The sequence below is a fragment of the Dermacentor andersoni genome, chromosome 11 (genome assembly GCF_023375885.2).
Source record: "Dermacentor andersoni chromosome 11, qqDerAnde1_hic_scaffold, whole genome shotgun sequence".
Classification (NCBI taxonomy): Eukaryota; Metazoa; Arthropoda; class Arachnida; order Ixodida; family Ixodidae; genus Dermacentor; species Dermacentor andersoni.
The window spans coordinates 16553026-16625114 of record NC_092824.1 but is presented as its reverse complement, the minus strand read 5'-3'; the positions used below and the strand labels follow the sequence as shown (position 1 = coordinate 16625114).

Below are 72089 nucleotides of genomic sequence, written 5' to 3'. Positions count from 1 at the left end.
CCGCCAACCGCTCCTTAAACACACTCTATCTCCCCTAAATCCCTAGGTGAGGTAAAACGGCAGTTCACCACAGTCCAATTCGGAGCGTCTAAAGGCATCGTAGTCGATCCGTTTTTGAGGGGAGGGTTTACGCCCTCACTTCAGCGCAAGTGGCACTGACCATACCAAGGTGAGAAGGTTCTCGAAGACACAGTGCTTGACCCGAGCAGGCGCCTCTTCATCCCAGTGTTGACTCCGCAGACAATGGCGGCCGCGTCTGTCCATGACCTCTAAGCCCCGTGAGACGGCCGCAAGACATCTTCTCCCAGGAGTTCCACTGCTTGTAACAAGCCGTGACGGCCACGTCGAATCCACTAACAATACTTGGTTCGCCGACCGCGTTTGGTCATAGCAGCGCCGAGGAGGTGTTGACGCGGCACGTCGTCGTCCTTACAAAACGAGTCGCAGCAGCAAGTGGAGAAGGGTTCCAACGGTCGCTTCTGGAAAGCTCGCCACCCTCGCAGCAGCAGCTGGCTGGGAAAATTTTGTAGGTCGGTACCCTTGCAGGCCGTTCGTAACAGGCGCGACTGCGTCGCTAATCCGGAGATAGCGAGAGGCAGCGCGTGGTTCACAGCAGCCGCATCAGACAGACCTCAGCTCATGCAGTGCTTTGTTTCCATATATGGTATAGGTGGCGTCTTCGAAGAACAGACGACGCGCCTCTGGCGCCATCTCGTAACCATCGGCGCCACTGGGCCCGTTTAGCGTGGCAGTAGGCTTTACTTCGCACTCTTTTGCCCTACCCTCGTCCTCCGCTTCCCTCTTCGTTCTCTCTTCGTTATCACCGTCTTTCATCCCCCAGCGCTCAAGGCCACCTAAAGAAACTTCGCTAAGGCCGTGAAGCTCCTCGCATGACGTATAACCAGAGGGCTGACGCTCACCTGGCGTGAACTGGCTAGTGAATAGGTGAGCGTTTGCCGATTGGAACTCCAGTTGTTTTGCGAAAGAAAACTGAACAGGAAAAAATATTTCAAGAAATAAATAATCGAACATTTTCTTTTTCTTTTGTCTCTTTCTTGTGCAAACGCTTGAGCACTCATTTATTGGTAAGTGTGGCAAGTTTCCTTCTTCGAGACTTGTCTTCGTCCTGTACGTTGTCATTTAGTTGTTGGCATAGATTCTTTAGCAAAATATTTTGCTTCACCACAGCACATACTTTAGCACGAGTTAACTATGGTGTCCATTTTAAGACATCAAAATCTGTAACGCTTCATCTGCCAGCAAGTCCATCGTTAATCCTATGACAATGTGACTCTGCCTGTGTGCTTATAAAAACTCCGGCTTCCTTGCAAGCTACTCTACAACATAATTGTGCGCAACTGCCTTCGCGGCATACATTGAAGGGTGAGCAAGACCACCTGTGTTTCCTTTCGAGGCTGTAAAGTGGCAGTGGGGGTGAAACAATTATTGGCCTAATCACGGTTACCGCGTCATTGCACTTGTCACATTTTAACCTTTTGAGAACCATGTGCACTACGTATCCTGACACAAATCTATGACGGCAAAAACGTCTCAGCTTTGAAAATGGTTGGGCAATTATGACGATGTTCCAGCCTGCTCGGTGTAAGCCTGCTCCTTCTCGAACTCCTCCCAGTTTTGGTCTTTGTCGGTGTGGCTTGCAGGTGGTGCGCCAATCTGTGATTGCGAGCTTTGAAGGCGCAGCTTGCTTTCGCTTTCGTACAGCTGTCTGACAGATACATTATAATGGGGACACAGCCATCCGCCTGAAGTTCCAAAAACGGCCTTCATGAATGTCCGTCTGGAATGTACTGAGGAGGACAAAAGACATGCCGAGCTCATCAAAACAGTACCTATCAATGCCCCGGGGGCTCGGGTTGTCTGGTGAAGCACATCGTGGGTCTTGTCGCTGAGTCTGCAGGCATCAGTCTTTTTTTCCTTCCATGCATCTAGCCACTCCAGAAAATCGTAGAGAGAGGTACCTTGGGGTGGCATGCGGAAGGAAACACTAGCTTTTGGACTTTGTCCTTTCAATTCGTCCTTTGGAATTCGTCATCCTCGTAGCTCTTGTTAAATTATACACTCATTAGATCTAAATTAGAATACGCCACACCAGTCTGAGACCCAAGCACTAAAGATTCGGTTATTTCACTAGAAATGGCACAGAATCGTTCTACTCGCTTCATCGGTTCCACTTATAGCCGCACTTCCAGTATAACTTCGATGAAATCGGTTATCTGTCTTCCTTCATTAGCACCCAACCAAAAAAATGTTCTATTCAACTTTTTTCATAGGCTTTACTATCACCCAACTGTCTTTGACGAATTCATTCTTCAGCCACATTATACATCGGACCGTTTTCACCATCCCTTTAAGGTCGGTATAGAGTCATGTCATGTTAAACCCTTTCTTTAATCTTTTTTACCTTCCACTGCACAAGATTTGTATCGCCTTCCTTCCGAAATTGTTTCCATTTAGGATAACACCCAATTTGAATGTTTTACCATTGTACACTATTGTTTACTGTGTACCCACGCCTCCCACCGTAATGCTTCAGCCCTGAGCGCAAATAAATAAATAAAAATAAATCTGAGTCCTTGCAGGAAGTTTTCACGCTGACTACCTTCCACCATTTCACCACTGTATCAATGAATGTAGCTATTTCTTCGAAGTGATTTAGCTTGTGCGTCTCTCCCACGACACAAATATCAGTAGGCCCACATTCAGTGAGTATTCTTAGAGCGAACTTCACATTAGGCTTTTGAATGTCAGCTGGTGAGATTGATTTTCTGTATACAGTGTAGCCGTACCGAAGAAACTGGTCGCACTCGAACTTGTAAGCGTCCCGAATAGTTTTGAAGTACGCGCATAGCATGCGGCGTGCTCCGCTGTCGTCGGCCTGATATTCTGTGTACCGAAACGACTGATCAGTTTTCTTGGCCAGTTATTCTGCACGCAGTTCAGTGTGCGTACAGAATCAATCACGAAAAAGAGCGTCCTTCCGGAATTGGAGGGGTGCGGAAACACAAAGTCACTGGGAGCCTTCTGCAGGGCACTGTTAACTGTTCTTGTCGAGTTCCTCAAGGGCAGCATTGCCTTTCGATTTAGGCAATTATTACCGGTCAGAACGCACGTGACTCGGAACCCAATATTTTACAACCCACAAATGACATCCCGCATCAGACTGCGCAAGAATTCTGCTTTGCATGGGTTTGTGAACAGGAACAATGTGGGCTACTTATTGTGACATGAGACTGCGGACGAGAAAAATAAAGCCACTATGTGCTGCCTCCGAGGTGTAGTAAAAGAAGGCCTTGATTTGGATCTCATCCCCCATAAATGTGACGTAACGCTGATTGTCCTTTAGGTGGCACACTCTTCTGGACATGTTGCTTAGAAAAGATCCACCTTGCTGCTACAACTGAGGATACGTCCTGAAAGAAGAATATATTCAACGGATCGTTCTAGAACATTGCAAAATGATGCCAACATGAATGCGCAGATATGTGTAGCCGTGAGGTGATATTGCGTACAAGAGGCAGGGAAAGATCATAAGCATTGCTGAATGGCACCATTGCTCGTTTCTTGCCTTGAGAAGTTTCACTTGCTCCCTTGAAAACTGAATGGGTGGTCCTATGTCTTCCTCTCGAGGTGCCGGCATTTTGTCAAGCAGGTATGCTACGGTCGTGCAGATTTCCCTCTCTGATGTGCATGTATTGCATATAAGCTCACAGAAAAATTGTACGCTTTCAAGGAGTTGCATAAGAAGTTGCGTCAGAACCGGTTTGCTGTTTGCCACAAGTGCAACACCTACAGTACTCCCTAGTTGCCCTGGTTGCTATCAAGATTTAGTGTAACTGCCAAATTAGCCTGCATGACGACGGAGTATTTTATGAGTAGCGATATATATCCGGCAAAATGAAGCAAGAAAAGGTGTTCGTGAGCTTCAACGAGATGCCGAAACGTAGATTACACGCATCTCATGTGCTGAGCTAATTCTTTGACATTGTGGCCCTTGTCAACTTCTTCTTCGTCACGCGCCGTCATAACAGTTTAATTTACGGTTCTTTGTAGTGCGTATTGTCGCCTACCGTTCGGATAATCGCGTCTAGTTTTATCTCTTGATAAATATCTACGACGTCTGGGAAAAATATTTGCGACAGCTCCTGGTCGAAGGCGCATATGCGTCAGTAGTGCTGTTAACTGGCGCCCAGTTCTATAGGCCGTGCGACTCACTTCTCGAAGAATATCTTGCGCATTGCAGTTCTGTTCGCATACTTACGAAGGACAAGACAGTCATCATTGTAAACATTGTGTTTCTATTACTGCCCCTAACATACGCTGAAATACACGCAGAAGATCAAAGTTCATAGGTCATAACATGATGCTAGCTGGAACACACCATATAATTAATAAGGAGGGAAAAGTAGCATATTTACCTTTGTAGGCTACGTCGGGGAAAAATGGCCCTTGGGATAACACGTAGCCACACCTTTCGCGCGCCTTCTTCACTCGGAAACCCAAAGACACGTACTTTCGGTACTGCGTCTTTAATTTTCATGATATTGCGGCACACAACACTCTCCAGGCATCGCACCTCAATGCTGCGACGCGCCACTCACCAAAGAGCACGCATACAAATAAAGGTAGCACGCATCACGGCTTCGAATAGACTAACCACATGTACAGAGCGAAGCCACAAAAGACACCTGGCAGAGCTTTTCTGATGCAGCCTGCAAGCGCGAAGTCAGCGTGGAATGTCAGCTAGGAAGTGAGGAATTCGCAGCACGTGTAAGCCCAGTGGTGCCGATACGACCAGCGCGTCTGTGCCAATGCGCCGCCAAACGCTAGCGTCGGCGATGAACCATCACTATGCATAGTGAGCGACGCAACCAGCGTCGCAGCCCCGCAGCAACCGCAAGACCACGGCGTCCGTGGGACCACCCAGCGGTGTGCTAGCATCCGCATTGCAAAAGCGGCTCACAAAAAAAAAAAAGAATTATCCCGCTACCTCTGGCGAAGTGCTACACAAGCGGTGGAACTTTCTGGCCTCGACAAAGTTTCTTTACGTGGTATTCCGCTGCTCCACCGCTTTCCTTCTCGCGCTCTCTTCGCTATCGCAGTCTTTCATTCCCCGCTGCGCTACGCGTTCGCTCTTTCATACATCGCTGTACTCGTTTGCTCGGTTACGAGGGACGGTGATGCTCGCCGCAGGAAAGGGCGCCTAAGAGCTGAGCTCTAAAAGCAAGTCACTGCGCAAATGGTGAGCTCCACGACAGACGTGCCTATAGTGGGGACCCGTACGCCCCTACGCCTGCGTACTGAGTAATGTAGCTGCAGCCCTCACACGATGCGGGATCTTCCGGTTTCCGGAAAATGGTACAGATAGAAACTAAGGGACTGTATGAGAATCGGGCAGTAGAAGGTAAAACAAGTTGAACTGCAAATGCCAAACGAACACAAGCGACGTTTCTGACCCTTAATTACTCGGTCTAGAAGAAAAAAATATGCAGAAAGTCCTCTCAACTTGTGTAAGTATGCATAAACATACCCCAACATTTCGCTTGGCCGACCCCCAAGTTTCAAGATGGCTCCCGAATTTCAGGCTGACCGATCCCCAAATTTCAGTTGGGCCGCCCCTAAATTTCAAGCTCGCCCGCCCCCAAATTTCAGTTGGTGCACCCCACAATTTTAGGTTGGCCTACCCGCGAATTTAGGTTTTCCAATCCGAAATTTAAGTTGGCCCACCCAAAATTTGAAGTTAGCCTACCACCGAATTTCAAATTGCCCCATACCCCAAATTTCAAGTTGGCGTGCCACAAATTTTCAAGTTGGCCTTCCCCCAAATTTCAAGTTGGCCTACTCCCAATTTGGCCCACACCAAATTTCTAGTTGGTTAACATCAAATTTTAGTTGGTCCATCTCCGAATTTCAAGTTGATACACTTCCAAATTTCAAGTTGGCCCACACCAACATTTCAAGTTTGCACCCCCCCTCCCTACTCAAGTTGTTCCACCCCAAATTTAAGTTGGTTCACCACGAAATTTAATGTTGGCCTGCCCCGAAATTTAATTTGCCTGAATTCCAAATTTCAAATTTTCCCATCTCGAAATTTACTTTACCCCACCACTACTATAAGCTTTTCATGGATTTTCTAAGGAACGTATATATCACACTATGGGAATTCCCTCTGATCATATTTTTTTTCAATTGTCCTGTATCGCTTATGAAGCTGACAGGAATCTACATTTACACACTTAAAGTCATTAAATGTCTTCACTTCGTAAATTGCGCATTATTGTGCCCATACAGGGCATTACAATTATCGCATGACGGGCTTGGGTTATTCGCCAAAGAATACTTACGCATTAAAATAAAAGCTAAAATGTATTTCCCCCCAAAATTTGGAAGGGACCATTCAAAGTTCCGCGTGAAGGTTCTTCAAACACACAAAATGAGACGTGGGCACGGAATACGAAGCGCACATAATTAAGCTAGTCAAGATCTTCGTGATTGCAAATGGCTCTTGGAGGCAACAAGGTGGCGCTTTATTGCCGTAGGCCTGCAATATTTCTAGACTAGCTCAACATGCGACTGCATAGCGTTTGAGTTCGTATTCGCGGCACACATTCGTCAGTCCGCTCACAAACGTACCGATCACAAGCACACGGCAATGTTCTTCAGCCCCGCTGTTTGGAAGAAAATTAATCTTCGGGCACTTGCAAGTACAATAGCGATACTTGTAGGGCGCGTCGTGTTCTGTGAAAATCACGTCTGTACAGTTTGTCTTCAAGTCGGTAAGACAAGTTTAACTGGTGCCAACTGGTAGCCTGCATCCTGTGCTTCCAGAGCACCAATCCCCAATGTGCTCTGCGGTCAATTGAATTTCCGTATTCAAAGAACTCGTGCGTGAATATAAATTTTCCTTCCACCATAGATTCGGTCTTGTCCGAAGTGCTCCAATCCGTCCTGGCGTTAATAAATATGTGCCCAACGTTGGCGAACAAGGCGAGTTGTCCGGTCACGTAGGCGTCGTCCGTGGCGAAAGCCCTTACAATCTTGGACGCTCTTAAAAGCTTCCGCATGGTGTCCACCGTCAGGATCACGGAGCGACCCGAACAGAACAGAGGATAATTGTCTTGCGGGAGGTCTTCCTCCCTGATGCAGAACCTGTGGAATGACTCGCGGTAAACCTTATTCCTCAACCAAACGAAGCAATGCATATAGTTGTTTCTTTGCGGCAGCTTTCCTTCAAGGTATCGCCTGAGCTCGAACGGGTGTACGCCGACGTCATCGTCGATCTTGACGATGCTTCGCACGTTGGGACAGTAGTCGATCACCCACCTCATGCCACCGATGAATTTATGGAGTACGGTCAGGAGCGTGTCGTTGTACGGCAGCATCACCACGTCTCCCATGACTTCTGCCTCGAGCTTCGTCCAGCGCCACACTACGGGGTCATCGGTATTGCCAACGAAGAAGACGACTGTCCAGTTGAAGAATCTCGTAGCCGCCTCTTCGAAGAGAGTGGCACGCAGGTGGACACGGTTCTTCCAGTTTTTCGGCGCAGTGTGCACAAAGAAGAGTGTGTCCAGAGGTTGGCTGCAACGTTGGCGGACCGCCCAGCCTCCACTGTGCCATTCAGTGTTCATTCTTTGCGTCCCATCCAGCGAATCGATCCGAACCGGGCACTGCCCCTTCGTAGGCAGCGTTGCGTTGCTTTTCTGCTGAGTGACTGAGCGAGGGAGAGAGTCCGGCCGTGCATCTTGTGACTTCAGAGAGGTATTCGGCAGCGTCGGGTGGCGTCGCTCGACTGCTGGAAGAAGAAGGGATGGCGTCGCCATCCTCCGATCAACTTGCTGCGTGAGGAACACGACGCTTAGCATGGTCGCTGCCGTGACGACAAGGAATGCAACCTTGAGGCGACTAGGTAAAAGCGATATCTTCATGACAAACAGCGTTCACACTTGCTTGCTTGCGTAGAGCCTTGCGTATGCTCACGTTGAAGTTCAGTCCTTTTGCGTTCCACGCTCTAGACCAACACCTCTTCGTCTTCTCATAGCACGTGTTGACGTTAATGCGAATTTCGAGGATAACGATGTTTCTGATATACATAAAACTAAGAAATGGGAAGAAAAAAGAAGAACATTTTAAAAATCGTGCTTTTTAATCACATACAAGCCTTTTATTGTTCAATGAAGCCGGATTTAAAAACACTTCGACCTTACTTTTTTTTTACTGCAAAATACAGGGATGTTAACCTTTAAAAGAAGCATTAGCATATAAAGAAAAACGTGAGCTAAAAGCGAATTGCGTTAATCACTCCCTGAATCAGAACATCGCCATTTAACAGGTCGTGAAACGCCTCAACTCACTTTAATTGATCAAAACCAAGCGGCAGTGGCTGCAGGGAAGATCGCGGTTACCCCGCTGCGGTGTGGGTAAGGTGCTCTGATCGCCGAAGGCGATCGTGACGACATCGTGGGCACTGGCGAGGCGCCTGGTTCGAATGTGGCACTGAACTGCCCGGTCTGTGTCCGGCCCAGTAAAGACTGCGACACATTTTGACGCTAAACTGGAATTTTTGATTTCTTTGAAGGTTGTCACTGATGTCATTGGGCTCGAGTCAGCGAGCCATGTACTGTTATTGTTGTCGGGATTGGAAAACCGCGTTTCAGTGAAGCATGGTGCGAGTAAGAACAGGGCACTTGGTCAGTTCCACACTTTGGAAATACCAATTGCCGGTTCTCATGAAATAGGTAGCGCGCCTGCAGAGTTGGCGCCATAAGCTGGACCGAGTGTCATGGTGTACCCGCGGGAGCGTAGTTTGCGCGATGTTGTGAACGCGCTCGAGCGAGGAACGCGAAATAGCTGGTGTCGCACGTGCAGTGAAAAAAAAATTTAGAAAAAATACGCAGACCCCACGCGCTGTGGGAATAGATGTAAGCGAAGTTTTGTCTGCTGTTTCCGGTGATTGATGTTATTTGTCGGTGATATATAGATGGCATACGACAGTCGTAACGTGACGTGCTATGTTACCTTGCCTGCGCCGCTCGTGTTTGTTGTTCTTGCTCCGCTCGACGGTTTTGCGAGCCTCCGCCTACTCGGCACTAAGTGCGCGCTTCGGCGCTATTCCGGGTTGTAGCGTTATAACTCACAGAACTGCCCTCCTCTCTCTCTATTCCCTCTCTGAGATTGTCCCCGCTCCTCCCTCTCCTGTCGTCGCTGTTACAGGTGAGCACGGAGAGAAGCGCTGCAGCTCTTGCACTGCATTTATGGGGGGTCACGACTAATGTCTAAACCTCAGCAGTCATGGAGGCCTTGCGTAATCAGGGTGTAGACGAGCCGTATGTAAGAAAACTGACAGATACCTATAGCTGCTCCACAGCCACCATAGTCCTCCATAAAGAAAGCAACAAAATCCCAATAAAGAAACGCGTTAGACAGGGAGATGCGATCTCTCCAATGCTATTCACAGCGTGTTTACAGGAGGTATTCAGAGACCTAGATTGGAAAGAATTGGGGACAAAAGTTAATGGATAATACCTTAGTAACTTGCGATTCGCTGATGATATTGCCTTGCTTAGTAACTCAGGGGACCAATTGCAATGCATGCTCACTGACCTGGAAAGGCAAAGCAGAAGAGTGGGTCTAAAAATTAAACTGCAGAAAACTAAAGTAATGTTTAACAGTCTCGGAAGAGAACAGCAATTTACAATAGGTAGCGAGGCACTGGAAGTGGTAAGGGAATACATCTACTCAGGGCAGGTAGTGACGGCGGATCCAGATCATAAGACGGAAATAATCAGAAGAATAAGAATGGGCTGGGGTGCGTTTGGCAGGCATTCTCAGATCATGAACAGCAGGTTGCCATTATCCCTCAAGAGAAAAGTTTATAATAGCTGTGTCTTACCAGTAGTCACCTGCGTGGCAGAAACCTGGAGGGTTACGAAAAGGGTTGTGCTTAAATTGAGGACGACGCAACGAGCTATGGAAAGAAGAATGATGGGTGTAACGTTAAGGGATAAGAAAAGAGCAGATTGGGTGAGGGAACAAACGCAAGTTATTGACATCTTAGTTTAAATCAAGAAAAAGAAATGGGCATGGGCAGGACATGTAATGAGGAGGGAAGATAACCGATGGTCATTCAGGGTTACGGAGTGGATTCCAAGGGAAGGGAAGCGTAGCAGGGGGCGGCAGAAAGTTAGGTGGGCGGATGAAATTAAGAAGTTTGCAGGGACGACATGGCCACATTTAGTACATGACCGGGGTTGTTGGAGAACTATGCGAGAGGCCTTTTTGCCCTGCAGTGGGCGTAACCAGGCTGATGATGACGCCTAATGACGGCGTCCAGGGGGCATTTCGCATATGCGATGCGGCCTAAAAATTTCACAGGAGATTCTCAGCTCGTCTATCCTTTGTGCCACACTCCTGTCGTGTATTATCGCGATAGCGTTAAGAGCCACGTGTCGCAGAATATCCGCAAAAATTTTCGTAAAACCACAACCAGGCAGGCCCTTTACGTGGCTCATACCTTGTCCAACGTTCTTTACAAGTGTATTGGTTCCTGCGGTCTGCGGGGCTTCACGATAGACTGTAAGAACTACGCCCCCTACCGCTCTGTAGTGTACGCGGTTTGGTCGTGCTCGTCTTCCCTCATCCGCTCTCTTTCTCTTTTTATCCCCCTTCACCCTTCCCCCGTGTAGGGTAGCCAACCGGAACTGCCTCTGGGTAACCTCCCTGCCTTTCTATGCTTCCTTTTCTCTATCTCTTTACAAAGGAATTCCTCGGAATTTTGAAAATGACAGCTCATAAACAAATGTGATGGAGCAAAACACCGACAGCGCATGCCCTTTATGTTTTTGTGACATAGCCACGTCTCAACCACGTCCTGACGCAGCCGGCAATAGCGGCGTGCATGACAGCAGCAGCAGCAGCAGAGGGAAGGTTGAAGAAACAGGCAAAGAAAGCTTCGCTTTAAAAACGACTACGAATACCAAGTGCAAAAACAGAGCGCTCAGCGAATCGGCCAGAAACGTGTGGCTCATGCAGCCCACAGAAGGCGAAGGAGCCGAGAAGAGGGAACGGAGCTCAGAAGACGAGCACGAAAGACGCGTTGGGGAGGCCAACCACTGTCGGAGGGACCCGTTCGAGGGGGAACGCTCAGGGGGACCTCTAATCGGCACGTCTTCCGCTCCCGTCAATCAGCCGACCAACCTGAGTCTTTGAAGCCCGCCTGCGGCCTACCGCTTCCGCCCTTACAGTTTGTCGAGCGACGCAACACGAACCAAGCTGCGAGTGCGCGGAGGTAGCCGCTCTGAACGCTGAACTCGGTGTAGGCACGCTGGGTCTAGCTTGCATCCATGCCCTGTAGCCGTGCACTTGTATTTTGGACGTTTGACTATATGTTTCTGTCTGGTAATTGTTGCCTTTTGTCCCTTGGTGCTCTCGGAGGTGTCTCTTGACTCACAGAATTTAACATGCTCCCCGAACCACACGTTAAGGCCGGTATTTTATTTGTCTTCAAGTCAGCCCTGTGTGTCCTACACTGGAGAAAACCGTTCGGTAAACGTCTAAATGGAGACGTAGCTGGAGTTTTCGTGCTTTTCACAATTCAACGCATGTCAGATACAACGACAGGTGTCCTCGAGTGTGCACGCTTTCGAGCGCAGGTTCAATTCTTTTGTAGCGATAGCTACATTACGCCAGGTTTTTGCTTCTTCGCCATCGCCGCACTTTGAGCCGTGGCCGCACTGTGACGTCACACCACGGCCCTCTATTCTCCAGCAACTCGGCTCGTCGCGGCCGCCGCGCGGCCACCGCTCCTGTCACTGGGCCCTCGCCGCGTCTCTGTGTGACGTCACACCTCGGGCCTTGATTCTCCGCCGACTCGGCTTGTCGCCGTCGCCGCGCGGCATAGAGTTAAGGGTAAACCCCATGAGCGCGATTTCATGCGCGACAGCCACGAGCGACGGATCGGACCGTCGCTTGAACAAATCGCTCGGTCTTGTCGCGCGACCGCTCCGTTCTGCAAATCTAGAATTCGTCGCTCGTCGCCCCGAAGTGCTATGAGCGACTAGCCAATACTAGGCAGCCGGAGCGGGATGTACATTAGTCACGAACTACCGGTTTGCGCACGTGCGCGCTTCTCAGTATACAAACGGAACGAGCTAACTGTCGAATTTTGATATGCATACGAAAAAAAACCTACTGCAAGACCTTCAGAAATACTTTATGTTGCTTTGTACAGCCAAACAAATAAACCTAAATAATTATAGCAAGTGCCACGCCAGGTTTGGCGGTAACTCTATTCCCTAATACCGGCAACACTGTAGAGCCGTCGCGCGAAGCGGTCGCTGGCTTGGAGTTTGACTTCTGCGCGACAAGTGAACGCCACAGCCATCTCCATCGCGTCGCTTGACGCTGTCGCGCAAAAAATCGCTTGCATGGGGTTTATACTTTACTATTGAGGGCGAGGGGTTATGGAGTCGCCATCTGTTGCCCTTGCGTAGTATGTCGCCTTCATATTACGCCCTTGCGTAGTATGAAGGATCACGCGGCGTGCTCCTCATAGGTTTTGCTTACGGCGCTCAATAAAACCACCACGCGGCAGCCCTCCTGGACGTTTACGTAGGCACTTTCAAAACGAGCGAAGTTTTTTACTGTCGATAAAATAATCTTGGGCAAACTGAAAGCACAGAATCGTTTACAGGCCCTATCTCTTTACCGTCTGTATAACACAAATGGGGCATAACAGAATGAAGCCTCAATGCAGCGATCGTACAGGTTCGCAGCGACCGACTGCGCGTCTGCATGCATGTCCGCGCACAATGTCTGCTTTCGCTGTGAACGCGTTTTCGCAAGAAGCCGGGAGCTTTAGGCCGCAGCATATGAGCATTTGACAGTACAGTAGCAGCCATTGTTGCGCGGACACTATCAGAACTGTTCAAAAATAATTTTGTTATAGACTTCGACGCATACGGCGATTGTGATGTGCCGTCGCGACGATTCAATGTGTTTTTGTCTTCGAAATTCTTGGACATTTCAAAATTATTTCCCAAGTTGCGTCGCACTGTATGTTTATCGGTCTTCTCAGCGGGCGATTTCCCTCTGCTTGTTTTCCGTAATCCAGTGCATTAATTCATAACACAAACATCACCATGACGCACATTTAATGGTAAGACGCACATTTATTGTGCGTCTTACCGCTCCCTTTCCGTTCCAGTGAATTTGCCAGTATCTAAGATCAACAAGTTGATAGACCAAACCGTCATGACATTAGCCGGGCAACGGGCGCGGCCGAGGGTCTGTCTCAGTGCGTGTTTTCTGCTACTCACCGAACATCGCGCAGTCCCGGCGCCGTAGCAGTAATGTTCCTCGCGTCTGTGCTTGCTGCATACCCTAGTTCTAGCCGATGGCTGTCTGCCGGTTCTAAGTTTCGCCAGCCTAGTTTCACGCAGCTCTTTGGCCTGCAACTAGGTGCGAATAAGGCTGACACCGGGCTCCGTTGCGTAAGTCCGGCACTGCGGCACCGAGCAGTAGCCTACCATGCTGCACGCCTCCATAGGCAGCTACTGCTTATTATAGTACTTCCAAATGTTGTCAAGCAGACACCCTAGGCGGTAAAGTCTCACTACTTAATCAGAACCGCGGCGCAGGTGGGACTTCCAACTTTTGTTTTCAGCTCGCTTCGGCGCTTCCGAAGCAGCCGACGCGGCCGATATGTCCACGTGATCCCTCATGCCACGTCACGCCGACGGTGGCGCCAACTTTTCCAGTGGTAGAGCTCACCTCCAATCTAACTCTAGAGGACAAGTTACATATAGAGCCCATGCACTGAAATCGGGAACCGCAAGAGCGCTGCCATGTTGCTACGCGCTGAAGTTGCCAGCTCCTGAGACGCTTGCGAGACTTGGCGACAGTGCTCAGTTTTAAACTGTCAACCGATAGCTTCTAGCAATTAGCAGCGCAGCTCACGTAGCAGCGTATGGCAGCGCCTCGCTTGTAGTGTGGTGATATGGTGCGCGCGCAGCCCTGTGTTTGGGCTTCATAAGTTGGTTCTTTATGCTATGTTGCGGGATGCTGGGGGTGTGGTCGATGTTGGCCGTGCAGGTGGTAGTTATGCATCCGTAGGATGGCCCTGTTAAAGTTTCCGGCGGTATGCGGTTTTCAGCGGTCACGCCTGTTGCATGAGTGTCACTTGACGAAGTTACGAACTAGGAGCTCGAAGCTATGGTAAGATTTCTCGTTGGCGTTCCGTAATTCTCTTCGCACGGGAGCGGTGTGTTGCAGAAGCCGCTGTCGCCATCTATGGTCGAGACGATAGATAGGTTTTTTTTTACAATTATTGATCACTGTAGGGACAATGTAACCGACAAACGGAAGTCTCAGGAGGTCACCTGAGATTATAATAAAGCAGGCGGAGCAGGAAGGAATTCCAGGGCACCCAACGGAGAGCGGGGGGATCAAAGCTCGAAGCAGAACAGTACGTAGGTTGGGGGCGCCGAGGCAGGTTTGTGTCAGGGAGTGTTCGCTCGGACAGCTTCCCGGGCACGCGCAGCGGTGCCTCGCAAGGTTGAGGTATTTTAAAGGCACCTGCGCCCATGATCTTTGTTTTCCTCTGTCCAGTGAGCAAGATTAACCAGAATAATGTGGACAGCATTCGTTGCAGTCGCAAACGCGAGTCATGGCATATGTAGCTCGCGTCGCCTGGCGTATGTAGTAATATCAGAGTTAGTTCTATGAACTTTATGCATAATAGGCTTTGCTACGGTACCTTAAAGGAATGAGTCTAGAGGACGGTGTTGGTACGTTTTTTCGTACCGCCCTAATCCTATAACCCCCCCCCCCCTACAAATACACACACATACCCTCTTTTTTCTATATGTATACATGCAATTCCTAGCCATGATCGATTGACCAGTTCAAGTGGTCAACATGTCAATAACTGTCATAGGAATTACTGTAATAAACACAATTCCACGATCGGAATGTTTACTTTTATTTTTTGTTGTAACACTGAGAACTACACAGAACCTTATTTTGTATATGTGGAAGTGTGTGTGCATAACGTGAGAGTATGTGTGTATATATGGCCTTTTGCACATGTAGATGTACCCAGTTTAATCCCGTGTGCAATACACAGACAAAGCAGCTGCTACAACATGAACTGCCGCATTGAGGACCACACAAAACATACGTAACTAGAGGTGAAAAATATAGAAGGGAGCTTCAAAATACACTCTGTAGCACTGCAAAGTGTAACATACATTGCATGTGTGCAATAAATGTTCAAAAAAGCAATGCATCAATGTCCCATTTGCTTCAAGTTTATTATCAAGTTCAAGTTTACCCAAGTTTATTGTGAGCATATGTACAACAGGAATCTGCTGACATACCCGCAGGCATGGTGTGCTGGCTGCCTCAGCGTAAGAAAAAGAAAGAAATTGGGTGAATGTCAACACCAGTGCCGCTGCCTCTTGCCTCTGACCTACACGTGCCTCCAGGGCATCTTTGTTGTTGGAGTCTGCACAAGTGCGCTGGCGTGGCGAGGCGTAGGAGTCACCTGAGAGAAAGAGTATCGTTTGCATGGAGAAGTGGCTGTTCACGTCGCCTGTCCCTTTCCCTCAAATGCTTCCTTGGCGACTTGAATGACGCACGGGTAGTCAAGCTGGATGTTCTAGGTGTGCTGGCTGCCTAAACGTAAGAAAAAGAAAGAAATCGGATGAATGTCAATATGATTGCTATTGCTTCTTGCCTGTTACCTTCATTTGCCTCCATGGCTTATCGGCTTGCAGAGTCTGCATAAGGGAGCTACTGTGGCTAGGCATAGGCATTGTCTAAGCAAAAAGAAAAGGCCATTCAAATGGGGAATTATGAAAATAAATGCAGTTCTTATGTCTGCTTGTTGCACTGTTCTTGCCTGAATGTTTTCAAAGATGGTGTCCAGAATACATCACAACATTGACTGCTTTTGCCTTTTACCTGCAGGTGTTGCTGTGAGATCGTTAGTGTGGCTGCGTGCAGCATCGTAACACTTGGTGGAGGCATTGGAAGTGCTAGCCAAGATTATTAAGAATCATCCTTGTCTGCATAAATGCTGCAAACTTCTAAATGCAATTGGTAACTATCACAATTGGTAGAAGCCCCCCCCCCCGTCTATGTGGCAAGTGCCATAGCTCGAAATTGAATTTTTCCTTTAGTGTTACACAAGCTGTCTGATATGTCCACATTAGTTGTGATCCACGTTTCTTTTTTTATTTATCCAAGTATGAAGAGAGCACCAATAAATTGTTTTTTCTTTTAATTCTTGCGTGGCTTGTTTTTTGGTTTGTTTCAGAATTTATCAAGCAGCAGTCTCACGATGCTAAAGTGACTCATGTAACGACAATCATCAGCTTTTGTTTTGCAGAAAAACAAAGCATTTCCTGACCCATTGTTTCCTTTCAAATTACTCGCATAATTTTGCGGAGTATTCTGCCTATATTGACTTGCTTGACCTCCACTAAAGAGTCTTTGCATTTTCAAATGCCATTCTTTCCTTAAATTCATTCGACACTTCTCATAATTTATGTACCTTGGGCTTCTGATACTAGGCATTCACCATTTTCGCTTGTTGATTCTGACTAGAAATGTCTTCTTTAATTTAGAGCTTCAATTTTACCTTTGGAACACACAGAAGGGCTTGCCGTTGCATATCTGTATAACAGGGAAACATGTTTCATTAAACATTTGCAAAATCGAATAGAAGATTGATGAATGCAGCATGCAGTGGGATTTGACTGAATGAGCCATAAAAGTAACTCATCTCATCTGGTAAATTAAAGCACGTGTTAGTGTGGTGTACAAATGTCACACTAATGTGGTGGGTTCTCTTGCTTTATAGGGGTATTACTCAAGTTCGCGCGTGCGCACCTGACCCTTCTCTGGATCGCACAGCGCCGGCGGAGCGGCAGTCGCTCGCTAGCACTTTCGCAGAAGCCCTAACAGTCAGAGCTGTGACCCCTAACCCGCGGTTCGCTGTGAGTTGCGACCACGGCGGGTTCAGGCCAGGGGGGACAGGGTGAGTCTCGACGTAAGGTGTTTATTCACCTTAGAGTACAAATATACCAACTGACAACAGCAGCAACCACACATACAAATACAACACAAAACCACAGCGGCGGAGCGTTCCGCACGTCTGGGGCGAAATAAACCGCACAATGTGGGAACCACAAAAGAGGCTGATAAGAGTTCAGCTCACCCAGAGTGGATCCGCGCTCGGGCCCTGGGGCGGTCAGTCGCTCACAAAGGCCGAGCGTAGCAGGGGGACGGCGTGCGGCGGTCTCAGCGGCTGAATTGAGAGGCGGCCTGTCGCAAGCTCCTCAGCCGAAACACAACGGTGCATCGGGGGAATAGCGCTTCTCCCCGAGCGGCGGAGAGGGAGTCTCCCCGGTCCCAAGAAATGGAAAGGAGGGAACGGGAGTGCCTTGGCTGCAGCGTCGCGGCCAGGCGCGAAGAGCAGCGGGAGCGGCGAACGTGCCCTCTCCCCGCTACCCTGCGCGAGCGAGCCCGTGATTATCGCGTGATAACCGCGTGGCCGCTCCGGAGATATAGGGATGCGCGGGCGATCCCCACAGCTTATACAGCAAAATAATTGGTGCGCGAGAAAAAATTTATTTTTGCGTAACCCTTGTACGCACTGGTTTAAGGAAAATGAGCTGGAGCTCTGCACATGATCAACTTATTTTACCTGCGAGTATACTCAACAAAAATGTCCCAGCTGCCTAGTGGTATTGGAGATTATGTCGGTATTGCATATGGGCATGTTGTCTAAAGTATTTCAATTTAGAAAGAGCTCGTAGGGATCTGATGTGCTTATCTGCAGTATGTGGACACATGTAAATGACTCAGCATCAAGTGCATGTGAACGGTCCCACCGGCCCGGAGTCGATCATGCAAATAAATTCGCTGCACACATTTGTGACCATAAAATATATGCCACATGAAACGGCATGCAAGGAAGTGTGAAAAATATTGCGCAGTTAATAAAGCGCCTACGCTATTATTATGTGGGTTCATAAACTAGATTTCGTCCGTATTAGACACTCGCCTCTTGGTTGCTTCCTGACACAGAAATACTCCGCATCAGGCTCTTTTTCTGCGGTGGCCTTTGTAGAAGCATGATTGTTCAAAGCGGAACAATTAAACAGGTTCCATGACTTGCTTGTAGATTCGCCAGTACAATTCCGGTGCGCTGGTCCACATGTCGAGCAATTCCCTACTGAAGGGAAACGTACAAATGAAAACAATGCTCCGCATGTAAAAAATGCTCTACTGTGACCCTTCTCAAACGATTGTGATGCATCACAAGAGCTGTATACTCGCGTGATGTTCTGAACAAGAAGATACATTCGTTTACTTACATGTGACGGTATATGCCAAAGCACTTCGGGGCTTGGGTGGCACAAAAGGCACGAATGTGCCATAGCGTCCTGTGTCGTCGCGCGATCACATGTCAAACCTAAACTGTACGAAACTACTACGCATCCAAAAAACACAGATTCAAAACCTAAATTCGAGCCACGCTTTATTGCATCAATGAGTACATCGTGATTTACATAAGTCACGCACTTAGCAGGCGCTTTCCGTAAACTTACTATTAACGCATCACCTTCATGAAGCCATCAGCTATGCGTGTTTAAATGACAAAGCATAAGGTGACCTGTACTTGTTTTCAGCTCTTTAAATAGTAACTGCGCTGGCCACACTGACCAGTAGCAGCAGGGCGGCGCCCAAGCATTTCCCACTTTTTCGGGCCAGCTTTTCCTCTGCGGTTGTTTATCTTAACTCTATGCCGCGCGGCCACTCCTACAAGCGCGCGTCCGCCGTTGCTTGGCAACCGCCACAGCTGGTGCGCTCGCCGCGCCCTCTGTGTGACGTCACACCACGGGCCTCGATTCTCCGGCAACTCTACTCGTCGCGGTCGCCTCGCGGCCACCGCTTCTGCCGTTGGGGGAAATCACTAAGTGGGAAACCACTAAGTTCAGTAACAACATGTCTAACTATAAGCGAAGCCTAAGCGCAGCCGGGGCCATCGGCGTCATCGCCGCAGCTCTTGACTGGAAGGATGTCTCTAGGAAAACCGCTGCCTCGGTATTTCATAGCCGTTGCCGTTCGTCACGAGGAATGCCAGCCGAAAAACGGGAGTCGCAACAGCGGCAAATTTTTATTGCTTAGTAAATACTTTCAATGTTACCAGACCTGTCAATGAAACGACACCGCTGTAACCGCGCGTTGTCACTCCTACAGGAGTGACAACGCGCTCGTTGCCGCTCGTTGTCACTCCTATAGGAGTGACAACGAGCGGTCACAGCCCTAGCGGATATAGACCCAGCGCCTGCTGGGTAGCCTGCTGTGTCACATTGCCTGCTGTAACAGTATAGCCTGCTGTGTCTATATTTCGCACTGATTCTTCTCATTCGATTTCAGAAGTGTGATTTAGCAGAAACGTATTGTTGTTGCTGTAACTGCGTTCTCAGTGTTAAATGATTCGATTCGCCTAGGTCGGTGCGCAAGAAGCGGGGGTTGTGTAGTGTAGATAGACTAGCTGCACGGCGCCTAGCAATTTCGCGGTTGGTGGCAAAATAAATGCGTGTTTAGCAACGCATTATGTTAGGCCAGTTGGTGGATTGCCGTCGATGTTAGCGGCGCAAATTTTACGAAATGAAGAAAACGATTCTTTGGGATTTTCGGGAGGCCAGAATTGAGCTTGCCGGTGCGATGTTCGCAGGGTCTGTTGAGTTATGAAAGTGCACGCCTACTCCGTTAAGAAAGCCCATTTAAAGGAAATGAAACTTGTCGCGCACACCCCTGCTAAGCTTTCCGAGGAGTTTAGGTGTCTAGGACCACCGAGGGCCGATAGCTTTGTATGCACTACAGCACCTATCCGCTTGAGCATCACCCGCGTTCACAAAGTGAAACATAACTACAACAATTTTTTTCTTTGCGTTTCCCACTTCAATCAGCCTCGTTTCACATCCAGTTCATGTGCACTGGGGTCGTATAACGTAAAAATATTCCAATATGTTTTTCTTCCTACCTCCTGACGTGAAATTTGCGTAGCCGCCGACGCAAGCATCGGGCAGTCACCCGCAGGGTTGTCTGAACAAACCAATCAAATGCTCCCCTCGTTCATAGGAGGTCACTTTTGTTTGCTTCAAAAACGAATGACATTGCCTGCACTGAGCGGCTTGTCTTATCTAATTGGCTCACAAGAGGCGAGGAGCATGCTCAAGTGGAGAGAGATTCGATGGGGCCGAGCCCCTGCACTAAATATTGATAACCGGTTGAAGAGGGTGGTCCCGGCATCTGCGATGGGTCCGCTTTCTCTTACTTAGCTTGCGGTGGCTCCTCGACAATCGTGGCGGCATGCAACGGAAGCTTAACAATGAAGCTAAAACAGATCCTCAGGAAACAAGAGTTGGCAGAACGAGGTCGTAAACGTGCCGAAAGTTCTCGAAAACGTTACAAGCCACGCAAAAAGTTTTATTGTATGCAAATAAGCCCGTGCTCTCCGGCAAGGGCGAGTAGCCAGTGCCGGAGCGATCGGCGGTAGCCATATTTTATTCCTTCCGGAAGGGGGCAGCCTGCGGCTATTCAGAAGAAAATTGAGTTTTGTTCGGCATATTAATACATCTTTATCGCGTACACGTCACTTTGACGCGGTAAGCTTTTGCGGTTTTGTGACGTCGCGTGAGAGGCAAGTGACGTGGCTGTAGCCCGAAAATATTTGACCAACAGCCGAAGGCTAATCGCGAAAAGCCATCGAATCAGAAATAACTATTTTTTTCGTTTCGTCAAGTCATGCATAATCAGTGTGTACACGTCATATCAGGTGAGGAGCTCTCGCGGTTTTCGTGACGTCGTGTGTAAGACAGGTGAAGTGGGGGAAGGTCCAAAAAAGTTTTTCACCAATCGAGGAGGGCTGACTGCAGAATTGGAATAGAAAAGTTTGGAATAGTTTTACGACGAATGCTTGCGACGAAGAAACATAAAGTATGCACCTGGACTCCCGTACGGATGCGCGGCCTATCCGAGAAGCTTCTTCATCGTTATTTTGGCCCGTATAGGATAATTCGCCGAATTAGTCCCTTGAACTATGAACTTGCTCCAGAAGGTCAAGTAACCTCATCACGACAGCGGCATCGAACAGAAATCATCCATGTCATCCGAATGAAGCCGTACTACGACAGGCAATAACTGCTTCCGCCTACAAGCATAGCGAATTCATGACAGTCTAGGAAACGCCGCCCTCTGTATGAGCATCGGAACGATGCACTCTTGGAAGGGGGACAATGACAAGATGATTTCAAGTTACGCACGCCAGCAACCTCCTGCGTCCGTCCAGTTGTTTGCTGCTACCTGCGAAAGATAGCGGCACAAGAGAAGAAGAGGTGCGGGTCTTTTGTGAAAAGACTGTACGTTCTAGTGAGGCTCTCGTTTAGCTGTTTGTCAGGCACAAGCTCACCCAAGGTAAAGTGATTAAAGTACCGTCGCTCAACTGTGCGTTACAATATGAAATTGCCCCAGGATTTATGGTTGCATGTGACGGTTCGCGGGTGGATAGGGAATGAAGATGAGGATGGGTGCCGATTGTCAATAAACTGGTGTTCTGACCGACGCTATGACTGATTCATCGCATAAGTCGATAGGATCTACCTCAACAGCATCATGAGCACATCTAAGATCGACCTGACGAAGTACACCAAAGATGATGCTTCTGTGGAAAAGTGGTTGTGCCTGTTTGAGATGAAAGCAACCAATACTACATATAGAACATCAGCTTCATCAGAGAGCATCTCAAACGTGAGGAATCCTGCTGCTACCTGACAGATTTTGAACATCCAAAACTCATGGGATGGTATGTGACCTATATTTGAATAAATACATTCAATGAAATTTACTTCCTTGCAAGTGGCAAAAGCTGTTGCTCCTGTAGATGCTTTAGAGCAACATCTTTTGACACGCCCGGCTGTTGCCACTGCCAACCAACTTCCCCAAATGTGCTGCAGAAGTAGGCAGTGAAGATGTTTCTCGCATCTGCTGCCTGTGTGTGGAAATTTCGAGCATGTGCAGAAGCAAGCGAAAAATAATTTGGATGTGATCCATCCTGAGCTTCTCCTCCCACACTTTGCTGCCAGTGGCCTCGTATCACATTTCCAAAGCTATCTTCTCTGTCCACATACCCATGCCTCTGTGCATTTAACTTCATTATGAACTTGTGCAGGATGCAGGCTGCTTTGATGATATAATCGACGTTAGTCGGATGGAGGTTTATTGTGCGTAGGAGCACTCTCCACCTTGCTGCTGTAATCCCAAAGGCATTCTCGGCACACCTTCTGCAAGGCAAACATGCAGGACATTGTCAGCAAATGAAAAATTATTGTTAAAGCACTCGGTGCATTAACCATCGGTACAGTTAAACTTACAGTAGATGAAATGAATAGCCTTTCTCTTCATTTTTTCAATTTTTCTAATGGAATGTTTTGTGTACGGGTCCCATATAATAATAGCATATTCTAGCTTGCGTATAATAAAAGTAACATTGCTAAGTAATTTAACACTGGCAGGTTAATTTCTGAGCTTGTGTCCTTAAAACAAGTTTTTCGGAAAACAGAAGGGAAAATATTGTTAAGATGTAATTTCCAAGAAGGGGTATTAATGAATGTTACACCTAGGTATTTGTAGTTTTTAACTTCCTTTAGCGGGACAGAGGCCAGTGTGTACTCTTATTTTAGCAGGTTCTTATGTGTTTTGCAAAGACGGACCGTTCTGCCTTTGTTCAAAGCCGTGCCCCACTCATCACACTATATATTGTAGGTTTAAATCAAGTTCAGTTTGCTCATGCACTGAAATATATTTCACAAAAATGCAGGCATCTGCAAAGAGTCGAATTTTCGCATGAGGTGTACAATATCATTAATGTACAATAGAAACAGCAATGGCCCCAGGACACTGCCCTGGGGTATATATACCGGATGTAACGGGGAGATAGCTAGAGTTGTTACCATCAACTGAAACAAACTGCATGCAACCAGAAAGATAATCTGCTATCCATGCAACAAGAATATCAGATAAATTAATATTTCTGCGCTTTTGAATAATTAATAAAAGCTCAAAGCGCTAAAAACACGAAGGACGTAGAAAAAGAAACATACCACACGCTGTGCATACACGTGCAGTATAGGCTTCTTCAACATCGTCGCCGTGACCCACAATACTGAAAGTATTTCCCATGCTTTACCTTGCTCTGCTCAGCCTGTAATTGAAGACCCTCCTTTCATCAGTGAGCTGCTTTGCCGGGAAGGGTCTCATAAAATCCTTGCGTAATTGAAATGCCTCATCCCCAACAAAGGCATAGGGTGCGACAGTTCTTGTACAAGGCAGGCAGCTTGCAGAAGGTGTACCGAGAGTCCCACTGGCCAGTGCCTTCCCGAATTCCGAGCTCTTTAATATTCCTCCATCACTCTGCCGACCATGAGCACCAACGTCAATGATGGTGTACTGGTAATTGCTGTCGACGGCAGCCATCAGCACAATGGAAAAAGTGCCCTGAAATAGGTTATTAGTCACCATATTGGTGCACCATCTTTGCAGATGTAATAGAAGCACACATAAAAACCGCACTCAAATGACATTTTTCATGACCTTGGAAATATACATTAAGAACAAATGCAGCAATTTTACAGAGTAGTGAAATGCCTCACTTTTAAGCATGAAATACCTACATTTCAAATGAAACAGTTGTGACTGCTCCAAGTCACTCACGACTTGTGAAAAGTCGTGAGTGATTAATCTGTAGTAATTAATCAATTGCAATTTGCAGCAATCATCTGCATTTACCTAGAAACCACATGCACATCCGCCACCTTGTGCGAGCAACAATTTGATTTGGGCAAGTTGGTTTATCTTCAATGTATGCTGAAGCAGTGCAATAGGATGCTGACTGTCACCCGAACTTCATTCAAAGCAGCACCAGACTTTTATTATCTATCGAATAACAAGAATCACCCGGATTGACAGCACGCGCGGGAGAGGGGGCAGGGCGGCATCACACATGCAGGTATTTAGCCAAAGAAATGTCTCTTCGAATGATAGACACTTTTGCTATTGTTATGCAGTACACCTTCACAATTTTTCTCCTATAGGTCTTTGCAAATTTCAGGAACCTGGTACTACCAAAGAGCGCAGAGCATGTATGTTTCTTACTATTGGCAGCTAGATGGCTACGATACCAATTTTTAACATTGTTATAGTGCTCTCTCGCTCTATCAAAGACGATTGCCCATTCTGTCCAATGTATATATTTCTGCAGCTTCAACGAATTTCATGGACGACATCAGAAGTGCACATGGTGAATTTGGTATTGTGACTAGCAGAACATTGCGGCCGTATTCGATGATTATATTGGAGTCTACAATTTTGAAATTTTGCACTGAGCAGAGAACACTAGGTTTATTTGATCTCTGCTGGCTTCATATCAACTCAGTATTCGAAGGGGACATAACAGTGCCAAAGTAAGGCAAGATAAGCAGACATTGCCAACATAAGCAGATATTCTCTGCAGTGGAGAAGACAATAGCTGATAAACAGAGATTATTGTGCACATAAAACTAGGTGAAACATAAAATATAGTGAATATGCATATACAACAAAAGAATGCCACAACCAAGAAAGTGATTTGCTGGAATAATTTCACATCTTATGTAACTGATCAGATGTACGGTTTACTGATGTACTCTTTAATATGTGACAGATGGCAAAAATTGTGTGCTTAAATGTGCCTAGTGAGCAAGCTTACCTTGTAGTTGAAATATAGGCTTCCGGAATCGGGAGGTGCAGTGATGGCGACATGCTTGCCATCCACAGCTCCCAAACAGTTGGGAAACTGCCACTGGGAGGCAAAGCCTTGGGCAATGTCTGTCCAGTCTGCCTCAGAGAGCACCTGAATTTATTAAAATGTTTTTCAGAAGCCATTACACAGGCAGTGCATATGATTACAGTGCAGGGCTTAATACTACTAATGGTTTTTATTGATGCAGTATATACTATGATCAACACTGACAAGACTAATAATATTATGGTGAAGTATAGGAGTATCCACTAAGTGTACTGGTGTAGATTGTTAAAGAATAGGTTTTGTGTGCTAGGCTGTGCTAAAGAATCTATGTTAGGGTGACAATATTACAAATCATTTTGTACTCAGAACTGCACACTGATTTAAAAGAAAGAATGGCTGTTTGGCCAGGACACCACTTAATGGTTTCAAAATAAGTGTACATGAGTGCATGTATCACAATTAACATTTCATGCGCATTACTCTGCCACCCTGTGCTGAAGAACAGCTGCTTCGAACAAGCAAGATGAATACATGTCACATGCCTCCTTTATGCACTGCCATCACTGCTCAATGAAATAAGTACAAAAGTGCCAGCAGTGGTAAAAGGCAGTTATATTATGTATGCCTGCATTTAACATGCAAAAAGGCATGTCAGCATATTGTGGAATATGCCGAACAGCATGGAAATAAAAGAAGTGCATCCACACTAACACAATCATCGGCATAATGATACTTTCAGAAAGGGAACTGCAAGGACTAATGCAGTGCATACATCAAGGTAAATCAGCTAATAATAATAACATAGGCACACAAATAAGGTCAGCTGAAAGCCATCCTGCATGTCTAAATGCCAAATAATGATTGGCAATTGAACTCAAAATCCTTTAATGTTACTATGTGCTCCCTACCTTCATGAAGTGATCTTTTAGTCGCGCCCAAATGCTTCGACAGCAAAAATGAATGCATAGCCTAGCCGTCTCTATTCCCAATCTATAAGCCAGTGCCACGTCCTTAATTTCCTGGCCAGATGCAAGGTAGCTGAAATAAAAGATGGAAGGCCAGTAAATGCATGCATGGTTATCTACAGGTTTATTAGCAATACTATTACCATTATTTGACAGTAATGATTATGTCAGGGATGAAGTACTCGTTACACAGATGCTCGGACAGCTTGGGAGTTCCTGCTTATTACTCATCATCTTGAATAAGATACTAAGCTCATGTTTCATTGCATTAATTGCTGTTGCATAAATAGGAAGTTATAGTACACAGACATTAGTTAACCACCAATCAACAAATGCAATACTGACAGCTTACTGAAAGATGGTAGTGATTTTTGCAACACCTTGGCTTGTTATACAGGAAATCAAGTTGTACCAGTAGGTTATTTATAGGCAGTGATAAAGCCACTCAAATTACCAGAGCAGTGCAAACTACACACGTTGCTTGGCTTTTTACCTACAGCAAAATGTACTTGTAAAACTGACTTACACGTCCTATCACCAGCTTCCTTCTAACTGATTATTCTAGTGTTCCAAATTAAATACAAATAAACTGAACTTATACCAACATTAAGGTTATTGCAAGCCGTTCACCAGGTTCAAGGGGCTCCCTCACAACATACTTGCGTTTGAGGTCCTCAACCACAAATGAAAGTAATGTGTCGAACATTTCTGGGGTCATTCTGTAGAACTTAAAAAAAATTCATGGTCCCCCTCTCTGATCCGACGCATCTGTAAGTAAAAAATATATGGTGATTAATGCAATGATGAATAATGAAAGTTTACAAGCTATAGAAAACTGCCAGAAGTAGTTCATGCACATGCCCAATGCGAGTCGTTGACGCATAAATGTAATGAGGACAAAGACAATGCTTGATGTTTGTTGAGGGAAGAATGGTTGGGAGAGGTTACGAAAAGATAAGTGAGGCACATACCCTGTCGCCCAGGAATGGGGTAGGTTAAATATAAGAGAAGCAAAGCAGGCAATGTAAATCATGCGCAACTAACTGCTTTGCTAGAAATGTGCTCAATTCTGGTGCTTCTGTGTTGCGAAGTTCCATTTTAAAACACATCATATTTGCAACGTAGAGTGTCACAAATTAAATTTTATGCTGCTCATTCGTGCTTTGAATGGTAGTAAAGCAGAAATACTTGCCCAGATGCTTTTTGACAATTGTTATGCAAAACTTCAAAGAACCACCTCAATAAGCTTGAATGCAAGTAATAAATTGATATTTTCAGTATATGCACAAAAACTCAAATCTGAAAAATCTGATATGCACAAAATATGCGCCTTGCTCCTAGTTCTCCACTTTTGCAAGTTAAGCCATGGGGGAAAAAAAGTCGTATTAGGTGGCGTGAATATCAGCCATAGTGAACGAAGTACATGTTTTGCGGGAAAGCTGTTTCTTTTCAGGTATGAAAAGGGATAAGCACCTCTGGTGCAGGGAGCAGTTGCCTAGTCTCTCGAAGCAATGGTTCGCAGATTTGGGAGCTTGCGCAAGCCTCGTCGTATTTGATTATTGTGTTCAATCAGCTTTTTTGTGCACAAGCTGGTCTAATCATGCCCCAAGAACTAGTGCTGGAGCCTTCACATTCTTTGTAAGCAATAGTACTGCACTGTACAGTTATGTACAAGGTTGCACAGTATTGTACAGTAATAAATTAGGGCATCTGCACGGCTAATTTTCTGAAAGTAAGAAATTACACTGCTAGTAAAGCTGCCAAAGGTCGATCTGAAATGGACTCGGTGGTCTTGTACGACGAAATACTTGACACAATGGGAAGGATTGCTCATACTAAATTTAACATATGCTGTTGAAATGTTGCTGGTTAAAAGCTGTCCGCAGGGGCAAAAATAAAATAGCACTTCATATTAGTCTAACACAATAATCAAAACAATGCACTGCTCAGCATGTACTGTTTGTGACATTGTTAAAAGTTGTGTAAACATCTGCTCCGAAAAATTAGACAGCCTGACACAAGATTGTGTGTATTCCCTGCTGCTGTAATTTAAAAATTATGTTGCATAGCCGATTAAAGCGCTAATTTGGTGTTCTTTTGTGGGAGTGCTAGGAGCAGTAAAAGGCTAGTTTTGACGATGCCCCCTGTCGAAGTTTTTTTTCTGACTCCTTAATCTACTGAACGCTTTCAAATCTGATCAATAGTTAAAGCGCAGTCATCCCTTCATGCGTTGCATGACATTGCTCATGAAACATTTCTTATGGCAATGTTTAACAGCGTTTTGAAAAACTGTCAATCAAGTTGATCGATTTCTCTCTAATGAAAGAGATAAGATATCTGCGCACTTTAAAAATACCTATGAGCCGATGTTATACTTACATGTTTTATGTACAACTGTGTCTAGTTGCTTAGTCTTTGAAAACATAGAACACTACCCCCTTGGTCACTATACAGGGCTACAAAAACTAGAGCAACTACTCGCACAGTATTTAAGAATAGAGTAACCCAAATTAACAAAATCAAATAAGTTGTTCAGCGTTAATCCTTGTTCCAATAGGACGCCTGTGTTTTACAGATGCTTTCGAGGCTATATTAAATGCAGAAGCATTATGTTGTGATATAATGTTTATTACACACAACGGTGGTTTGCTCACTGGCGCTACTTCGCAGGTCAACATGCACTGGTAAAAGATTCAGTGCGAAGATATAGATCCACAAATATGTCCTGCGAAATAATGAGAAACCGAGCACAGAATATTTTTGTTTCAAAAGGAGTGTACACAAACACGCACATGCTTTTAGCGGCACTCAGTGACAGTAAATACGCGAAGTCGCGAACATGAATGCACCAATCTTGAAGAAAGCCAGAAAAAGAATTACTTAACCGACAACAAGCGGCCAATTTCCGCACTTGGCATCGCGAACAATGCGCTTCTGTACAATATACATTTGCCACTTCATATAGCTATTTCACTCGAACACTCTTGTGTCGAAAGCTGGGCCATAAACAAGATAAATTGAGCCCGACGAATAGACCTCAAACAGTATTTACAAGTGCGCAGGTGTTGGCACAACCATAGCGTAGTTGAAAGGTCTACCAATACTCGAGACACGGTAGTAGCGCGTTTTAGGACAATTATTACGGGAAGAAAAACAGTAAATGGGACTCACCGCCGTGTAATAAAGCCCTTCTTCCTTTCGGTGCATGAACACGGGTCCCGCCCACCAGCGCCGGCGTCGTCGCTCTTGCCGTCTCAAAATAATGAGAAGCAGGAGCTTCTTTTTAAGCAGCAAAAGCTGCTGCCTTCTTTCCACGATGTGGCGTATGGCGTCTAGAAATAAAAAGCCCCTACTTCCCCCTCTATCATAGAATAAAGAACCCTCTATGCTCAGCTTCGCACGCCGACGCGCCGACCGCTCGTGATGTTCACGCCGATATTGCTGCCAGTTTTCTGAAGCCTAGCCTTGTGTAATTTTTCTACACTGCCCTGAATATTTTATTTAGCGTAAAACTATGCAAAAGGCATAAATATTGCATTGGAGAATACTTATGACAGCTCTTTTCATTGACATTACACAATTAGCTTAGGAGGTTTCGGGTAAAGTAAATCTGGTCACATTGTGCGACGCTGCGCTGGCGCTGGTCCGCGTGCCGCTCGTGTGGCTGGACGCCCTCTCTGGCGCCGTTCATGTGACCACGCCGGGAGACGCATCACCAAAAAAAAAAAAAAAAAACGCCGGTAAAAACGCTGAATGTGGGGCGGCCTTGAGGCGTCGTCGCCAAGCGGCGTCTGACCGCCCAGCGGATTTTACCCGGCGAGCTGCTTCATTGGAGAGGCTCCGCAATGCAACAGGCGTCGCACCGTCGGGATCAACGTAGCGACCGTATTCGCGCCTTGTCCGTTTGTGCTTCGACGCTGCGCATGTTCGCGGCCTCTCTTTGCATCTCTAGAACTTACGCTTTCCGTGTGGCACAACAGGCGTCACACTGTCAATCGATGCGTGTCTACCCAAGCTTAATCACAGTCATGTCTAGCCACCGACCTAGGCACAGCCATCTCTCCTGGCTTTGCGATGATTGTACACCTAAGCATAATAAAACAGGTAAATAGAAGTTTAACCAAGTGAAACCAAAAGTTAACCAGGCTGAACCAAGCTTTCGCTTTTAATATCCTGGATTAGCTGAGCTAAGTCACAGTCAATCTTTCGCAAATCGTCAATTTGTCCCGCCACCTGTGGTCTGTCCATGATAACTGGCCGTATGCTTCAAATGTGACATTCCTGATGAATAGACAACAAGCTTCTCGATCGCAACACTTCACCAACGCAGATCGTGGGCCGCGCTTTCCCGTTCCAATTTTCACTACGGTTATTCCGAGTGGCGGGAACAAGGCGCTTTGTGCCGAACCAGAAAAAAAAAGCACATTTCAAGCTTCGCGAGGAACAAATTAATGACATAAATGGCGATTTTCTAGGAACAGGCCTACACCAACCTTTGTTATCTTCTTTCGTTTCATGGGTTGAATGGAAGCAACCAAGGAAAGAGGGCAATTGACAATTAGGCAGTAGTGATAACTGGATCTCTAAAAAAATGCGGGTATTAACCTTATCTTTGTAGGAATACATATGATGGCAACTACTTGGGTACTTTCAAGGAAACATGTTTGTAATGCTGTGAGCTGCCTTAAGATAACTTGCTCGGAGCCTACTTTGTGAATACTTGACATAGTGCAAAAACACACTGCACGAAATAAAAAGAAAAATTTGGAGGATGCTTAAGCTTCGCCTTTAATACTGGAATGCGACAGGACTAAAAAATTCTTGACTGTTTGTCACGCTTTTCGGCACCGGCAGCTGTCTTCTGGGTGCCCGGAGGTGAGCGCCATCTGGATAGTATTGTTGCAAAAAACCGAGCGGGCTGCGTCGCTCTATGATTGGTAGAAACGCTGCAAAAGGGGTGTGTGTTGGAGTTTCCGCGTAACAGAACCTTGTTTTCTGGTATATTCAAATTACAATCCGACGCTATAGATTCTGTAGGTTGTGTATAGGTCGCACTTCACTATTTTTCTGACGCATTTTACTTTGAAGAATTCAATTCATCCAGTAACGGCTCCGTGCAACGCGGAAGGCGTGCGCGGTTGTGATTCGGAATTATTTTAGAGCGCAGCTCTTTGGCGTCCGTTCCTGGGTTTCGCGTCGTCGTCGGCGTTGTCGTCGGCCTCGTAACCAGCTCCGCCCCCCTTTCATCCCCCCAGCGCTAGCAGCGACCGACTGATACCGCTGGATGCCGCTGACGCCGCTAGAGAGTCAAGATAACGTGACTGCATAGAACACCGTCGCCGCCATGCAGAAAGAGGAGGAAAGGGTCCCCCCCCCCCCTGTTCTTGTGTGGCGGATAGGGTGCTCTTCAGTTGCCGACGCGCCGGTTATTTCACGTAGGCCCCGGCACGTCGACGAATACGTGACCACCTTCCCACGGCTAGACCTGGTTCTTAGCGCTGCGGAAGCGAGGGTATCATATTGTTTGTGTCGGCATCGGCGGCGTTGTCCCTGAAACCAACTCCGCAGCTGGGGTTGACTCACTATCGGCGTCAGCGGCATCAGTCAGTCGCTGCTATCTCTTCCCTCCTCCCTTTATCGTGTTGTCCGCTTGCTGCGCGCGCTTCTGCCCCCATCGTTTGCCGCTGGGTGTACACGCCGCCCCCCTCCCCCCTCTTCCTGCGAGTCTCCGGTTGTCAAAGCGCCGGCTCGAACTTAATTCCTTTCTTCGCTCCTCCTCCAATGCAACCCCTGTGCGGTGGCAATCAGAGAGCCAGATCGGTGGCGGCGGATCTGTATATGTGCACCGCCCGAGCCGAAATTGCCGCTGCCGTTCGCCCTGTGCGGTGGCAATCAGAGAGCCAGATCGGTGGCGGCGGATCTGTATATGTGCACCGCCCGAGCCGAAATTGCCGCTGCCGTTCGCCACTGCGAAATTATCTGCCAGTTCTTTCTGAGCCATGAGCGAGACGACCGATGGAAGTCCTCCGTCTGCTGCTGCTGCTGCTGCTGCTAAACGAGCTGCCAGAGCAGAGGCCCAGCGCCGTCGCCGTCAGAATCCAGAGGTGCGTGCCGCCGAAGCAGAAGCTTACCGTCGCCGCCGTCGAGATGATCCAGGAGTACGCGTCGCCGAAGCAGAGGCTAAGCGCCGCCGCCGAGAAGACCCTGCCGTTCGCGCCGCCGAAGCGGAGGCTCATCGCCGCCGTCGAGAGCAACCAGCAGTAAGCGAGGCTGAAGCAGAAGCTCATCGCCGCCGCCGAGAAGACCCTGCAGTTCGCGCCGCCGAAGCGGAGGCTCATCGCCGCCGTCGAGAGCAACCAGCAGTAAGCGAGGCTGAAGCAGAAGCTCATCGCCGCCGCCGAGAAGACCCTGCCGTTCGCACCGCCGAAGCGGAGGCTCATCGCCGCCGTCGAGAGCAACCAGCAGTAAGCGAGGCTGAAGCAGAAGCTCATCGCCGTCGCAGAGAAGACTCTACCGTTCGCGCGGCCGAGGCCGAGGCCAAACGCAAACAAAGGCTCGCAAACGGTGAAACAGCTTATTTGCTGCGCTCAAATTTCGCATTAGGAAGTAACGTAATCGTCGGTAATTTTTTTTTCTCAATACGACGCTCGGCGCAAGACGCTGACTACAAATTTATTGCGACACTGCGCCGGTATTGTGGCTGAGTGCCCGTACCGTGTATTCTTGAAATAAACATTTTTCTAAACACACGGCGCTCCTAACGCTATTGCGTAGAAAGGGTCTCGTGTCCATCCATTTTCATTCATGCAGTGTCTGTTTCTTGCAGTATGGCAAACATTTTGCGTGTCGTGGAGTGTCCAGCCAAATTAGATCATCCACAGCAGACTACATGTTGCAGGCTGTAAGAGTGCTCCTAATCTGATGTACGATGAAACAAGCTCTGCATTTAATAATTGGATTCATCACTCAGTGCAACAACATTACAATGACAGTTTCAGCACAAAGCGGCAATACGACGCAATGCCACAAGAAAAAAAAAGTTTCGTTTGCTTTAATGTGACCACCAAACCTCGATAAAGGCAGTTTTCTGTGCCAGTTAACAGGGTGCTGTCACAATGTTCCTGTATAAATTTTAAATATTCTAAACTTGTTCCATCATTTAAATGGTTCACGTGCATTTAAATACCCATTATTTAATGTCCTTCAAAACTTTAGACAATATCTAATGGCGTTTCCTTCAGAGTCCTAACGTATTATGTTCAAGCACCACCACAGTTTACTGTTGTGTTAACGTTACTTGACTTGGATTTCCAACATTTTAGTCAGAAGAAATTTGTCCTAATATTATTATAGCTTGGGTATTATAGCTTAGGTATGTTGCGAGCCTCTGAGCATGTTATCATGGTTGGAAGCATGGAAACAATGTTTTATGCTGAGTGAAAATATATTTTATATCCAACATGCAACAATAATTAATTGTAGACAAAATATGCGTATTGTAAACACTTTCTGCTCTGTAGGACAGAACGCAAATCTGCGGTTGGAATTCGTTAGCTAGTACCTTCAATGTATTGGGCACTAACTACTATTTGCTTGTATAAGTCAGCATAACTCTAATGCGAATGTTGATCAGAGATGAGTAGCTGAGTGTATAGACAGAGCTGTATGAATGAAACAGTTGACTCGGCCATAATTGCGTTCATAATTTACAAAGTCTCGAACCCCACTTCGGCGCACACATTGACCTCGCCCCTGATGACGACATTCCGGATGTAGTCAGAGTAACGGTGCTGTCAGTATAAAGCCAACTTTTGGAAGCGGAGTCTTCATCATCCGCAATGGTTATAAGCTACACCGCACGTTCAACATAAGTAGTTCTGCTGGGGGATGTGGCTTCAAGTGAAGTCAGAAGGAGTGGCTACCGAATGCAACGCGTCTCGCTTTCCCTGCCACATTTATTCATAATTTAACCTTTGAGACCATGGTGGTGTTGTTACTTTTTTAACTTCCTTGCATAATTATCATTATTTTTTACTTGGCAAGACTCTGGACTATACCGTTGGTTTCCGTCACTAATTTGGCCATCTCACAGTCTGTCGCCTGTACTGGTGTGCACTGATGGAGGGTGATAAAAAAGCAAACGTAACAGTGCGTTGTCCTTATGCCGTCATCTGTGTCATCTGCATAAAAAACCCAAACCGGAAATGAACTGGATTCAAAGGCAGCGTATAAGCTATAATTACCTCAACTGACTTTAATACACCAAAAGAAACCCATTTTGCAATGCTTTAATTGGATATAGCATTCATTCAATATACAGTGATTATTCGAAGTATCAAGACTACCAGTGGAATCCCTACAACCCACTAAATGGCCTGGACAACCTTAAGGGGAGGCTGTGCTCTTAATTTGTGTGCATTTCTGCATCTTTCTTCTGCCTATAGACAGGTGGTATTCCTCACTTGGCAGTCTGTGCTCCTTTTTCGGTCACTTCTAATCGTTCAGCTGCAGTGATTTTTATTTTATTCATGCAAGCTGGACGGCCCAGCATACCAGGCTAAATGTTAGAGTATACTGCCACAGAACACCCATATAAACATAGAGAAGCGAAACTGTGGATTCCCCAGTGCAATGTAAATAAGAGTAGCGGTGGCGTTGTGAACCAAAGTACATGACCTTGAGACGGCGCTTGCAAAATAAAACTAATATCACCATCATTACCTAGTGAGCACGTCTCTCTGTGTTTTGGTGTGCTTTTATTCACGTGCAAGTTGATCTGGCCCTTTTGTTTAGCGCGCCAGTAATAGGAGCAAGGTTTGGCTTAAAATAAAAACCATATGATTGTTTTTTATTCATTTTATGTGTAATGTTGTATTTACTTGGTCTTGTGTTATCTCCTTTTCTTCTACTGCTTGATCTTGACTCGTCTCTTGTGTCTGCACTGCTCGGTGTGCCTCCTCCGCTTGCAGTGCTTTGTCTGAAGACGTCGAATCATGCATTGATTGCTCTTGAATTGACGGCAGATAGCGGCGTTTACATTTCACAACCACAGCGTTGTGCTTCAAAATTAAAAATGTCCGTCACGTAAGACAATTAATGGCTCACACCCCCGTGAATCAATGGCTCATGCCCCTGTAAACGCGGCCTCCCCATTACGACGACAGCGGAGAAGTGAAATTCTACGCTGGAATGATGAGCGGCAACGGAGCCAGCTGTGGAAGACGACGACGATGACAACGAGGGACGCGGAAGCACTGGCACGAGCGCGTTCGACCGCTGACGCCGAGGGGGGCCAAAGAGCGACCAGTGGAAGACGAAGACGCTCTTGTCGTTGCTGATGATGATAGTTTTAGCAAGCTCCGACAACGAGGGTACAAGGTCCGCATAAACAGTTTCGCTGTAAAAGACACTTCAAAAAAGTAAATTTACATTGCTTATTTTCAATGGTTGAATGCAGCTCTACGTGCCCAGAATTTTCGTGTACATTAGGCGGAGTTAAGTCTTTTAGTCACTGAGTTTACACCATACAGAAACATAGTCGTCTATTTAATGGAATTCAAAGTTAGCTGACATCGAGCGAGCTTTTCTCATCGTGTTCGGTGTACCGCTAAAGCAGGGAAAATGAAGCTTCAGTAAACGATATTTATGCTCGGTTACCCTGGTATTCTAGTTTGCGTACAGTGCTGCTTGACGTGTTTCATACTATACGTCTATTGTCTGCGTTCGATGTCTTCAGCTAGATTGAAAAAAAAAACAAAACATAAAATGTCCAGTGTAAAGATGTACTGTCAGCAAGATAAGCTGTAATCGCAATGCCCCACGGTTTTGATAATATATTTATTTATTTATTTATTTATTTATTTATTTATTTAGTACATACTGCAGACCTTTCGGTCCAAGCAGAGGGGCAATAGAACGTATACAAACAAAAGAGATCAAATTAAGAACAACCAAATACAAATTTATACAAATTTTAGTCGCACTGTGTCCGTAAACTGTCGTTCCAGTCTGATACTGTTCTGGGAAAAAAAGAAAATTTAAACGTGTCAGTTCGAGCATAATAGGATGTTAGTGAATCCGGATGATACTGTCTTGTTTGCCGTGTTATTTCAGGCGTTATATGAGTCGATGGTTTAATTTCAAGCCTGTTGTTGAGAAGAAGGGAAAGGAATTCAAGTCTTAGCAGCTTTCGGCGCGATTCAAGAGTAGGTATGGAGTTTTCTGTCATAGTTTTAGAGGGGGAGTCCAGTCTTGCGAATTTAATAAATATAAACCTGACTGCCTTTCTTTGTATTTTTTCAAGACGCGCGATATTTGATTTAGTGTAAGGATCCCACAATATACATGCATAGTCTAACTTTGGTCTAATAAATGTAAAATAACACAGTAATTTCACATTAGGAGGGGCATTTTTCAGTTTGTATCTTAGGAAACAGAGTTTGGTGAGAGGCATGTAGTGTCGAGGAAAAGGAAGGTTGTGCTGATTTTACAGCACAAATTTTCTTGATATTTCTAATGCACAATTGGTAGTAAAGGCTTTGACACAAGAGGAGTACTCATAGGAAAGCGAGGACCGCTAAGGAAACAACAGTGCTTACAAGTACCTCTGCAAGTATTGTGTCAATAAACAAGGACACTGAAGAAAGATATAAATATGCCCAATTAATGCTCACGGATCTTTGAGCGACAGATCCCTGATTAACAGAGGTAAGCAAGGGAAGCCTCAGCCTGCAACGAACGTTACAACAAGCAAAGATATTTGTGAGGACCCTGACGAAGACAAGTTCCCTCTCTGAGGCTTTCCTTGTTCATCCACTGTTGATCGGCTGACTGTTAAGCCAAGCGTACTTCAGGTACATTTCAAAAGCCATTTAAGAACACAGTGTGCTCAGGTATGTAATCTACCGTTTAAAGAGAAAGAAAAATATTTTTTTGGTGATTTGTCACGTTTGAGAAGTGTTGAGTAGGCCTGTTGTGCGAACTTGCCTTTTCTAGCTATTTTTGCGTTGCAGGGCTAGCCTAGTTACTGATTTCATGCAAACTGTACATGAGTCTTTTATAGTTACCAATGTGAAATAATGTGCGTATGCATATGTAATTATGATCCCAGCACTTACCATCGTAACGACGTTCCCTTAGGTTCTGTCATGTCCTATAAATATCTTGCCGCACACACTACAAATAAGTTAAGATGGACCATTGTTGAAGAGTACGTTATGAACAACGCTTATCACATTCGCGGGCACTTACGGCACCACTTTTCCAAAGTACCATCTACATTAAAACGGCAGCTTTACAAGACTTTAATAGGCTCGAAACTTGAATATACATTAGCAACATGGGATCCAGTCGCGTTAATCTTGTTACATCCCTCGAAGTAGTACAATATAGCTCTACGCGATTCATTTTTTCTAACTGTACCGCGAGTAAAACCTCAATCAAAACTAACCTGGCAGCGATTACACTAGCTAAAGGCCGCAAAGACCCCCGTCATTCGATATTAGAGCGACAGAATTAAGGGCCCCGTATCGCGGAAAATGCGCCTTCAGCGTTCGTCGCCTAGCATCCGACATCGCTTCGGCGGAAGTAATTCCGAACCACACACACCCAACTACGCAGGCTATCTATGTGGCGCAAGGAAATTCCTGAACTAATTGAATTTCTCAAGATAAAACACGTAGAAATATCGTAAAGCACGACTTACACACAGCCTACTGGCATGATTACGTCGGACTGTAACTTGAATGTACGAGAAAATATAATTCTGTTACGCGAAAAGAAAAAAAAAGCCGCAAACCCCTTTTCCAGCTTTTCTACCATTCATAGAATGGCCATGGCCTCCCAGATTTGCGCGCGCAAATCTCTAAGGCCATAGAGCGGCGCGCCCGGTTCCTTGCAACATCTCCAGATGCCACTTGCCTCTGCCGCATCGCGGCCTACAAAAGAGGACGCGTTTCTAACAGAAAGCTCGCTTTCGTTTATTACGTTCGCCGCCAGCATTTCCCGGTAAACATTACGGTTACATAAGCGGTAGTTTCCGGAAAGCGTCAGAAGCACTCGGGATCTTTCAATGCTGTCGCGTTCCACTATTAATTCTGAAACTTAGGCGTCCTCCAAACTTTTTGATAAAATTTTTCCATCACACCACACGTCATGACGACTTCGTATTGCGGCCTCATTACGTTTCAAGCCGTGTCAATCATTGCAGCAAGGTAGGAATCGATTCGGGTTACACCAATTCTTTCTTTCAATCTTTCATGCCCCATACATGTCGAGAATCGAGCCACCTTCGCTCAAGTGTCGTAGCCATAACCGATAACAATTTCTTTTGCTGACCATTAGCCAACATTGTATAAATAGGAGAATCATTACATTAACAGAACTCCCTTTACTTGTTGGGCTTGCTTTACTCGACTACTGTGTAACCACTCCCCTCTTTATTGCCACATGGCCCGAGGGTTCTCTAAACAAAACACAGAATAATAAAGTGAAGAGTGACTGCCAGAGTTTCTTTCAACATAAAGTATCATTTCTGTAAAATTGCATTGAGCGTTTCTGAAGGCTTTAAATTCTTTGCTTTTCATGTACCAAATTAACGTTGTGAGGGAGTATGTGATACTTGGTGGTAATGCCCGTCAAGCTGATTTGCAAAGTGCAGATGTTAGAGTTTGTGCATTAGCAAATAGGACCTCGCTACATTGCTTCTGTTTTCGTCATCATGGCTAAAATATTTAGAAAAGAATCAAGTGGCGACTGAACATGTTACTTCTCCGATTGTCATATAACAACCCTAAAGCAAGTAAGCTTGTATGTCAAACTTCAGCATTCCCGCTCAATACGATACAGAACTGTAGGCTTCTGCTTTCTTGGTAGCACTAACACCCCTCTATCTGGTAAACTTGCAAACATTTCATGGTGAGGCACGTAGTTCAAGGGTACCTGTTGTCATTATGGTGACCGTTGAGCTTCTTATGATTTGGCGTGGGCAGTTTGCAGTCCAATAACCTCTCTTCTATCTGTCTTCACGTAAAGATAAATGATTAGGACATGACAAACATGCAAGGAAAAATGGTTAAACAAAAATTGGTCCAATAAATGAAGAAGCCAGGATTCCAGGAAAAGTGTTCAGAAAGATACCTTGCGAGGATTCTGGCACTGTGGTGACACATTCACTGTTGACTTGTACGTCGGGAGACGATAGAGTCCGAACGGGGGAACAAATGTGAGTAGCGTTTTCGAGACTATCAATTACTATGGCGGAAATGTGGGTGAATTCATAATTCATGTAAGTATGTAAGAACCGTGCACAAAACGCTTCATGACAGCAAATCAAAGGTGCAACATTGTTTGGAGTGTGCATTGCTTTCAGTGGTGTCCCAGTGTGGACTGTGCTTAGTGAAGCCTCGATTAGATGGTGGTGGTAAAAACCTTAATTCGTCAACAGAAAATGATTTATGAGACTAGATATGGGAAGTCATGATGGCTTTGTGAGGTGGCCGTCAGGCCATGTATTACGGCAACTTCAAAAGCCCAGCTCACGGCCCGCAGTTGAACCGCGGGTTCCTAGCTGGTCACCGCAGCCTCCCACTGCTCTCGGTTGGACAGCTGCCATTCGGCTCTAGGTTTGAGCTCAGGACATCTGTGCAAGATGTGTGCTAAATCGGCTTTGTCGGCCTCGCATAGCGTACATTCGGGGGAGTGTATCCCTGGGTAGACTATGGATAGTTTGTACGGGTTGGGGAAGGTGTGTGTTTGGAATTGCCTCAACGTCGCCTGCTGGTTTTTGGTTAAGGAATTGTCAGGGGGTGGGTATTCGAGTCTTTCGTTTTTATAGTAATGTATAATTTCGTAGTAGGTTATCATGCGCTCTTTCGCTTTTCGCAGGATCGGTTGACTTACTGCCCGGTTGACGAGTCCTCGGGCGAAATTGTGAGCCGCTTCATTCCCGGGATGGGACGAGTGCGCAGGGATCCAGATGATCTTGATCTGGCGGGGCGTGAAATGTACTTTTCTTAGAATTTGTAGCGCCGGTTCGTGGGTTCTGCTTTTGGAAAAATTACGCACTGCCGTCTTGGAGTCGCAGAAAATTAATTTGGCTGCGGTATTTGTGATAGCTATTGCTATCGCAGCTTATTCCGCTTCTTCCGCGTGCCTTACAGAAATGGTGACCGCGGTGATTGGTTTGAGGTCGTTTCCTACTACCCCTGCGGAGAAAGCGTCGCGTTCTCCGAGTTCGGCTGCGTCTACGTAGACCGCCTCTTCGTGGTTTGCATAGTGTTTCTGGAGTGCTTTGGCCGGGGCCTGTCTCCGTTTGGTGTGATACTCCGGGTGCACGTTATTTGGAATTGGGTCAACCCTGAGGCGACCTAAGATGTCTCGTGGTATGGGGCCGACGTTTGTTTGAGTGCTCTCGTACGGGATGTTTAATTTCCTTAGGATGTGTCTTCCCGCAGGTGTCTTGGTTAATCTTTCGTATTGGGCTGTTCTGTGTGCTTCAACTAGTTCGGCGAGCGTGTTGTAGACGCCCATTTTCAGGAGTCTCTCGGTGAATGTGTATCGCGGCAGGTGGAGCGCCGCCTTGTAGGTTTGTCTTATGAGGCAGTTTACCTTTTACTTCTCCGCTTTATACAGGTTGAGATATGGAAGGGAGTACAGGAAACGAATGAGCACAAAAGCCTGAATTAGACGCCTAAGATCTACTTCTTTCATCCCAAAGTGTTTGTTGGCGATGCGTCGGATCAAACGGTTTGGTTTGCTTCGCGCATGCCGTAAGTTTGTTGATAGTCACTCTGTTTTTGCCGTTGCTTTGTAGGTGCATACCTAGCATCCGGATCGTTTGGACCTCGGGAACTAGGGTGTCGTCCACGCATATTTCTATAGGGACTGAGGTTTTTGTATGGCCTCGTGGATTGTATCTCATGACGAGAAGTTCAGATTTTGCGGGGAGCACGATAATCCTATCTTTCTGGCGTGTTCTGAGACTACGTCTGCTCCAGTTTGCAGTAGGTGCTCGATCTCTCCGTCGTTCCCTTTGGTTACCCAGAGTGTAATGTCGTCTGCGTATAGGGAATGCGATGGGTTCGGTATTCTTTCGAGCAGTTGTGCCATGGATATGAGCGTGACATTGAAAAGGAGGGGTGAGAGTACCGATCCTTGCGGCGTTCCTCTGCTTTCCAGTGTGAAAGGGTTGGATGTGAGTGGCCCGAAGCGTATCTCCGCCGTCCTAGCGGATAGGAAGGCTTTGACGTAGGTGTGGGTTCGCTCGCCTACACCTAGATTTGAAAGGGCTTCCGTGAAAGCCTCGAATAGTCGAATGCTTTGTCCAGAGCCAGGATTGCTTAGGTTCGTTTGCTGTGAATAGGGTTGATGACCTCCTCCGATAGTCTGAGCATGAGGTCTTGTGTGGAGAGGTGTTGTCTAAAGCCAAGCATTGTGCTGGGGAGGAGTTCGTGCGTGTCCATGTGTTATTGCAGGCGATCTAGAATCACGTGTTCTAGCAATTTTCCCAGGCATGACGAGAGGGAGATAGGTCTCAAATTTTGTATTTGTAGGCTCTTGCCTGGTTTCGGTATGAAGGTTATCTTTGCGCGTTTTCACGCTGCCGGCAGCTTGCCCTTTTCCCAGCATTGGTTAAAGAGTTTTATGATAGCGTTGATTGATTCCTCATCCAGGTTTCGCAAAGTTCGGTTTGTGATTCCGTCCACTCCCGGGGCAGAGGATATGCGGAGTTTGTCTAGTGCCGCCCTCACCTCTACCCGTCGTTATTTCCTCGTCCATTTCTGGATTCGGAGGTCCTTTGTACTCGAGAAGCGTTTCCTTGTCGGAGGTATCTACATATCTGCTCCTGACTTCGTCGAGGAGTTCGTCGTCTTCGAGGGGGCGTTCGTGTATAATGCGGCCGATGTTCTTGTTATGTGCCGTCTTACAATTTTCAGGGTCTAGGAGGTACCTGAGTAGGTGCCACGTGTCTTTTAGGCCCAGTTTTCCATTCATCTGGTCACATGTTTGACCCCATTGTTGTTTGACCAGCTCTTGTGCGTGGTGTTCTATTTCTTTAACTAAGCGAGTAATTTTGAGCTTCAGTCTTCTGTTGTTTTTGTTTGAGCCATCTCTTTTGAAGGCTTTCGTGTGCTTGCCACATGTCTAGTAGTCTGTTGTTTATTGCGTGTGTTTCCGCTGCGACTGGTATGCTTTTGGTTGCGGTTTTGAAGTCCTTGCCTAGCTGTTCAACCCATTTGTCGAGGTCACCTATGATGGTGGGTTCGTCTCGTGCTCTGATGAGTCTAAATTTGTCCCAGTCGGTGATCGTGATCTCTTTGCTCTCTTTCTTCTTTAGCGATGTGGCCGGGATGGTGGTTTTGATTATATAAGGATCGCTGCCTAGGCTACAGGTGATGTTCCTCCATTTCCCTTCTCCCACGTTCTTACTGAGCGTGAGGTCGGGGCTGGTGTTCGTCTGCACACTGTTTTCTATTCGCGTGAGTTGTAGCGGATCGTTCAGTAATGTTAGGCCTTCGTCTTGTATGTAATTCCATATGGCGGTGCCCTTCTTGTTGTTTATTTTGTAGCCCCAGGCCATGTTCCGGGCGTTAAAGTCACCTACTATTAATAGCGGCTTGTGTCCACAGATCCTGAGCGTTTTGTTAACTGCCTCTATTATCGGGGGGTGGTTTGATCTGTGGGCGCTATATACGCGGAGCATAAATAGACCCGCTTGCTCTCTTTTCTGGGAAATTATTTCCACGAGGAGGCAGTCCGCATCCTTCGTGTCAATTTCGTGTTCGACAGCGGACAGGTTTCTGTGGACAAAGACGGCCGCACGCGAGGTCTACGCGCCCGTTTTTTCGTATGTTTTATAATCTCCGAGTTTGGCTTTAGTTAGTGTTTCTTGCAGTGCTATGATGTCCGGAATTTTCAGCTTGTCTAAGTTTTGGATGTAGAGTTGTAGGTTCTCCCGCTTTGGGCGGAAGCCCTTGCAATTCCACTGTCATATTTTGATGTCCTTAACGTTTTCCTCCATATTGGTTTGCTCTTTGTACCTGAGCGTTGATGAGACCGGAATTGGATAGTGACATCGCTGCAAGTTGCTCAGCATGATCTGCGAGTTGAGTTTGTATCGTGGCTACGGTAGCCTCTGTTTGGCTTAGTCTGGTCTCCAGGGCGTCCATGCGCCCGTTTAGCTGCGTAGCTAACGCGCTAATTTGTTTCTTCATGTCTGCCCTGATTCTGTCTTCGGTTGCTGCCATCTTCTCCTCCATGCGATCAAGTCGAGTGTTCATGCTTTGGATTAGGTGAATTACATCGTTTAGGGTGGGGCTTTCCGCGTCTTTGACCGTTTCGATCGTTCTCTTTTTAGCCGTGGGGCTTCGTTGTGGTGACGAGGCACGCGAGGATGCCGCGGAGGGGTGTACTGAGCTGTTGGGTCTCGTAGAAGGGGTGCGTTGTTTTGAGCTTTGTGTTTCCTTCTGGGGGGAGTTTCTACCCTGTAGGTTTACAGTGATTTCCTCAAGCTCTTTCATTGTTTCATTTTGTCTTTCAATCATAGCCCTGAGCTCTGCGTTGCCATCTCGCTTTCGGGAGGTCTGCGGTTTCCAGCTCACCTGTTTTGGGCATCCTTGACTGTCGGCTTTCGGGGGGGGGGGGGGGGAGGAGTAAGGAGATGGAGCGACTCCGACTTCTCCAGCGTCTTTGACTGGAGTTGGACCTTTCCCGGCTCCTGGAATGGTGTACTCTGCTGCCTTGTTGTTGTCCGCGTTGCCATTGGCTTTCGGCGGGCTTTCTTCCCTTGTATTTGGGTCTGTCGAAGCGGGCCTTGCAGATTCTGGTGCCCGTGAAATGGTCTCCGTTGCACACGATGCATTTTGGGGTGCAGTCCGGTTTCTCCTTGGCCGGGTGTTACGTCCCGCAGTGGTTGCATGGGTTGGTCTTTTCCCTCGGGCAGACGTCGGCTCTGTGTCCGGCCCGTCGGCAGTTAAAGCAGGCTTCCGTTTTGGCACGGAAGGGGTAGCACGAGTATAGTCCTCCGAACAAACGGATTTGGCTCGGTACATTTTGGCTTCCACTAAAGGTTATTAGTAACGATGAGGTCTTACCTAGCCTTCTTGCATCTGCAATTTGGCACCCTTTGTTGAGGTCCTGGATGTCTTCGAGGATTTCCTCGTGGGTTTGGTCTTTGAGCACGTTGTAGGCGATTCCCTTGATGGCTTCGTCCGGGGCCGCAATGTATGCATTGACAGGGTATATTTCGCGCAGGCTCGTCTGCGACGCCGCGCTAGGTCCATCTGGTCGATGATTATGAGGTTTTGTAGACTGACGTATTTCTTGACTCTCTCCGCCGATGGAGAGCTCACGGCGAAAGAATTATTGGTTGGGTTGACACGCACCTGGTCTTGCTTTCGAGCTGTAGCGATGTCCGTGTTGGACCCCTGCATACCGTTTGCAGGAGGGTGGTGGCCGTGTGGGAACGGAGATCGAGGCCTCCTTTCGGTCTCAAAACCACCTTATAATCCGTGGCCGGGAGGCGAGGAAGCGGACTCCTTCTTCTGATTGTTGGTCAGCCAGCGGCCGATTTCCCTTTCTCGGCGGCCTTGCCGTTGCCGTCGCCGGTCGTGATGGATGACGCAAGCGGCGTCGAAGTCTTCTTAGGGTGGATGAGGTCGTGGGCCTTGGCGGCAGAGGTCCAGAGCTTTTCGTTGTTGTACTCTTCCGGGAAGATATCCTCCCCATCCATGGTACACTCCATTCGGGCTCGGCGGCGGCGGCGGCGGCGGTCTTCGCTGGCGCTGGCAGAGAGAGGCCCTAGTCGAGTTAGGCCTAAAGTAGACCCGGCTCGACTGCGTGCGGCTCTGGGGTGAAGTGCCTGAAATCTGGCTATGAGCAGGTCTTGTCTCCAAAAACGTAGCGCTTAGGTGCACAGCTCCCTCACTGACTTCGGTGTGATGTTCCCGGGTCGTCGCAGTCCGTAATGTTGCCGAAAATTGGTCGAAACTCGGCAGCCCAGGCGAAACGCGTCCGCACAGCTCGGTGGCAAGATGGCGACCTCGCTTGGTCATATGAAATGTTTTTCAAGAAACTAGGTAATAAACAAAGCAATTTTATTATGTGTCAACTGCAAATAAACCAACTATATAACCGGAAGTACATATGCAGTAACGTGCACTGAATTTATCGCATTGTATCATTTACACAGAAAGTGCGAAAGCTATTCATTATTTATGCTGTACACCATGTTAAATATTTTAGCAACGTGGCAAAATAACAGGAGCCTGATTTCAATTGCCTTTGATGAGCAGTAATTTGAGAATTATTATTTTCCACTTGTGAGAAGTGACTACAGGAATCCAGTTTAACCACCTAGCAGGCAAAAAGAAATCAAAGTTGAAGATGCGAAGCAGTGCCTTTTTACTCTCCGGTACACGCATCCAGATGCTGCAAGGTGGTGTTGACCCGCCGTGGTTGCTCAGTGGCTATGGTAGATTTAGGTGCACGTTAAAGAACCCCAGGTGGTCGAAATTTCCGGAGTCCTTCACTACGGCGTGCCTCATAATCAGAAAGTGGTTTTGGCACGTAAAACCCCATAATTTAATTTATTTCAAGGTGGTGGTGGTGGTGGTGGTGAATTGTAGCAACAGGCGGGTTTAGCCTGGCGATCAAGGCCGGCAATTGCTCCGCCCGAGCAACTCGCACAATACCGCTGAAGGGTTTCACCATTTGTCTATCAAACCAGTCTCTTAAGAATTCGATAAAGAGACGTGAAGTTTCTTTGCGGGCTATAACTCATCCCTCGGGAAATATAAGGTGTTGCAGGCGCGCATGCGGGAGGTCCCTTTTTTTTGCAGATTCTTCAGGAGAGCGTCCCTTTCACCTTGGAATTGATGGCAGGACCACAAAGAGTGCTCAATGTCTCCTGTCTCGTTGGATGCCGTAGAGTTCGGAGAATTTATTGGCCCCGTCTTGAATAACCAGGCCGGTGTATTAGCAGATCCTGTCCTTATTCGATATAGAATTGAGGCTTCCTCTCGGTGCAATCTCTTGGTTACGCAGGGCATATGCGGTGGAACCCAGAGCGACGCAAAGTAATTTCGAATGTCAGATTTTTGCACTTGATTACTCTTTGGAGCCTTGATTTTCGGAGGATGATCTAGCGCTTCGTATGCAAGCGCGTCAGCTTTTTCGTTTCCTGAGATACAAATGTGGGAGGGAATCCACTGAAACTTTACTGTGAAGCCTTTGTTGGTGAGTTCTTTCACGATGGTGAGTGATTTGCGTGGGAACGTGAGGGATGGCAGACCACGGTATACTTGTTGTAACGCAGCCTTTGAGTCCGTAAGGACAACCACATTCTGCAGAGGCAAAGTCTTTAGTTTGCGCGGAGCAGAAGCTATTGCTACGCCTTGCACAACTGTCGACGAGGCTATACAGTCCAAACCGCCAGACCACGTATATCTTAGAGAGGGAATATAGAATGCCGCTGCGCAGCGGTCTTCGTCTGCCTTGACAGAGCTATCTGTGTATACTTGTGGGTGATTCGGGTAAGTCGTGTTCATGTGTTCGAGGACTAATGGCTTGGGTTCTGCAGATAGAATGCAGCTCTTTGACTGCAATCGTGGTACACTTAAGTTGCAGGTGATGTCTTCAAATGTCCAGGGTGGTTCTATCCTTTCCCTCTGTCTCCAGCAGCGCAATCCTAATACGCGAAGCGTGTTCAGTGCTGCATAAAAATGTGAGCGCGGCCTGTTACCTAGACGTCGTAAGAGGGCTCTACCGGGCGTAGAGTCACTCAATCGTAGTAGCTGGATCATGAGAGCCTGGGAAGCCTGAAGTTGTAGAGGGCGTGACTCAGCTTCGTAGAGCACTTTCTCGTTTGACGCTGGCTGAGGGACTCCAAGGCAAAATCGGATACCTTTTCTGTGGATGGCTTCTAAGCGCTCGTATTGGCTGTCTGACGGTGACATCAGAGGTAGCTGATACAGGATCCGTCTGGTAACCAACGCTGTATGTATCCGTAGCATCGACGTCGGCTGGTTGCCCCAGCGTATGCCAGCGACTCGCTTGAGCACATCTCGACTGGGTGACGATGACGCCACAACGTGGTCAACACCGTGGCGCCCGAGTAGCCTGTGGTCTAAGGTCACGCCCAGCAATCGGACGTTGGTGACTTGCCGAATCTGATATCTGTCCATATTCAACGTCAAGCGTGTACATTTTCTTTTCTCTCCAGGAAATAGTACGAATGATGATTTCTCTGCTGATAGTGATAACCTAATCGTTGCCAAGTGGCCCTGAACGGCTTTTACTGCTCCCTGGGCTATTCGTGCGAGGCGGCGATGCTGGTAGCCATAGACCCATATGCAGATATCATCGGCATATATAGATATCTTCACTGGTGTTCGATGGTTTAGTACTCTTGGGAGGCTACTCATGGCAACGTTAAATAATAAGGGAGATAAAACACTCCCCTGTGGCACGCCGCGAAATATACGTATTTCATCGCTCAAAGTGTCGCCAAGACGAACTCTGATGCGACGATTATTGAGGAACGTATGTATGAAGTGCAAGAGATGACCCGTGACGCCTATAACTTGTAACTGGCTGATGATGGCTCTTTGAGACATGTAGTCGTAAGCCTTAAAAACATCCATGAACACAGCAAGTGTCGACAGGCTATCCGCACTGTAATGTTCTATGTGGCTTAGCAGGTCCAGCACATTGTCTTGAGCGCTTAGACGCTGCCGAAACCCAGTCATGCACGATGGTAGTTCTCGACCCTGCTCGACATACCAAGTGAGTCTTGTGCACGCCATCTTCTCCATTAGCTTCGCTGCGCAGGAGGTCAGCGATACCGGTCTCTATGAGTCCAGAGCTGCAAGATTATTTCCAGGCTTCAGAACCGGTACCACCCGTGCTACCTTCCATAAATGTGGTATACCCCCACTGGCCCACACTTGGCTAAAAATGCCAGCAAATCACGTCGTCTTTCAACCGGTAGGTTAGTCAGCATCTGATTACTGATAAGGTCAGGTCCCACCGCACAGCGACGTCGTAGGCTGCTCATAGCTAGTTCCAACTCTCTGAGTGTGAAAGGAGCATCCATTAAAGACGACGATAGCGGCGGAGGCGGGCTGGTTGTGCCGGATCACCTGCCGGAAGAGTACACTGTGGCATAAAGTTTGTAAACTGGGATAAGGTGCCTCAGAAAGGCAGGCCAACGTTTCGATAGGAGGACCTATCTTCGTCAAAGGCGGCCTAGTCATCCTCGGCGTGTTAGTTTTAAAGGGTTACTGCAGTGACGTCACGTGCGGGTGTTGTCGCTGGCGGCTGGTTTTAAAGAGAGAGACTTCAGAGGAAACGAGCGCCGTCGTCCGACGTCTGTGAGCTTCGTTCCCAAGACGAGGGGACAAGAGCAGGAGAGTGCGAACGCGGGGAGAGGAGAAAAGAAAGAAAAGCAGAGAAAAAAAGGGAAAAGAAGGAGTACTGACCACCTGACCGGCTCTTCTAATGTTACAAAAACATGCCCTCAACGATACCCCTGAATGCTTCCTAACCTCTCGCATCCCCAACACACTCCGCGCTCGCATACAATATTAAGAAAGACGGGGGGGGTCTTTCAAAATTTCTTTTTTCTTTTTCTTGTTCTTTCTCTCTCCCCCCCCTTTTTTCTGTCTTGGTGTCGCCCTTGCTTCCCCCCTTCTTTTTCTTTTCATTTTTTTTCTCTGCTTTTCTTTCTTTCCTCCTCTCCCCGCGTTCGCACTCTCCTGCTCTTGTCCCCTCGTCTTGGGAACGAAGCTCACAGACGTCAGACGACAGCGCTCGTTTCCTCTGAAGTCTCTCTCTTTAAAACCAGCCGCCAGCGACAACACCCGCACGTGACGTCACTGCAGTAACCCTTTAAAGGGATACGGACACAAAAATTGCTGGGTGGTTTTTTGCGTCAGAACAAAAGTTGGAATGTTAAAAATGACGAATACAACAAGCTGCTTAGAAAGAAAGAACGAGAAACACCTTTCTTTTACGATTTTCTGTTGCGCCTTTCCTCCAAGCGGCCGCCGGGAGAAGCTGAAATTTGACGTCATGACACCCCCGCGCGCCCGCGCGCGCGGCCAAGGTCAGCCACAGCCGGCGTAGTCTTTCCGGAGTGTCGGTCCCTTGCAGCGTTTGTTTATCGCCGTCGGCTATGTTCGCGCCGTGGTCCGTCTGAAACATTATCCCTGTCAGCGCTCCATGCAGGTGGTGCGTCTTACACGCGTGTTCGCACGGTCGTCGATCGGTACTGACGCATTCGTCGCGGCGGAAGAAAATTCCCAGACATTACTGCGCCCACGGCTGTTATAACAGCATTATCGGTCGTGACAAGCCGTCGCGCACGTTTCCCAGAGACGAGAAGGTGCGTAAACTTTGCATACGTGCCTGTCAGCCACCACACCCAGCATGGAGACTTCTAAAAATTGACTTCATTTGCGCGGACCACTTCGTCGACGATGATTACGCGACCAGCCCGGCTGTGCTCAAAAGCCTTGGCATGCCGCTCAAAAGGCTCCTGTTGAGGCAATACAATTCAAAGAGCGGGTGCTTTGTGATGCATTCGTAACTGTTAGCTGCGCTCGCCACCTTTTGTTGTTCTGGCAACAGACCCTCTCTCTTTCTGTATGCATGTAGCCGCAGCGGTGACCGCAGGAGCGCCTGTTGAAAGAAGGGAAATTACCCTTTCATTGGCTGTGCAAGAACAGATATTCTCAGCTTGTGACAGAAATTGTTTACGATGCGGATGCATGTTTTTGTCACAAAACAAAATAGTCATGTTGCGTACACTTTCGCTGCGTCTAATATTGAACGACAGCATACGAGTACTCTTTTATTTGATCAAATATACAAAACACAGCCAGTGAATGAACGCCAGACAACAGCATACATGTGTAGCAATCTAAAATGCGCAGCACATTTATCTACATTGCCTTTTCACACGTTGCTTTTCAACCTCGAGCAAGAAATTACGGATTTTCATAGGTCTCTGCATGATCATGCGTCGGGTTTCATGACTTGGTTGTTCGCGCAGCATTTCCCTAGTAAATGTCACAGCCAAAGACTTTCCTTTCTCTATGGCCACAGAATCGATGCAGCTAAGTGATCTGGTCGACGGGTCCCTAGCGCAGCCGCCCATCTCAACGAGTTCAACCAGTAAATGGCTTCTAATGGCGTGAATGTGATGGTAGCCGTAAACACAGGGCTATGAGACGGCTGGAAAATTCTACACATGCCGTGCCTCGTCGCGTAAAAACGAAGTGTGCAGCGATCGAAAGCCGACAGCGTAGGTAAGCACAAAGCGACGAGCTACGCTACCTACGATTCAGCCGTAATAGCTGCCTTTCCGCCTCAACGCGGGTCACGAAACTAGGTATTTTGCATCCTACGTAACAGAACGTTACGAACTGCTGCCGCTGCACTTCAAGTTTGCTAGAAAAAGAAATTACCATGTTACTGGCCCGGACTGCCTGACCTGCCTGCTTGTGTTCAAGGCCGCCTGCTCTTCTTCGCCACTTGACGCGGAAGGCTCGTAACCGTAAGCGGTTATATTTCTTGCTAAGTTGGAACGGTCCTCGTCTACAGACGTGTACTCATCGCTGGTAGAGGCACCAGAACCCGAATCCATGCTCGCGATGGCGGCGGCGGCGCGCCGCGAATGACCGCGGCCGGCCGGCTGGCTATCCGACGGGGGTGTCGTGACGTCACGCCTTCCAACTCGCTTGGGCCGGGCGGCATTGCGCGCGCTCACAAAAACGCCAAAAATAAAGCCATCCGCTGAAAAACGAGCGAAGTGACTACTTGTTTTCGGTGTACTCGCAAACTGAGGACTCATTTTCTGTATTATCGAAAAATCTTCAGATTTTGTGTCCGTATCCCTTTAAAACTAACACGCCGAGGATGACTAGGCCGCCTTTGACGAAGATAAGTCCTCCTATCGAAATGTTGGCCAGCCTTTCTGAGGCACCTTATCCCTGTTTACAAACTTTATACCACAGTGTGCTATTCCATCTGTCAGCCCCTTTCTTGTTTTTGGACTGCCAGAAGAGTATATTTCAGCAAAGGCATTCGCAAGACAAGCGAGCGTCTTGCCTAACTTCAGTGCTAGGGCTTCAAATGGCTTGTTTGGTCGAAAGTTTCCAGCAAGGTTATTAACGACCCACCATATCCTTCAAACTGGCGTGAAGACCGCTAGGCTTGCACAAAATGACGCCCATCGATCTCTTCTTAATTTCCTTGTATAACGTCGAATCACTGCGTTTATCCTGTTATATATAGTCTTCATTGGTGGGTCGCCCTTCGTCCTCATCAACCTCTGTTCCGCTCTTCTACTGTAAGCGATATAAGGCTACAGAAACAGACGACGAGTCTACGCTCATTGATGATTGGGACATAGCTGACATCTCAGATCTGGACGATGAAGGCTTCAGGCTTGTGCATCACCGCAAGGAGAGGACCGTCGGAATCCCAATGATTATTACCCCGGCCACAGAAGGAGCAGACCTGAAAAAAGTTAATCCCATTGTTCTGTCTACGGAAATCGAAAAAAATCTTGGCGCATCGCCAGTTAGGAGCCGATTTACTGCTCAAGGAGCCCTGCTTCTAGATGTACAGACAGAAGATCATGTGAATTCCCTTCTCAGCTGCAAGTCAATCTCAGGGACTGCAATCTCAGCACGAGTGCCCAATTCGTACCTGCAAAACACGTGCATTATTAGAGGAGTACCGAAGTGGTACACTGACGAGGAACTGTTGGTATTCCTAAAGCCACAAGGTGTTTACCATGCAAGGAGAGTCACTCGACGCGTTCAAATTTCCGAATCCGATTGGGAGTCCAGGCGAACCATCTCCGTGGTTCTTACGTTCGCTCCCAATACAGACCGTCCAGAGAAGATCAACTTGGGCTTCACAAGACACAAGACCATTGACTACGTTGAGACACCACTTCGCTGCTTCAAGTGTCAGCGCTATGGACATGTGGCCAAGTACTGCCGTGGTGAGCAGCGGTGTAAAAGATGTGGAGGACCGCATGATTTCAATACATGCGCGTGCAGCGAGAACATTCTATGTGCAAACTGTAGTGGTGGTCATCCAGCTTGTTCTAGGAAGTGTCCTACGCGGGCAGCGGCAATAAAGCGAAAGAAAACGTTTGTCTTGGGGCCAACAGGAAAGGATGAGACAAATACGACGAAGAAAAAGACGGAGATTCGCAGAGAGTCAGACGAAATGAAATGGAGCTCAAAGAGTGAAACTGATTTTCCAAGCCTGAAGCCTCCTTCAGGAAGCCAGGACACAGTGGTGCCATCGCGCTGCCGACCGGCTAAAGCAGTCAAATCAATAAACAGAGGCCCCGTAGACGAGAAGACGGCTGAACAACCGGAATAGCGAAGTTATGTGTCTGCACTGCAGTGACCCCATTCGCGTTGCGATGAAAAGACACCACAGGAGGACTGTCAGCAGGTGCTACGTGCTCTCTTCAAGGCCTTGCGCTCGCACATAGAGAAGATGCCAGCGAGCTCGATGCAGGACGTGCTTGAAGTAGTCCTGGCTCTCGAGTCAATGATTCTAAGCTTTGCCTCTTCTTAAAGCACCTAACAATATGGATGCGGTAAGGACGCAATGTTCACCATCTCGTCCACAGGTGCCACTTATTATGCAATGGAACTGTGCGGGTCTTGCATGCCATTTACCAGAACGGTCGCTTTTCTTACGCAACATGCCTGTGCCAATAATGGCCCTGTCCGAGGCAGGTCTTCCAAGTTCGAGATCAATTGCTGGTTATGTCGCACATGGAAACCAAAGTATTACGACATTTCCGAATGGGAGCGCCATGCTATATGTCAGACGTGAAATACCACATTACGTTCTACCAGTTCAAGACCTCTGCAGCAGTGCTTTGGAAGTCACTGCTGTACAAGTGCGGCTGGGAAACCGAAGCCTCAGCGTGGCCTCTGTATATGTGAGCTCTGCCTGCAGGTCTCGATGGGAGAAATTATAAGAGACCTATGCAGCCGCTGCCCAGCACCGAGGATTGTATGTGGGGACTTTAACGCGCACCATACTCTCTGGGGCGGCAAGGCGATTGATGCACGTGGAAAGCAAATTGTTAGTGCTTTAAACACCGAGGGACTCTGCGTGGCAAATGACAAACAGCCAACGTTTTTTCGACCACCGGCCTCTTACAGTGTCATTGACTTGACTTTACAGTCAGCGGACATCCTCGCATCGTCAACGACGAGTAAAGATAGAATGGGCAGTGATCATTTTCCTGTCTTCGTTAACATTGCTGGATACAGAACCAAAGGCCGAAGGACCTGTCCTGTGACGCATTGGGATACGTACAGGCACTGCCTAAGCGAATCATCTTGAGACCTGTTCGCGGACATGCTGCGTAGCAAGAGATTGGCTACCGCTGAGCTGAAGCTACCTGACCACTTTCCCGCTCCGGATCTAAAGCTCAAAAATCTATGCTGCAAGGTTAATGCGCTTTCCTGGGCAGTTTCCTAACAGACTGTGCTCGGTTCCAGCGACCAATCTTCAAGCTAGCTAGCACATGTTTTTTTTTTCAAGCAACGCGTCATTATGTGGCCAGACGGGGCAGATCACTAACGACGGAAATCGTACATGCGGCCTTTATGCCAGTGTAACGCCACAGCTGACAATATTCACCGTCTTTAAACACGTTCGCTTGGTGGCGGCTATCGAATGTTGGTCATCAAAACTGGCTGACGTGTTCTTTTCTGCTTAAAGCAAACCTACATGATGCTGTCGAACAGAAATTATTAGCAAATATTAGGGCTCTACAATTTGAATTGATAAACAGCACGAACTGCAATCGATACCAGTGGGCTACTGCTTATCACACATGAGTGAGGTCTCAAAATCAGTCTCCAAATAATAAAGCGCAGACTATAATAACAAAATTTCTATAAAAATTATCTGCTTATTTTGTAAGAAAATGACACGGTAACTATGTTTGTCCGCTTTTATATGTACATTTATATATCAAATATTTGGCCGGTTTGAGCGCCCCAAGCAGAAAAAATATAAATTAGAGTATGCCACCTGGGGCGCCATGAGGTAACGCTATTTTCTTTTCCAATTCTGAAATCACTACTTCAAGATTGTTCAAAAAAATTTTGGCCCACCCCCACTTCGCCTGTCTCTCACGCGACGTCACGAAAACCGCCAAAATACCGCATCTGATATGAAGTGTGCACAGTGATCATGCATGATTATACCGGACGTAAAAAAATATAGTCATTACTAATTCAACGCATTTCTCACCATAATATTCTGCCGCTGACCAAACGTTCTCGGGTGGTGCCGATTTCGCCTGTCTGTCGCGCGAGGTAAAAAAAATCGGGAAATTCACCACGTCAAAGTGACGTGTACGCGTTAAAGACGCAATAATATGCAGAACAAAACTGAATTGTTTTCTTAATAGTCTCGGACTACCCCGTTCCGCACGGAATACAAGATGGCTGCCCGCCGTTTGCTCTGGCACTATAGTAGAGTGCACCTTCAAAAAAATGAACTAGGGTGGTTTTAAAGAAATGGGAGGCCCCGCCCAAATGACGGGAGCGCGACAGCCGATTGCCTCCGCGACTAGAATAGTCCCGCTCCAAACCCGGGCTTCGAAAACGCGTAATTCTCGGCATAAATAAAGACTTTTGTATTCCGAAGACTGGTTTTGTAGAGCTCTCGCGATCGGCATGCTACAGCACGTGCCGGATCGCGACAAAAAATAACTCCATGATTTCTTCACTGCGCGTCGTCTGCTATTTAGCTTCATTGCAAGGGGCAAAAGTTGAACGAGCAGCTCTGCATGGCTTTTGCGCAGGTTTACATGTACACGGCACACTTGCTACTACTTTTCCGAGTTTGAAATGAATCAGTTGGCTATTTTACAAGTACTTTAGGAAAACAATGCATTTATCGAAACCATCACAAACCTGGGTCGAGAAGACGATCGAGGCAGGAAAGATACGAAAATACTTCAGTCATCGTTTTAAATAAATATTCTTGGTTTTAAATACCGTAACATTTATATATTTCTTTGGTTTCGTGTTTTCAGAAACTTGGAGTGTCAAAGTGGATTGTCATCGCAATTGATTCTGCAACTCGGTTCGCGATCACCCGAGCACTTCCAACAGACGTACCTTATTTTCGGTTGCACGACATCATCTTTCAACGGCGTTTTCGTCAGCTTCTTACCGACCGGGGTCGCTCCTTTTTCTCTACAGTTGTGGACAACTTGCTCAGCTCCTGTCCTACCAAACACAGACTTACTAATGCATACTATCTGCAGACTGATGGTCTTACGGAGCGGCTTGGTGAAACAATAACGGACATGCTCTGCCTATATGCTCCTAATAACCATTGTGACTAGGATACTGCCCTGTCTTTTGTCCCACTCACGTACAATTTATCATGCCACGACACTGAAGGTTACTCGACATTTTATTTCTTGTACGGCCGACATCCAGTGTTGCCTTTTAATACAATACTGCCTACCGCTCAAAAGTCCGCGTCTCAGTATATCCGGGATGTCATTGCTCGAGCCGAAGAAACACGCCATGTTGCTCAACGTCGAACTATTGTTTCCCAGAACAAGCAAAAAAGCATTTGTGGCAGTCGTCATGGGGGCGCCGAATATGATCCCAGAGATATTGTCCTTTGATCTGCCACCCGCCGCTTCGGCTTCCCGTAAAAAGTAATGTCCCGCTACTCCAGCACTTACCGGGTCCACTGACAGGTGACCGACCTAACCTATAAGATCGCTCCTGTTGCACCTACTACTCGCTCCATCCTCTCTTCTCATGACGTCGTTGCATAAAACGCTACCAGTTCTTTTATGCCTAAGAAACACCGGGACGGCGCTTCCACGCCGAGCGAAAATATGTTGCACAGCTCAGCACAACGCTGAGGAAGATGAGCATGAGCTTGAGACTAAAGAAGACAACGTTTCAGTGACTAGCCTGCTGTAGGCTTGTCTTTGTCAATTACTGTGAATTACTGTGCATTTTGAAAATTTAAGAATTTAATTAGAATAAAAATGTAAAGAACTATAGGCTTTCACATGCCAAAACCACGAAATGATTTTGAGGCACTCCGTAGTGGGGGACTCGGAAAATTTCGACCACCTGGGGTATTTTAACGTACACATAAGCCTAAGTACCACGGGTGCTTTTTTCATTTCTCCCCCACCGAAATGCGGCCACCACACTGTAAATACATTACCAATCTTGCTTCTTCCCTCTGCATGAATATTATTCTAAATCGAACCTAACGGGAAGTTTAAGCTCCTACATCGGAAATCAGCAATCCTTTCTTCTGGCAACAACTGCACCGAAATTAATCAGCTATATTGAACTTAAAAGAAACATTAAAAATGGGATTTCCGGAAAGGAATTTTCTATTTAGCTTTCACTTCTTTTACAGAAATTTTGAAAAACTGCGAAATTTCAAAGAATACGTGAAGTATACAACTCAGTGCTTGAGCAACTAAAAACGATATCGCAATTCAGTAACCTGCACCTAATATTTCCTTTATTACGGACAAAACTTATGTATCATATGTGACCCTGGAATATGCCACTAACTTCTAAATATGGAATTCGCGAAATTTTTATAAGCATCGTAACAAATTCACATGAGTCGTAAATTCATACGTCAAATTTGTCCGATTGAGAGGCTCCAAGGGATGCGGTTTATAAAGATGCTATATTAGTTTTCGATGCTCACAAACGGATTTCTAAAGTTCGCACTTCCGTTCTTTTTTCAGATTTACCGATTTCCGACAATTCTTGCCAAAAATGCCATGGCCTAAATAAAAGTTATTGTTGCAGCAATCACTGTGGTTTTGTGTTCTTTCATAAATTCATTTCATTCATTTCATTAAGATCGGTTGAGCGGTTTTCTCATAAAATTATATTTCCGTTTTCAATTCATTTGAGCACCGACATCGAATATAGGCCCGAGCTAAAGCTACCTTTTAATGCATCACATCGGTTTTATAGGAAACCAATGAAACTTAAGCTTGAATATACGCAAACCCGCGGCCGCCGTGGTGCAAAATAGTAAGAAAAATAACAGTGAAGAAAGAAACCCAACGGAAGCTTTGCGGGAGCCGTTATCTCCGCCAGACATTTCATCCGGAACACCGACGAGCTGCCTGGCAAGATGTCTAGCAAAACCACCGATTCGCTACCAGTGCAGCAAGTAGCTTGTCTTCGACATAAGGTGCTCGTTTCCAAGCGCTTCTTTTCGTGGTTTTCTTTAGTTGTGCGTTATAGCTTACGTCATGCGCGAGTTTCAAGTCTTAAAGGTCAATACGCCATGTAGTGGCAGAGTGGGCTCATCAGTGGGGTTGGCAGCATTCCGAGAATGCGGTTCACTGACGCCCGACGTCTTTTCGCATTACAGGTAACAACCAATTACACTGTTTATGCGTGTCTTTCCCGCTATGCCACTTTGCTAGTACTGCCAAGCCCAGGCTGCTGCATTACCATTGTTCGCGACTGCACGTCTGTCATCTTACAACTTCTTGCTCTCTCTGGCGACATAGAATCCAATCCCGGCCCTAACACCCGTTCCAGTTCTACGCAGGCATACTGTGACATAATTGCAGCATTGGAGAAAATAAACTCAGGTCAGGCATCTCTTCTAAGTGAAATGAAATCAATTCGAAATAAACTATCGCAGAACGATAAAAGTTTTGACGACATTAAGTGGCGACTAACAAACATTGAAGATGATGTTTCCTCCATAACTGCACTAAAAATCGAAGTTGGTTGCATCAGGACAGTGGTCGATACAAACACTAAAACCATTTCCGACATATCATCTAGACTAAACGATTCAGAAGATAAGGCTAGTCGTTCCAACCTTGTGTTTTTTGGTGTATCAGATACTGAGCGTGAAACGTGGCAAGAATCGAAGAAGAAAATTGTGGAACTTGGTGCTTCTAACCTTAATATCAAGTTGGACCCCTTAGATATCGAGCATGCTCATAGAATTCGAAAATGCAGCTCTAATAGAAACAGACCTATAATTATCAAATTGGCACATTTCAAAGTAAGACAACGTATTCTTTCAAATGCTTAACAACTTAGAGGGTCGAAATACAGCATGTCGGAAAACTACTCAGCAGGCACGTACCCAGGATTTTTTTTCGGGGGAGGGCCCACCACCTCCTTCATCATCATCATCATCATCATCAGCCTGTTTTATGTCCACTGCAGGACGAAGGCCTCGCCCTGCGATCTCCAATTACCCCTGTCCTGCGCCAACCGATTCCAACTAGCGCCCGCAAATTTCCTAATTTCATCGCTCCACCTAGTGTTTTGTCGTCCTCGATTGCGTTTTCCTTCTCTTGGTACCCATTCTGTAACCCTAATGGTCTCACGGTTATCTAACCGGCGCATTACATGACCTGCCCAGCTACATTTTTTCCTCTTCATGTCAATTAGAATATCGTCTATACCCGTTCGCTCTCTTTCTCTCTTTTAAAGTTATGCCTAGCAATCTTCGTTCGATCGCTCTTTGCGCGGTCCTTAACTTGCTCTCAAGTCTCTGCCCCACATGTCAGCTCTGGCGAAATGCACTGATTGCATGCACACCTTACTTGTCAATAATAATGGTAAGCTTCCAGTCAGCAGCTGGCAATGCCTGCCGTATGCGATCCAACTTATTTTTATTCTTCTGTGAATTTCCTGCTCAGGATCAGCGTTCCCTGTGATTAATGGACCTTGGTAAACGTACTCCTTCACAGTCTCTAGTGGCCGACTGGCGATCCTGATCTCTTGTTCCTTTGCGCGGCTATTTATCATTATCTTCATCTTCTGCATAAATAATATTCAACCCCTCTGTTACACTCTCTCTGTTAAGGTCTCCAATCATTTGTTGTAACTCGTCTGCATTGTTGTTGAATAGAACAATGTCATCAACTAACCGAAGGTTGCTGAGAGTTTTGCCGTCGATCTTTACTCCTAAGCCTTCCCAGTTTAATAGCTTGAATTCTTCTAAGCATGCAGTGAATAGCTTTGGAGAAATTGTGTCTCCCTGTATGACCCCTTTCTCTATAGGTATCTCCCGGCTTTTCTTGTGTAGAATTAAGGTAGCTGTAGAAACTCTGTAGATGTTCTTACGCGAAGGACGAGTCAGTAAGACGAGGAACTATTTACATATTATATTTACAACAACTATTGCAGCGAAGACCGGTCAGATTCACAGCGCGGGCCCAGTTCGTTCTTCCTCCTCTTTTCTGGAGTGATGGCGCCCACGCGCCTCGTTCAAACAAACAAATACCACACGCATGTAGCAATATTTTCCAAGCTTTTTACGTAAGCGTTCTGTACTCCTTGATTACGTAGTGCCTCTATGACTGCTAGTATCTCTACTGATTCAAATGCATTTTCGTAATCTATATAAGCCACATAGAGAGGCTTATTGTACTCTGCAAATTTCGCGATAACCTGATTGATGACATGGATGTGATCCATTGTAAAGTATCTCTTCCTGAAGCCAGCCTGTTCCCTTGGTTGACAAAACCGAGTGTTGCCCTTATTCTATTGGAGATTATTTTGGTAAATATTTTATATAATACTGGGAGCAAGCTAAGGGTCCTATAATTTTTCAATCCTTTAACGTTTCCTTTTTTGTGGATTAGTATAATGTCTGCATTCTTCCAGTTTTCTGGGACCCTTGCAGTCGATAGACACTTCGTATAAAGAGCCGCCAGTTTTCCAAACATTAAGTCGCCTCCATCTTTAATTAAATCGATAGTTATTCCACCTTCTCCTCCCGCTCTTCATTGTTTCATGTCTTGCAGGGCCCTTCTGACCTCATCGCTAGTTATAGGTGATTTTCTGTATCATTTTCATCACTGTTTCTAAGTGAGGTATCGTGACTCCTCCGGGTACTATATACAGGTCAGCTTAGAATTTTTCCGCTGCTTTTACTATATCTTCGAGATTGCTGATGATATTATCCTTCTTATTTTTTAATGCATACATCATGATTTGTCCTATGCCAGGTTTTTTTTTTACTGATTTCAGGCTGCGTTCATTTTTTACGGCTTCTTCAGTCTTTCTCATGTTATAGTTTCGAATATCAGTTATTTTCGCTTTGTTGATCAGTTTTGACAGTTCCGCGAATTGCGTAACGTTGTGCGGCCGCCAGTCCCATACAACCGCGTAGAGCGCAGGACTCTGCGATTCTAGACGTACTGCGCTCACCGCGAAAGGTTAGAAAAATACCCACATAAGCACAGCAGAGAAGTAGCTACGTGGGGTGGTTCGACCGATAACTGTAGAAGCGTCATTCAAAGCAAGTAATTGTTCTCCACTTCCGGCGACATTTTCTCTACTTCCTTTCTAAATAAAAAGATGTTGATCCATAAATATTCTCATAAACAACGGTTAACATTTTTATTATTCGCTTTTGCTTGCAGTTTGGTTGTTGCCTTGGCTCTCTCCCTTAGTAGATCGCTTAATTTCTCAACTCCTTGCGATTTTTGTTTCTAGTTCCCAATTCGGCACGAAAAGTGCTATAGAATTAGGGAAAAACAGATGAGGTAACGGGCGACAGTCATCTTGCTTATGGGCTTAAGCGTTATTGCAGGGTTTCATGATGGACGCTCTTTCACATTATTTTATTTCCCACCTTATCTAACCCATATCACGTGTATATGGTTCCGGGCATCTGCCAGCGTCGCGGCGAGCCATAACTCAAGGAAATAATGAAGCAAAGGGAAAAGTTAAACGCAATTGGCGTTTTCTCCGGCCGCAACTCGTTCCATGAGAGTACAGACCAGCTGAGTAACAGCCGCATCCCTCTCCTGGTCCCAGAATCAGCCTAAACAAAGAAGGTTGAACTAACAAAAGCAACAGCTATGCGCGTGACGGTTGAATAGATGGTGACAACTGAACTCATCTCGAGTTAATCGCGCGAGGGCGGAATCTATGAGAAAACTGTCCTTCACATTGCATGAGATGCCGATAACTACCGCCATCTAAAAGGAGTGAAAAAGGCAGCATAATGCTGACCAATGAACAGCTGCCAAGTCCAACATTGATCTGGTGGCGCTTTAGGAATGTGTGAGGAGTGGTGGCGTGGGTGGGGAGGGAGGGGGGAGGTATGCCACTTGATTTCGGGGGGGGGGGGGGGCGCGGGCCCCCCGGGGCCTCCCCCTGGGTACGTGCCTGCTACTCAGCTAACACTCGGCCTGCACGTAAACAACTAATTGAGTTTGGCAAGTCGCAACAGAAACCTTTCAAACTCCGGTACGATAAACAAATCATGGATAACAGAACTTACAAGCATGATAACACTACAAATAGAGTTATATTAACTTCATAGCTATCATCACGGACTACCGCAAAACCAGATAGCATCCCTGTATCATTCGTTTATACTAACATTAGAAGCTTGTTGCCCAAACGCGAAGTACTCTGTAGCCTTATCGATTCTTCTTCTTTTACTAACTGAAACGTGGCTGAATTTCACCGTCGATAACAGAGAGCTTAATTCTTTCCTTCCTGATTTTGACATTTTTAGGCGCGATCGTGTAGGCAAACGCGGAGGAGGTGTTCTGATAGCTGCCCATCGCAGCCCTTTTTGCTCCATTGTCAATATCACTTCACCTCTAGAAATTTATTCGTATTGTGCAGTTCTTCATACCTACAAACTATTATCGGTGTATGCTATCGACCCCCCGACGCAGATGCTTCCTTCACTATTCACTTCCATGAGGCACTACAAACTGTCACGAAGTCATTTCATCATGCGCAACAACTCCTCTTAGGTGACTTTAACTTTACTGATATAGTATGGTCCGAACCAGCCATAACACTGTCTGAAAATAACCTTGAATGTAATTTTTTTAACACATGCCTCACCTTTGGTTTGACGCAGCTAGTATCTACCCCAACGCGAAAAAACGAACAGTGCTCTAGCATACTCGACCTTATCTTAACATCCCACCCCGACAATGTTTCTTCTGTAACACATCTGCCAGAACTAAGTGATCACTCGATACTGCATCCAGAATTATTCCGGCAACTACCTCAGTGCTAAAAATCAAAAAGGAAAATTACACTTTACGATAAAGGTGATTACATCAGCATCAACAATGCACTAACCGAGTTTTACAACTGGTGCATAATAGATTTCCCGAAGCGCACAGTAGACACCAACTGGACGCTTTTTAAAAATAAAATGATCAAACTCACTAAGACTTACATACAAACTATCATTTAACAGAGCGACCTTCGTCCCCATAGTTCAACAACACATTAAAACAACTAAACAATAAAAAGAAAAGATTGTTTCGTGAAGCCAAGCGTTCCAATACCACTCCGGCCTGGGAAAGATATTACGTCACTGAAAAGGAGTTTGATTCTTTGGTCGCAAAAGCTAAACGAACCTTCTACTCAACTACACTCCCTAACATGATCTAAGCTTCTAGCGCGAAGTGAACACGGACACAGAAAGGAGCAGACAGGACGAGCGCTACTGTCGATCCTTTTACACTCCCTAACTTGCTGCAAAACAATCGCAAACAATTCTGGAAATACATTAACCCAAATAACCGTAAACCATTATTATTATATGATAACGACAGTAACCGTGTTCCAGACCATAAAGTATCAAAAGTACTAAACTCTGTCTTCTCTTCCGTGTTCACTTTTGAACTTAACACTGACCTCCCAGACTGTCCTTACCTGAACAACCCAACAATGCTAGACATAACAATCGAATCAATGAATGCTTTCTTTAGCGCAAAACAACAGACACAAGAAAGACGATAGGACAAAGTCTGTTGTTTTGCTCTAAACAAAGTATTCATGGATTTGCACCAACTAACCCGCCAACGCATTGTGCTGAACTATATTTCTTCTACTGTGGGCCCTGATATTTGTGTGTCTGTGTCATCTCCTAAACCTGCTGTTCTGGTCAGTCACATAGCCTTTGCTGTGTGCCATGCAAGGATGCTTGCGTTCTGCATGAAGAATGGACATGTTCCTCCAGACGTGGCGAGTCTCATCGGGAACGTCAGGCCTTCCGTCGGTCACGTGCGGCGAATGTGTCGGATTCTTCGTTCTGAAATTTGGCGGCAGGTACGCCTTTTGTACGACTGGTTGAAAGCTGTCTGCTGCTCACGCGATGCGCTTATTGTGGCCGAGAGGAAGTTTCGTTTCTACAGACGTCTATCAACTCAGACTACAGAATTCTGGTGGACACAGCTGCTGAAACTCCTCCGGTGATAATATGCTGGGTGCCTGGACATAGGGGCATCCAGGGTAACGTTCTAGCGGACCAAATGGCCACATCAATTGCATCACACACTGTTAATTCTACCGCTGCAGTCCCTGTCGCAGACCTGAAGCCTTTCTTAAGAAGAAAACTGCGAAACTACTGGCAACGCTTGTGGGACTTGGAAACAAATAATAAGCTGCATGTAATAAAGCCACAATTAGGTTTCTGGCCTCCTGTAACAAAATCACGCCGGACAGATGTCTTATTCTGTCGTCTAAGAATAGGACACACTTTTGGCACGCATAACTTTTTACTTACTGGAAATGAGCCCCCAACCTGTGGGAGATGCGGGGAGAGGCTGACCGTCCTCCATGTCCTCCTGGAGTGTCGGAAAGCAGAATCTGACAGAAAGAAACATTTTCCATTAGCATACCGGCAGCACATTCCCCTTCATCCTGTAATGTTACTCGGCCCAGAACCACTCTTTGACACTAACGCTGTCCTAGACTTCCTGAAAGATGTCGTGTTACATGTAATTAGCCCTATACGTTCATAGCGTCTCCTCTCTCTAGAGGATGCCGCTGTGATAGCTATTTTGTATAGCACATGCCTCTCGGCCCTTGCGTTTCAAGGGCTCTGGCGAGGCAGTAGTGCTCTTAGACAATTTTAGTCTCTCGCATATTTTATATAATGCATCATTCTTTTTTAATGCATTTTAGTGATCATAGTACATGTCATTATTCATTGCCATAATTTTATTACGGGTAATTTTTATGCAATTTACACACTCTTTTAGGCCCCTCTACAGCCAAGTCACATGAAATTCACAGAGCCCATCAGACCACGACATATTCATTACCACTAGCATGGCGCTGTTTGGCCATACCTGGCCCTTGCGCCATTAAACCTCAAACATCATCATCATCTTTGGGAGGGCACAGTACTGATAATGCACATGTAAGTAATGAAATTAAAATTAACTGCTCACCTAAGAAACCAAGGCAATATTTCTCGAGCACGTAGGTTCCCGATCAAGTGGCTCGTGAAACAGTATGCTAGCTGTGCCAAGAATCTTCATTAGTGGAGCAATTAATTGTGGTGACCGCCACCTGAAATACCTTGGGAAAATGCGACAATACCTGTTGTTCTGTTTTTGTTCATGCCCTATCAACCGACTAATCACGATTACGTCATCGTCATCATCAGACTGGTTACGCCCACTGCAGGGCAAAGGCCTCTTCCATACTTCTCCAACTACCCCGGTCATGTACTAATTGTGGCCATGTTGTCCCTGCAAACTTCTTCATCTCATCCGCCCACCTAACTTTCTGTCGCCCCCTGCTACGCTTCCCTTCCCTTGGAATCCAGTACGTAACCATCTATGACTATCGGTTATCTTCCCTCCTCATTACATGTCCTGCTCATGCCCATTCCTTTTTCTTGATTGCAACTAAGATGTCATTAATTCGCGTTTGTTCCCTCACCCAATCTGCTCTTTTCTTATCCCTTAACGTTACACCCATCATTCTTCTTTGCATAGCTCGTTGCGTCGTCATCAATTTAAGTAGAACGCTTTTCGTAAGCGTCCTGGTTTCTGCCCCGTACGTGAGTACTGGTAAGACACAGCTGTTATCCACTTTTCTCTTGAGGGATAATGGCAACCTGCTGTTCATGATCTGAGAATGCCTGCCGAACGCACCCTAGCCCATTCTTATCCTTATGATTATTTCAGTCTCATGATCCGCGTCCGCGGTCACTACCTTCCCTAAGTAGATGTATTCCTTTACCACTTCCAGTGCCTCGCTACCTATTGTAAATTACTGTTCTCTTCCGACACTGTTAAACATTACTTTAATTTCCTGCAGATTAATTTTTAGACCCACCCTTCTGCTTTGCCTCTCTAGGTTAGTGAGGATGCAATGTAAATGGTCCCCTGAGTTACTAAGCAAGGCCATATCATCAGCGAATCGCAAGTTACTAAGGTACTCTCCATTAGCTCTTATCCCTAATTCTTCCCAATCCTGGTCTCTGAATACCTCTTGCAAACACGCTGTGAATAGCATTGGAGAGATCGTATCTCCCGGCATAACGCCTTTCTTTATTGGGATTTTGTTGCTTTCTTTATGGCGGACTACGGTGGATGTGCAGCCGCTACAGATATATTTCAGTATTGATACACACGGCTCGTCTACACCCTGATCCCGTAATGTCTCCATGACTGCTGAGGTTTCGATTGAATCAAACGTTTCTTTTTTTTTTTTCGTAATGAATGGAAGCTATATATAAAGGTCGGTTATATTCCGCACATTTCTCTATCACCTGATTGATAGTGTGAATATGGTCTATTGTTGAGTAGCCTTTGCGGAAGCCTGCCTAGTCTTTTGGTTGACAGAAGGCTAAGGTGTTCCTGATTCCATTTGCGATTACCTTAGTAAATACTTTGTAGGCAACGGACAGTAAGCTGATCGGTCGATAATTTTTCAAGTCTTTGGCCTGCACTTTCTTATAGATTAGGATTGTGTTAGCGTTCTTCCAAGATTCCGGTACGCTCGAGGTCATGAGGAATTGCGTATACAGGGTGGCCAGTTTTTCTAGAACAATCCGCCCACCATCCTTCAACAAATCTGCTGTTACCTGATCCTCCCCAGCTGCCTTCCCCCTTGGCATAGCTCCCAAGGCTTTCTTTACTTGTTCTGGCGTTACTTGTGGGATTTCAAGTTCCTCTAGACTGTTCTCTCTTCCATTATTGTCGCGGGTGTCACTGGTACTGTATATATGTCTATAGAACTCCTTAGTCACTTGAACTATCTCCTCCATATTAGTGATGATATTGCCGGCTTTGTCTCTTAACGTATACATCTGATTCTTGCCTATTCCTAGTTTCTTCTTCACTGCTTTTAGGCTTCCTCTGTTCCTGAGCGCATGATCAGTTCTATCCATAATATTATACTTCCTTATGTCAGCTGTCTTACGCTTGTTGATTAACTTGGAAAGTGCTGCCAGTTCTATCCTAGCTGTAGGGTTAGAGGCTTTCATCGGCGTTTCTTGATCAGATTTATTTATTTATTTAAGATACTTTCAAGGCCCGAAGGCATTACAGAAAGGAGTGGGTGAACATAACATAAAAAAATGTGCGAGATACAAAGACATATTCAATGGGGCGGTTCATGAATGCTGGTTTTGAAGGTATCGGTATCCAGAATGGCTGCAACGGTGGCAGGAAGGTGGTTCCAATCTTTGCTTGTGCTAGGGATGAATGCATTACTACAATGTTTAGTACGTGAAGATGGCACACCAACTTTGAAACTGTGGTCAGAGCGAGATGATATGTATGACGGTTGGGTGATAAGCTGTTCTTTCAACAAAGGGTTGTGGTGGTAGATTTTATGGAATAGCGAAAGGCGGGAGCATCTACGACGGAAAGAAAGTTCTGGCAAGTTAGTGTTGTTTTCATTGAAGTAACGTTAGCATGTCGGGAGTAGTTTGATAAGATGAAACGCGCTGCACGATTTCGAATGGCTTCTATGCTGTTTATGAGTGTAATGTTAGCCGGGTCCCAAATAGCACAAGCGTATTCTAGTTTGGAGCGAACTAATATTTTGTAGAGAGTTAGTTTCAGTGACGATGGTGCGGATGAGAAGTTTCGGCGCAAATAGCCCAACATGCGATTGGCATTTCTACATATAATGTCGACATGCATGTGCCAGGAAAGGTTGCTGGTGATGTTTAGTCCAAGGTATTTGTACGATGAGACAACTGAGAGAGGGCTATTGTTGAGGAAATATGCGTGCAGATTAGTAGTATTGGTACGCTGTGATGCGCGCATACATTTACATTTGCATCAATTAGGCTTCATAGACCACTTGTTACACAATACCAGAAGGTTATTAATGTCGTCATGAAGTTTACGAGAATCATTGAGGTCAGTAATTTTATGATATATAACGCAGTCATCAGCAAGAAGCTTAATAGTTGAAAATTGCAGACAGGAAGCAAGATTATTAATATAGATTAGAAAAAGTAGAGGACCGAGAACCGACCCTTGCGGCACGCCTGACGTTATCGCGAGGGGCGCAGACGACGAATTATTCGCGATTACGTATTGTGTTCAATTAGCAAGAAAGTTTTTAATCCAGTCCAGTACTAGCGGGTCAATGTTAAGAAGACTAAGTTTATGGATTAGTAGGTTGGTGTTGGGCTGCTGAGCACGAGGTCGCGGGATCGAATCCCGGCCACGGCGGCCGCATTTCGATGGGGGCGAAATGCGAAAACACCCGTGTACTTAGATTTAGGTGCACGTTAAAGTTCCCCAGGTGGTCCAAATTTCCAGAGTCCCCCACTACGGCGTGCCTCATGATCAGAAAGTGGTTTTGGCACGTAAAACCCCATAATTAAATTATTACTTATGGATTAGTAGGTTATGGGATACGGTATCGAAGGCTTTAGCAAAATCGATAAAGATGCAATCGGTGTCAAATCCTAAGTCAGTGTTAGAAAAGAGGTCGTTAGTAAAGCAAGCTAGTTGCGTTTTGCATGAGAAGGATTTCCTATCTTTCGTCTCCTGCGATAGCTTACTGTTATCCTGTCTAACGGAGTTACCAGCGACTTCTATTGCACACTCCTAATGATGCCCATAAGATTGTCGTTCATTGCTTCAACACTAAGGTCCTCTTCCTGAGTGAAAGCCGAATACCTGTTCTGTAGCTTGATCTTGGAATTCTTCTATTTTCCCTCTTACCTCTAACTCATTGATCGGCTTCTTATGTGCCAGTTTCTTCCGTTCCCTCCTCCAGTCTAGGCTAATTCGAGTTATTACCATCCTATGGTCACTGCAGCGCACCTTGCCGAACACGTCCACATATTGTATGATGCGAGGGTTAGCGCAGAGTATAATGTCTATATCATTTCTGGTATCGCCATTCAGGCTCCTCCACGTCCACTTTCGGCTATCCCGCTTGCGGAAGAAGGTATTCATTATTTGCATATTATTCTATTCTGCAAATTTTACTAATAACTCTTCCCTGCTATTCCTAGAGCCTATGCCATATTGCCCCACTGACTTGTCTCCAGCCTGCTTCTTGCCTACCCTGGCATTGAAGTCGCCCATCAGTATAGTGTATAGTGTAGTATAGTGTATAGTGACGATTAAGTCGTCATTCCAAAAATTTGAGAATTATAATTGCTCCTCACAAGGTACTACTGGCAATAAAATCACCTACAACGGTTGTCCAATGGGTGCCGCAGTGCCACAGTTGACCTGGAAAGGGGGGGCCGGGCCCCTAGTAAGAAAATAGTGGGGCAGCCGGGCTCCCCCGAGGCCGCGCTGACTTTGAGCGCTGACTATGTCGATTGGTGTGCTATATATTGTACCAATACGCAGTACCACGATCTATATTATTCATAAATATACAAAATATGCATATATAAATTCATAATAACTCCGATCAGCTAACACATATGCATCTCCTTCCTTCATTCCAGAGGAAACGTTCATGTAATTGTTGCGGTGGAATCAATAAATATACCTCAAATCATTGTCACGTTGTCGTGACAGCGTAGAATAAGAAAATGTCAACGTGACTTCAAAACAGGATATCTTTATTGGTGGAATCTGTGCCCAGAAAAGCATGCGGCACTCAAAGCGCGACGATATAGCGGGGAGCACTGTCGGTGATCGTTGGGATCTGATCTGCGTGTTAAGCGCGTCACATGACTGGTCAAAGGTCGGAGCATAATCTCTGGTGCTATATATATATATATATATATATATATATATATATATATATATACATATATATATACCTTTCGCAGTGAACAACTCTATTAGCATCTTGCGCTCACCGTCAAGTTTCATGTCTTGGTAGGTGAAATGGAGCCCACAGAAAAAGGATAAACAAGTATGCGTACGTGTCTCTGTAATCAAGCAGTATGGGCAGGTTGTGAACACGTAGCTGCCGCGACTACTAGGGCGCCCCTTGCGGCGGCGAGCGCGCACCCGGCGGGATGCGACCGGCGCGCTTGCGTTCGCAAAACCTGTCTGTGCGCTGTTTCGCACGTAGCTGTTGCATTTTCTGAGCAATGCCGACGTGCAACACGAATTGTTGCGTAATGGACTGCAACAGCACGTACAGCAACTCACCAGGGACGAGGTTTTACGCGTTTCCGAGTCGACCATATGAAGTACAACGGTGTCAGCGCCGCATCGCGCTCGTCCGATGGCAGAAGTAAGCTGTTTTATGTTCCGGTGTCGTGCCAAGTGCGTTAACGCTGAATTCGTTGCTTTTACAGCAATGATGGCAGCAACTGGACACCTGCAGTGCGATCCATGATATGCAGCAAACAAAGTAGTTTCTTCCCACGATGTGCCATAGTAAAGCTGTAGAACCCTTTCCCAATCCTCTCCGATTCAAACAGCACCAGGGCTTGCTGAGAGCTACGAGGAGGGGTTGCAGCTGGCTCAGCTGGCATGCACCCTTCTGCGCCCACCATAGGGACTAAGGGACAGTTGAGATCACGAAAATATTTTACGACGTGGGTTATCGGAACCTCCTTTGCGCGCAGTGAAAAATCGCAACAACATAAACAGTGTCCGACTTCCAGTAACTTGGCCAAAAATACTTTCCCAGCGAAGTCTAACAAAACTGGTAAGTTCCTCACCTTTTTTGTGTTTGGAGAGAGCAACGTTAGAATACCTCGGGTAGGTCTTACGAGACGTTGGCACGCCCCACGTTCTCGGATGAGATGTTTTGGAGTCGCATTTGACGTACTGTGTGTACAGGGCAACTACCGCGGCGTGCTTGCACTTCCCTGCGCTGCCAGCATGGCAATCGCAGCTCCCCGCTAGGATTTGTCTGCTGCCGCTGATCTGCAAGAAACCATGTCACCTATAATTTCATGCGTCCACATAGTATATAACGAAGTAACTTACGCTGAGCTTCACGCATCTGGCTGGTGTGTTGATTTTCGTTTGCGGAACACACCTAGCAGTCACTTCCGATCCGTGCGAGTTCAGCAGTTCTCTCACGTCGTAGACGTGGCCCGCTTCAAATAGACGACTTCCTTTCTCCAAATTTTTCCACGAGAAAAGCTGTCAAGATCTTGTAATTCCCGAAGCCCGGCTAAAATAAATATCGCCACGCTTTTTCGCGCCATCACTACCGTTTGACAGGGCGCCAAACACGTAGCGCGAGCTGCTGACGCCGTGAGTAATCCTACTGCATTTGAGGAACTATTCGTCAGATGGCGCTAGGGGTCCGAAAGAGGTCCGAAAGGCACTTTCAACGTGCCCATTGGGCCGTGCATCGACCAAACTCTCTCTTAATATGTGTAACTGTTTGTATATGTGGTATTTTAACATGCAGCCTAAATGATTGCAAATTATACTTTTGTATGCACAGTTGGCGTATAATTGTGAATCATCAACACACGAAAAAAATGTTTTCTCCTAGCATGACACTGAAGCATAGAGAGCTTAAAAATTATTGTGCCCACCTGGACTTCGACATATTTCACAGCTGAGTCATTTTTCTTTGTGTGCATGTGCACTAGGCTAGCTCCCACATCAGATTACATGTCACAGATCTGTACAATTTGCACTGTAGAAATTCACAGGACAAATTTTGAGAGAGTGCCTTGTTTACAGTTATCTGCATTTCTGCATGCAAGCTATAACACTACCACTTCCGCTAGAGATACTGTGCTTGTTGTGCAGGCCATGTTTTAATGTTAATGGAATGCACCTGTAAAGTCGCGTAAGATTTATATAAATACGTTGGCACAGTACTGCTGTATTGCATGAGTACTTCTGACCACCAACACATCCAAGCAGAGGTATCTTGTGTTGTAGGCGACACAGGTGGCTGCTTAGGTGTGGCACTTCTTAACGGGTCAGCGCACCTTGTCATCCCTGACCACGCTTTAACATTTAAATTTCACCAGTGGGCAAAGGAATACGTTGGATTCCATTGGATATCCAATGTGAGGGACGATATCCAAGATTATCGATAAATGACCGTGGTTTACATAACTCCATAGTTTTGCATTGTATTTCATGTCGTGAGACTGAAGAATTAATAACTAAGATTAAAAACAACTGTGCGGCAGGACATGATGACATCAAACCTATGCCAATAAAATCCTTTGCTGATGTGACATCGCCCGCGCTCTCGTACCATTATTAGCTTAACTTTCTCTACTGGCGTTTTTCCTGACCAACTGAGAATAGCTCATGTGTGTCCGGTCTTCAAAGTGGTAATGACAGAGAAATTGCACATTATCGACCAATACCGGTACTTCCGATAGTGTCGAAAGTGTATGAAAGTGCTATTAATATCAGATTACAAAATTTTTTAATAAGTATAATATCATAAGTAAGGCCCAGTTTGGCTTTCTAAAAGGCAAATCCACCGAGCTTGCTTTACTCGATAATTAAAGTGAGGTATTAAATAATTTCGAGGGAAAGCTTTACACGCTGGGACTTTTTGTAGATTTCCGTAAAGCATTCGATAGCGTTTGTCACAGCGTTCTTCTGCAAAAAACTTAATAATTACGGCATCCGTGGTATTGCCAATAGGTTACTATAATATTACTTGACAGACCGTTGCCAATATGTAGTTATTAATCAGGAGACATCCTCACATGCTAAAGTTAACAAAGGTGTCCTACAAGAATCTATACTCGGTCCACTGTTATTTATAACTTACTTAAATGACCTGTGTCGCATTCCGCATTCTCTTAAAGTAATTATGTATGCAGATGACACTAACATTTTTTTCCTCGTGCTTCAATTTCTAACCTTGAAGTAAGTGTAAATACATATATAAGTAAGCTGCCTTGTTGGCTTAAAATCAAGAAGTTACGGCTAAACGCGAGTACATATTGTTTGCACCTATCAATAAGCCACGGAATATAAGCTTAATGTTCCCTTTGAGGGCCAGACGCTTCAGCAAGGTAAGGTTAAAAATTTC

The 72089-nt window shown here is 46.3% G+C and overlaps 2 protein-coding genes across 2 annotated transcripts; both read right to left on the bottom strand.

The window, feature by feature from the left end:
* Window positions 1-1575: 1575 nt before the first annotated feature.
* Window positions 1576-7883, bottom strand: LOC126517687 (N-acetyllactosaminide beta-1,3-N-acetylglucosaminyltransferase 3-like). The gene is made up of 2 exons (XM_050167480.1): window positions 7053-7883; window positions 1576-1674 (listed from the first exon to the last, which is right to left on the bottom strand). The coding sequence occupies exons 1-2, from the start codon at window positions 7881-7883 to the stop codon at window positions 1576-1578; spliced, it is 930 nt and encodes a 309-aa protein (XP_050023437.1).
* Window positions 7884-21937: 14054 nt separating this feature from the next.
* LOC126517686 (uncharacterized) lies at window positions 21938-23568 on the bottom strand. Its single transcript, XM_055064392.1, has 3 exons — window positions 23282-23568; window positions 22166-22376; window positions 21938-22084 (listed from the first exon to the last, which is right to left on the bottom strand). The coding sequence occupies exons 1-3, from the start codon at window positions 23566-23568 to the stop codon at window positions 21938-21940; spliced, it is 645 nt and encodes a 214-aa protein (XP_054920367.1).
* Between the last annotated feature and the right edge of the window lie 48521 nt (window positions 23569-72089).

Coding starts and splice junctions, on each gene's coding strand:
- LOC126517687 (XM_050167480.1), bottom strand. CDS start 7,883: ATGCTAAGCGTCGTGTTCCTCACGCAGCAAGTTGATCGGAGGATGGCG. Junction 1,675..7,052: donor TTTTAAGAGCGTCCAAGATT/GTAAGGGCTTTC, acceptor TCGCAATCACAG/ATTGGCGCACCACCTGCAAG.
- LOC126517686 (XM_055064392.1), bottom strand. CDS start 23,568: ATGGCTGCCGTCGACAGCAATTACCAGTACACCATCATTGACGTTGGT. Junction 22,377..23,281: donor TACAGGCTGAGCAGAGCAAG/GTAAAGCATGGG, acceptor TTTGCCTTGCAG/AAGGTGTGCCGAGAATGCCT. Junction 22,085..22,165: donor GAGGCCACTGGCAGCAAAGT/GTGGGAGGAGAA, acceptor TTCCACACACAG/GCAGCAGATGCGAGAAACAT.